This window comes from Thalassophryne amazonica, chromosome 12 (assembly GCF_902500255.1).
Source record: "Thalassophryne amazonica chromosome 12, fThaAma1.1, whole genome shotgun sequence".
In the NCBI taxonomy this organism is placed as follows: domain Eukaryota; kingdom Metazoa; phylum Chordata; class Actinopteri; order Batrachoidiformes; family Batrachoididae; genus Thalassophryne; species Thalassophryne amazonica.
The window spans coordinates 91,074,425-91,146,513 of NC_047114.1; the positions used below are offsets into that span (position 1 = coordinate 91,074,425).

At 42.1% G+C, this 72,089-nt stretch overlaps 2 protein-coding genes across 5 annotated transcripts in view; both read right to left on the minus strand.

Annotated features, from left to right (window-relative positions):
• Window positions 1-12,294: 12,294 nt before the first annotated feature.
• Window positions 12,295-41,391, minus strand: LOC117522442 (aquaporin-4-like). Of its 4 annotated transcripts, none has more exons than XM_034183850.1 (5): window positions 34,099-34,418; window positions 33,284-33,701; window positions 33,023-33,187; window positions 17,183-17,263; window positions 12,295-12,781 (listed from the first exon to the last, which is right to left on the minus strand). In XM_034183850.1, exons 1-5 carry the CDS (start codon window positions 34,248-34,250, stop codon window positions 12,740-12,742), a joined length of 858 nt encoding a protein of 285 aa, XP_034039741.1. In that variant the 5' UTR covers window positions 34,251-34,418; the 3' UTR covers window positions 12,295-12,739. The 4 variants fall into 4 exon arrangements, with proteins under 4 accessions (XP_034039741.1, XP_034039740.1, XP_034039737.1 ...); XM_034183849.1 differs by lacking the exon at window positions 34,099-34,418 and adding an exon at window positions 41,386-41,391 and having other exon boundaries at window positions 12,298-13,477; XM_034183846.1 differs by having other exon boundaries at window positions 12,298-13,477.
• A 13,351-nt stretch (window positions 41,392-54,742) lies between these two features.
• Window positions 54,743-72,089, minus strand: part of LOC117522451 (aquaporin-4-like) — a 22,332-nt gene continuing 4,985 nt past the window's right edge. Inside the window, exons 4-5 of the mRNA XM_034183857.1 lie at window positions 59,855-59,935; window positions 54,743-56,154 (exon numbers count right to left, since the gene is read on the minus strand). Coding sequence (XP_034039748.1) covers window positions 55,894-56,154; window positions 59,855-59,935 — 342 coding nt within the window. The 3' untranslated portion in view covers window positions 54,743-55,893. The remainder of the gene's footprint in view (window positions 56,155-59,854; window positions 59,936-72,089) is intronic.

The window sequence follows — 72,089 nt, forward strand, 5'->3', positions numbered from 1 at the left end:
CTGAAGCTGCTCCAGAGCCTGACTCAGTCTGCCCTGCAGGATTGCAGTTTTAGGCAAGAACTGTTCAAATATTATGTTTGGCACATTGAAATTTTGCAGTGGAGAATGTCTCCATTGCTTCGATGCAGTCGGGAGGTCATGGCATTGGGTTTGACGAAGACAGTTTGATGATAGATGAGTTCTTTTGTTCATTCAGTTTTACAAAGGAGCGTCATGTCCCCTGGAGGTCCAACAGTCTGCAGGTTTTCATCAAGTGGTAACCTGCAGTGCTGAAAAATCAAGTGCCAAAACTTGCAGTTCCTTGAATGGCCGTTTGAGGTTGTTTCCAGAAGTGAGTCAATCCCCTCAGACTCTCGTATGAAAATATCCAACGATACAGCAGAAATACATTCATGACAACTGTGGGTGGGTAGGGGTGGGGGGCAGGGAATTTTTATAAAAATTATGAATAATATATTGCTTTGAGTGACAGCTAGTGTGTCGCTACCGTTGACCAGTGTTGTCACTTTAGCTACATTTTTGACCTTCCCTACCATCTAAAAATCCTATCTAGCAATTATCAACAAATTGAATCATTTTTATTCCACACAAACTGGTCTGTCTGTCGTTTTGTAATAAAATTACAAAAACAGCAAATAAATGAAATGAATAAAAGACAACAAAATAACTGCAGTAGTCCCCACTCATCTTCCCCGCCCCCATACCGCCAAAACAAAACAAAAATTTACATGCAAACAGAATAATCTCTCATAATCCATAATCCATCACGTAATCTCGCAATGTTCAGTGAGCCAATAAGGACTTGTGACACACAGCAGGTATTCAACCCAGTCTCACGGACGTTTGTGACAAAAAGTACATTAATCTATGGGTTTGTGATGGGGGCACGAACCCATAGATACATACACTATGTTAGAGTTAAGAGAAGGGAGAGGATTATAAATAGCAAAATGAAAAAAAATGTGTCACAAAAATAGGGCGCTTTTAGCGACGGGGCACAGAAAAAAAAAAACAATGTGAGACTGGGCTGCCGGTATTTGCTCTTGTAATTCAACTATGTTTATCCTTTGCATTTTATTACAAATATATGAGAAAATGTGTCTTACTCTATGGTTAAGCTAGAGCTGCTGCCCCCGCGACCTGACTCCGGATAAAGCGGAAGAAAATGGATGGATGGATGGACTATGCAAAGTCATGAAGCAGTGCACTAGGCAGGCACGTTAGCCTAGGGCAGGCTAACAAGTTTTTGAGTATACGGGAGAAATGACTGATTCCACTTTTTTGTTCAGTTTTCTGATCGCACTGCAATATGCTGAAGACAGAGTAAATATGTACCCTTTGGGCTACTGTACCAACATGGTGGTGCAACATTGTGGATCTCCATGAGGGGTCACTCTCACATGTTGATATGAAGGGCTCATTCTAAGCTTGTGTAAATGCATTGATTCTTTGTTGCAGGTAAATAATCATACACATATGTTATATTCCATTTCTGCTAATAAACACACCTAAATCTGACATGCAGTAGCTTTCCAGTTGGAATGGTTGTTGCAGACACAGTAAACATGGCCCACCCTGAAAACGGATCCCGGTTTGCATTTGACAAAATGTCACTCAAAATCATGATCATTCTCTCAACAAGCCATTTTTGATGTAACGGAGTAAAAAGTCCTTTTTGGAGAGGATCAGAAACGCCAAATCTGCCTGTCCCACCCACAGTGGACAGAAGAGTTGGTGAAACTACTGTTTGGGAGGAGAGATGGCGGAGGGGGTGGGGGGGAGGAGTGGGGGGCTGCCTGGGTAATGCTCCGAGGCTCTAATAAAATGTAATGCTATTATACGGTTCCCACTAGAGGGCAACAATAATAAAGGTTTCCCTAATAACATGAGGAGCAGACCAAACCCAAATGGAAAACAGCTCCTCCGGTCAAGTCCCACACTTGTACATATATCCTCTCATTAACCCAATTGCTGTTGGGCCACATTACACCAACAGGCCTTCGAGATTTAGCCGCGATGGCGATGCAAGAGTTAAGTCAAACAAATGTGTTTCATCAAACTGCAGTTTGGGCTGCTCTGCATAAAGGAATTGATGAAGGGCGGGGTGGGGGTGCGGGGAGTGAGGGAATGTGCGGGTGCTAAGTTGGAAGCAGAGCCCCCGAGGAAACTAATCAGACGTTCTCCACCCTCCCTTCCTGTGTCGAAGCCAGTGGGGTCTCAGGTGTGTGTTACACGAGCTAATACCGCGCAAACGTAATTGTTTGTGTCAGAGTTGTAAATTACTATTTTGGAAATAATAACTCTACCACCGCGGCTAGAAAAATCACAATACGGCAGAGCAACGCCGCAAAGTGGGAATCAAGTGTTCAGGTTTGAGAGCTCGGAGGATGACTCCAGAGTGGAATGTTCTCTTGTGCAAGGTAACGTATTCCTGATAGCACGAAAGGTAAAACTAGGAGGGAACTCGTTAGAGCACACACACACACACACTTCTGCCCAACTCAAAATGCTTCATTTGTTTCACAAATGTCTTGGTTTAACTCTTTTACTCAGATCCTTCAAAAATGGAATCTTTTGTAGTCCAACCCAAGCCCGAATTGAGCCCCAAATGTGTGTGTGTCAGTGTGCATTAAAGGGGCGTCACAATACATGTATTTGAGGTAATCAGAAGGAACAGCGAGTCAGGCAGTTGAAGCGGCACCACGGCTTTATTCCACCCAGAAAGTTTGGAAGCATAAATGGAGTGCAGGTTTTGCATTGTGCATCAAGGAATGTGCTTTCTGGCAAACTGGAGGTGAACTTTCAAGTCTATTTAAGAAAATCCTACACCACCACTTCAATATGAAGCTGTACAGTACATCTGGTAAGTATTCACAGTGCATCTTTTTCTTCCACATGTTGTTATGTTACAGCCTTATTCCAAAATGGAATAAATTATTTTTCCCCCTCAAATTGTACTCACAACACCCATAATGACAACATGATTTTTTTTTTTAATTTTTGCAAATTTAAGAATAAAAAAAAATCTAAGAAATCTCATGTACATAAGTATTCACACCCTTTGCTCAGTTCTTTGTTGATGCAGCTTTGTCAGCAATTACAGCCTCAAGTCTTCTTGAATATGATGCCACAAGCTTGGTGCACCTATCTTTGGGCAGTTTGGTCCATTCCTCTTTGCAGCACCTCTCAAGCTCCATCAGGTTGGATGTGGAGCGTTGGTGCACAGCCATTTTCAGATCTCTCCAGAGATGTTCAATCAGATTCAGGTCTGGACTCTGGCTGGGCCACTCAAGGACATTCACAGAGTTGTCCTGAAGACACTCCTTTGATATCTTGGCTTGTGCGTTTAGGGTCATTGTCCTGCTGAAAGATGAACCGTTACCTCAGTCTGAGGTCAAGAGCGCTCTGGAGCAGGTTTTCATCCAGGATGTCTCTGTACATTGCTGCATTCATCTTTCCCTCAATCCTGACTAGTCTCCCAGTTCCTGCTGCTGAAAAACATCCCCACAGCATGATGCTGCCACCACCATGCTTCACTGTAGGGATGGTGCCAAGTTTCCTCCAAACATGACGTCTGGCATTCACACCAAAGAGGTCAATCTTTGTCATCAGACCAGAGAATTTTGTGTCTCATGGTCTGAGAGTCCTTCAGATGCCTTTTGTCAAACTTCAGGTGGGCTGCCATGTGCCTTTTACTAAGGAGTGGCTTCTGTCTGGCTCCTCGACCATACAGGCCTGATTGGTGGATTGCTGCAGAGATGGTTGTCCTTCTGGAAGGTTCTCCTCTCTCCACAGAGGACTGCTTGAGCTCTGATAGAGTGACCATCTAAGTCTAAGGCACACCTGTGCAATAATCCTGCTGGCTAATCAGCATCTTGATATGTCTCACACCTTTGAGGTGGGATGGATTATCTCGGCAATGGAGAAGTGCTCATGAACACAGATTTAAACAGATTTGTAAACACTGTTTGAGAGTTTGTCTATATACACTGTTTGTGTATATAGAAAATGTTGAGTTCAGCTCATGAAAAATGGGAGCAAAACCAAAAGTGTATAACTGGTGATGCAAAGTGCAAAAGATGCACTGTGCTTGCCCTATAAATGTGCATTGGCTGGCTTTGAACCTGGGACCTTCTCATTTGGAAGTCTGCATGTTAATCAGTTACATTTAATGTAACATTTGGATTATTAGTAAAATGGCAAATATCTAAATTTATTTTCGTCTGTCCGTCTGTCTGTGCTCAGCACAGGTCCAGTCCTATTACTGCCAGATTCTTGAAATCTACAGGTAACATTCTTGGGACACAGAACTTGGACGTTTAAAGATGGTTAACCTTGATGTAGTTTAAGAGATTAAGAAGTCACATTCTGTTTCAATCTGATCCATTTAGTTTTTGAGTGACGCGGGTGACAGCCAATCAGAGTAGAGGTGCACTGTGACATCAGTCGCTGGTCTCTTCAAAACCATTTCGTTTTATGTGTTTATATACGTTTCTCATATATTCTGCAAAAGCTAGCGAGAAATAAACACTTCTAAAGCTGAAAATGCTGTTTTTGTAACCTGATAACACCTCTGGAGTCATGTATAAGACATTTTGCAGATGTTAGCTTGCATGCTAACTGTCGCTAACTCAAAGCTAACTTCCTATGGAGTTAAATTTGTCTCATTAATAACTGCAAATGCACAGAGGGTCAACAAATATTCCTTGACATGCACAACATGAACAAATGATTTGATTTGAACATGTACAAATTATACATAAGACAATAGGATCTTAATAATTAATCAAACTCCAAATTATAAAGAACACAATTAAAATTAAGTCCAATTAAATTACATGAGCTCATGATGTTTTTGTGTTATTCTAATCAAAATGTATTCACATGCGCGTACTATGCAAAAGAATTTAGGCATCCCAGGGTTATAGTAAAAGTAGCGTTTGATGCCCCTCCCACCACTTTTTTTTTATTTATTGGCATGTCAACACAAAATTAGTTACAAAAAAAGTGAATATGTGAGTTATATTTTTTATTTAATAATAATGAATAATAATAATAATAATTGTTTCTTTGTAGGTGTACTGGCTCGTAGAATATCACACAAACTCAGTTGCAAATGATCATGTTCATTGATCATGATCAAATGACTGTAAAACATAATTCCCCACACATTAAGTCACATTTTAAAAATTCAGTTCGATTTCAATTCAATTTTAATCATCTTATAATGCACCAAATCACAACAAAAGCCGTCTCAAGGTGCCTCACAGAAGAATTCAACATAAAAATTAAATAAATTAAAAAGGAATAAAAAAATTCAAATACATAATTAAAAACAGAAGTAAAAGAATAAAATAGATAAAAAAAAATAAAAACTATTCATAAGAAAGAGAATAAAAATGGGTTTTAAGTCTTGACTTAAAAATGTCTGCCTCATGGTTGTGGGAAGACCATTCCACAGGGTGGGTGCATGATGAGAAAAAGCTCTTTGACCCCCTGACTTCTTCTTCACTCTGGGAACACAGAGAAGTTCCGCATCCTGTGACCAAAGCCCGGGCTGGCACGTAAGGTTCCACCAGATCAGCCAGATAAGATGGCGCCAGTCCATGAACAACTTTATAAGTCAATAACAAAACCTCAAAATATATACTGAGAAATCACACGTAAATAGAACCCAACTGTCACACCGATGATCATCAAAGTCGAAATTCATCACACATTTAATTTATTTCTGAATATTTATCAGGTTTTCATCACTTTTACTGCTTTTATGATGCATTAAATGTGCCTAAAATGTTTGCACAGTACATACAGTGTGTTTCAGATTAAACCAAATAATTCCAACAAATTTTGCAAAGTTTTATTTGTTATTTTTGCAGTTCCACCCCTTCACCTGGATCCCCACCTGAATTCTCACGGTTTCTATTCCAGACACGCAGACCCAAACTCTCACCAGCCTTCACACAAATCAGTGCATTGATTTCTGATTAATCTTTCATGATGCAAAAAGCAGAAAAAAATAATCGAATAATCCACATTGAAATCTTTGCACGAGAGAAACGTTTGTCTGCAGGAAAGGAATGTAAACACCAACTCTCATACTTCTGTTATTTGATAATGTAATGAATGCAGCCATTTCCCATAAACACACTCAAATATTTATCACAAGTGACAAGGTGAGTGAGAATATCAATCATTTTTGCAGGACAGCTGGAGTTATTAAGTGAGCCAGTGTCACAGTATTACAAAAGCCTGAATAATGCACTTATTTATCTCCGTCTCTCTCTCTCTCTCTCTCTCTCTCTCTGCTTGTGTTTGTGCAGTTGTGCGTCTGTTTTGCGCATCTGGCACCATCAGACGGAGGAGAGAGTGTCACTCGCCTTCCTGTGCCTCTGCCACCCTCCAACCCCAGAGCCGCAGACTCCAGGCACTTTCCAGAATCAAACAATTTCACGCAGCTACTGGAGGAGGAAATGAACTGAGCCCAGAGCAATAATAAAATTATACAAATGTTATTACAGACTCGCCTGCTACTGTCCTACTTTAATTCAAATTTGGGCACTGCGGGCGGTGCTGGTGGCAGAGACCTTCCTGAATAAATCAACATTAGCTTACGTCTAAATTATTAAGGAAGTGGGAGACTTTCTTGTTTATAGTATGAATTATTAAACAAGTGTTAAATGCTGTTTTTCTTCATGAATCCCCCAAATATTAATTGCTAATGATCTCTAAGGTGTGTGTTTTATCTTTTTGCCCTGTTCTGGTTGCATGCCGGGGAATTTAGGATCTGAAATTTTTCAAGTTGGAGGAAACCTGCCCGAGTTAGATAACTGAGATGGAGTGTGAGATATTTATCTGTCTGCCATCTGTACGGTGTTTAAATGAAGCTTCTTCTTATCACACTATTCACATCATATAGCCATTGTTGGGATTTTCTGTGATTGCACGTGTAAATCGGGTTTCTGACGCATTATTGGTTTGAAACTGGCAGCCCAGTGGCCACATGAAGGTCATCAGCAGTGGGAATTTACTTCTGCACGTGAAACTGCAGTGGTGGAGCTAGAGGGTGGGTTGAGCGGGTTGCAACCTCCCCAATTTGTTTGCCTAAGGTATAATTTAAATACGGGAAAGGTTTTGCATAAACAAAGGCTGATAGATTAACACTGCTGCATGCATATTTAGAAGATTTACCGTATTTGAAATAAAAATTGTGTATTAAAAACAAAGACTAGATAGTTTTTAGTAGAGCCTGATGGATATGGCTTTTTTTTTTAGAGCTGATAGTTGTTAGGATCTGTTCTGACACAAACAAGGCAAAAGGTTTAGGACCTAAAATGCAAAGAGGCAGCAGTAAAAGGTTAACAGGTTTACTGATGAAAATGTTCACTGGAATTGATAATGGAGGCACTGGAGGAAGGGAAGACAATGGTTTCTGCTGGTGAGCTGTGGAGGGCTGCTGAGGGCAGGTGGAATGCCAAGGGGTAGCTGTGGCAGCAGGATCATTCTAGAGACAAAGCAGACAGGTTGTAGTATCTTGAAAAGTCAGTTGTAGGAATTAAGCAACAGAGAAAACACTTTGCACAGAGAACTAGAAGTACAGCATAGAAGACAGAATAATCTGGCAAAGCTGGAGAGGACATCTTGGGTTTAAGTAGACTTGTTGGTGAGGTGCAGGTGTGACAGCTGCCACAGGTGTCCACAATCAGAAATCAGCAGTGTCACTGACAGAAGAGAGAGAGAGAGAGCACACAACATGAGTAAAAAATTTACAACGCCAATATAGGCACAAGTGAGGAATAGGAATAAGGTGCTGTGGACTGATGAAACTAAAATTGAGTTATTTGGACATAACAAGGGGCGGTATGCGTGGCTGAAAAAGAACACAGCATTCCAAGAAAAACACTTGCTACCTACAGTAAAATTTTGAGGTGGTTCCATCATGCTGTGGGGCTGTGTGGCCAGTGCAGGTACTGGGAATCTTGTTAAAGTTGAGGGTCACATGGACCCTAAACACTGCTCAAAATCTACTAAGACATTCATGCAGAGGAACAAGTATAATGTTCTGGAATGGCCATCTCAGTCCCCAGATCTGAATAGTATTGAAAATCTGTCATGTGATTTTAAGCGGGCTGTCCATGGTTGGAAACCAACAATCCTGAGATGTTTTGTAAAGAAGTATGGTCCAAAATACCTTCAACCAGAATCCAGACTCTCATTGGAAACTATAGGAAGCGTTTAGAGGCTGTCTGTTGGGGTGCCCAAATTTATGCACCTGCCTAATTTTGTTTAAAGAATTATTGCACACTTTCTGTAAATCCTAGAAACTTCATTTCACTTCTCAAATATCACTGTTTGTCTGCTATATGATATATTTAACTGAAATTTCTGATCCAGACAACCAATGATTTATAAAGGAAAATCATGAAAATTATCAGGGGTGCCCAAACTTTTGCATACAACTGTAGATGATTTACTGCCCCCTGCTGGAATGGCATGTGAGTCCAGAATGTAATTATCAATGTCCATTGTTATGTAACATCCATAGTTTCTCCAAAAATATTAGTCCTATCAACGTTCTGTTTTGGCAGCATTCATCGTTGATGCAAAATGCATATGTGTGGAAGTAAATCTGTGTCATCAGAGTTTGAATTTGAATTTTTACGGTTGAATTTTTTTAGCATCAAAATTAGTTTGAAGTTGAATTTCTAAGGCTGAATTTGTTTAGCATCAAAATATTCAGCCTAAAAAACTTCAACCTAAAAAAAAAATAAAAAAAAATCAACCTCTAGAAAATTCAACTTAAAAAAAATTTCAACTTCAAAAATAGAAAAGCAGGGAGAAGCAACCGATCCCTGTCTCAATCATCCAGCGTTCAGCCAATCACGTTTTGGCTCCATTGGTCATGTGACACAAAGACAAATCAGAAGAAAAAGAAGACCTGATACATTGTTGAACGTTGGATGATGAGACAGGGATTGATTGCCTCGCCCTGCTTTTCTATTTTTTTTTTAGATTTTAGATTTTAGGTTGAATTTTTTAAGCTGAATTTTTTTTTTTTTTTTTTAGGTTGAAGTTTTTAGGCTGAATATTTCATGCTAAACAACCTTAGAAATTCAACTTCAAACTCTCATTTTGATGCTAAAAAAATTCAACCTTAAAAATCCAATTCAGACTCTGATGGCACAGATTTTCTTCAATCAATCAATCAATCAAATTTTATTTATAGAGCACTTTTACAACACACAAGGTGCACAAAGTGCTTTCCATTTAAATCAAACAAGGAAAAGACAGTGTACATAAACAGTTAACATTCAAAAAATAAAGTGCAAATTTCAGCTCTTATTGATTTTCCAGTCAGGCAGGGATTTGAATCAAGGATTTTCTGGTCTCAAGCCCAACACCTTAACCAATAGACCATCACCTCCCCTATTAACATCAAAAAATGTAAACTTCATTAATTTCATCACTGCCAGGCTCCTAATACATATATGTATTTAAGAGCACCAATGAAATATAACAACTAAAATCTTTCTTCTGGAAATCAATAATGATTTCAGCACACTGGCAGAAAGGTGAAGGTGAGAAATAAATAGCTCCATTAACTTTGTTTTTTCCCCTTGTTGCTTTACTGTGCACTTAAGACAAACCTGTTAATTACTTTTCTTATAGAAGTAAGTTGTTTTAATAATGATCTCAGAATTATCTAAAGTATGTTTTTGGTGTGTGTTAAGTAGCTGAGTTTTATGCTAAGATGCGTGTTAAGCTTTAAACGATTATTAATTGAACACAGCCACCGACCTCTGAAACGTGTCACCTGTTTAAAAATGTTTGATTTGTTGCTGTTTTTCATCCAGGATTTAATGCTCATTCATCAGATACAGGAGCGGGTGATGCAAAGGTGCACGTGATTGAGAAATGCTCAATTTAAACAAACTAACAAATAGTACACTGTTTTTTTTTTTTTTCCAACTTAAATGTCAAATTATGTAAATAGGTTTTCAAATGTGTTTTCTAGATCTAAATTGTACCTACTGGATGACCATATGACTATGACCATGTATTAACACAGTAAATACAGTGTCCAATGGATCGAGCTCGGAAACAATAGAGCTTCAAATCACTAATTGTCACCATTCTCAGTATTTGGGCACTCTAATGGAACCCCCAACCACCCCGGAATGCTTTCGGCATGTGTGTCTGTAAAATGCTAAAACCTTCAAAATTAGTGCATTACTTTAAAACTAAAACATACATCTGATATTTTCACTTTGTAAAACAACAGAGGTGACGTTAATTTCAGTAACTTGTCCGGAATTAGTTTCTTTAAAATTTTAAGCATAAGTCAAAACTGTCTTGCTGTGCATGACTCATACGTACGTCTGGCTGTATGGCTGTGAAAATAAATGTTTGTTTTTTGCTGCCCTTCCTTTGTCTCTGATCACCAGGTCTCTTTTGCTGAGAGAAGGCTGATCTGAGACAGAAGCGCTGGCTCGTTGTGTCAGTAGCTGCCAGTGTACTGGAGTCAATACTGAAAGTTATCGGTTTAGCTTTTAGCTGTAATTGCCACAAACTTTTAGGGGTTTAGCTATCAGTTAGCTTCATAAAAGTTAACTCTTCAGTTAGCGGATTAATGGTTATCAAAGCTAACTTTTAGCTGTGCCTACCACTGGCAGAAGGTCACCCTTTGAGTCTGGTCTGCTTGAGGTTTCTTCCTCAAATCATCAGAGGGAGTTTTTCCCTTACCACTGTTACCTGTGTGCTTGCTCTAGGGGTTGGTACGGTTAGACCTTACTTGTGTGAAGCGCCTTGAGGCAATTTTGTTGTGATTTGGCGCTATATAAATGAAATAAATTGAAATTGCATTGAAAAATTTATAAGAAAAAAACAAACAAACAAAAAAGCAAAAACAAACTGGACGCTACACCATTGTCTCCCGTAGACGGGCGGATGCCAGGAAGATATATATATATATATATATATATATCTATATATATATATATATATATATATATATATATATATATATATATATATATATATATGACTTCAAGGTCAACATGGATGGCTGTCCTCGCCCTTTAAGCAGCAGTCAATGCACAAGATTCATGTCCTCATTTATTTGGGAATAAAGATGATGTAGGGGTGCAGCAAGAGGCCTGGAGCCACTTCAACCTTCAGGGATGCAAACAGAGTTCCTGCAGGAGAAGGATCATGCTGCTGGGAGACTTAACGCTGACCATTTTAAACTCCAACATCCTTTGAGGGCTAACATTCATTAACACCAGCAGTTAAATATTGAAAAAGCCCAACTCTACATTGCAGTGCTTTCTCATCTCTTATATAATTTAGAAAAAATGGTGATACAATAACAGGGCTCATTTCAGAAGTGGGCCTTGATGTGCTGTTTATTAGATGATCTGAATGTTTCAGAGTTTGAATAAAAACTGCTGTGCATGGTGTCATGTCAAAGATCATGTAAGGCTCGTGGCTGCCCTCTACTGGCTACAAGGTGAACCGACACATGACTGCACAGCGGGGCTTTTTCCCGATGTGACCATTAGGGGCACTGCTGTCATGCGGAAAACTCAGAAAAGGTGAGTGGTGAGGTTCATGCAGGAGTGAAAACTATCTGGATTTAGTGTTTCGATTCACACGCTGGAGACAGCTTTAGGTGATGTAGCAGGATTGCCAGTCCAGATCATTTCCTCCATGCTGCAGGAGAAACTCAACTTCATCTTTCTTTACGTAAAACAAATGTCCACTGTGTCCTTATTCCATCAGGAGCCAGCTGAAGAAATGATGAAACAGAGGTGACCTGATAGTTCTACATTTATCTGTCCACAGGGACACAGTAATCTGAAAGGTGAAAGAGATCATCAGTCGCTGAGCTGAAGAATTCATTTTCTTTTTCCTGCTACCACACAAATTTTAAAAAAAAAAAAAAAAAAAACTGGATTTCATAAGAATGTGAATAGGGCAGATATACGCACATATCCTGTTTGTGTCTGTAATAATAACAAAAATAAAAAAAATTGTTATTATTATCACTGCTATTATAGTTATTATAGTAATATAATAATAGCAACAATAATAACACAATGACAATATAATGATACTGACGACAACAATAAAGCATGATTTATTTGAAAATTTAAAATATGTTATTATTACAAGAGAAAAGTTTACACATTGCAGCACAGTCTTTATGATCTCAGCAATCATATAAGCTGCGATAATATTTAACACATGAAGTCATTTAATAATTTAACAACCGTATTGTGAAAATGTAACAAATCTTATGATTTTTTTTTTTTTTTTTTTTAATGTGTGTTACAAGAATTCTAGCTTGATAAAAAGATCAATATTGTATTAGGGGGAAAAAAAAGCATCATTTTCAAACTACATTTTCTTGCCTAGGAAACATAATTTTATCCACAACACAACTAGAGTCAATCTGGGAATTTTACATTGAATAAATGCACCGTACATTAGATACAATTCCAGACTGAGTGGTGCTGCAGGTGTGAACTTGGGTCGTACTGGGCAGGTCTATCAACAAAACCCGCTATTCACCGTAATCTTGAGAAAAAAAAAATGACACATAGAATGAAAAACGTGATATTCAACGATACCTGATAAGACACGCAACAGCACACGGGTCTCATCCTGCCCTCGGACTACAAGTTTGTGATCCCTGCTATGTAGCTTCAAGAATCATCTGGACATCGACTACAGAAGCTCAGATGTTGCCATAAAAATGAAAGTTCACCCATCTAGTGCACTGAAAATAGAGGCCAGCGTAAGACAACTCTAACAGAGGTGACTCACACTGCAGACAAGCTGTAACATGCTTCATAATCACATGGACAATTTCTTTACTACATATGCAGCACATGGACCAAATGTGACACTAATCCAAAAATAACAAGGGTGCAAATTCTTCTTCAGTTTAGCAGGATGACCTGTCATAATTGGTTGACCTTTCCTTTATTTCCTTAACATAAACCACCGACAGCCATCATTCTGCTGTGCACGATGTCTGCACACAACAACATAATTCAGGGTTTTTGAGAGATGGTAGATGTTCGTGGGAGGAACCACTTTGGTTAATGAGGGTAATTCAGGTCTGAGGTGAAATCTACAGAGGGGCACAGGCTCCAAACTCCAAAGTTACTCTGCTCTACAGATTGGTCTCTATTTCCAGTGCACGTGACAGTCATGCGGAGGACAACACTTCTCCTGTGAACTTCTGAAAGGGATCTTTCCTTTCTGCTTTCTCCTGATCGATGGCATGGACGGAACCCGGCTTGAATGTAAGATCCTCTGCCTCTCCCACATCCACTTCCTTGTATCTCCCTGACATGTCCTTCTGGAAGACCTGCTTCAGCCTCTTCTTTATCCCCGGGTCCGGGCAGTACAAGTACTCATAGAGGCCAGCAGCGAGAACGGACCCCAGAATGGGTCCCACCCAGTACACCTACCGCAAACAAGAGGACACTTTAATCAGGCCGCTGAAGAATCAGCACTAGATGGAACCGTTTTATACATTAGACATAAGCACTGACAACGGAAAAACAATCTTGTTCATCTAACCAGTCCCAGCAGAGGACTGCCCCTCCCTGAGCCTGGTTCTGCTGGAGGTTTCTTCCTGTTAAAAGGGAGTTTTCCTTCCCACTGTAGCCAAATGCTTGCTCACAGGGGGTCATTTTGACCGTTGGGGTTTTACATAATTATTGTATGGCCTTGCCTTACAATATAAAGCGCCTTGGGGCAACTGTTTGTTGTGATTTGGCGCTATATAAAAAAATTGATTGATTGATTGATTGATCTCCAACTTAAAAGAGTACATAAAAAGGACAAACTGATTCCAATCTGGTGGACCTGCTGTTGTACCTGTGTGTGTGTGTGTGTGTGTGTGTGTGTGTGTGTGTGTGTGTGTGTGTGTGTGTGTGTGTGTGTGTGTGTGTGTGTGTGTGTGTGTGTAAAGTTGAGTTTAGCTGTTCCTCTCAACTGCTTCACTGCTGCAAAATATGTATTAAACAGAAGCTTCCAGCAGTGGGCAGGGCGCACAAAGACAGAAGTGCTGACTCATTGTTTGGGTTTGTGGGCACCTTTGACGCTACTAGAAGTGATTGTGGTGTTAAAACTCAAAATCAGCTTGTTAGTAGTTGCAAGTGTACCGGAGACAATACTGAAACTTAGCGGTTATCGATTAGCTGTAGCTTCCGATAATTTTTGTAGCTTCCGATAATTTTTTGGGTGGTTTATTGGTTTAACTTCATAAAAGATAACTTCTCAGTTAACTAATTAGCTGTTATCGAAGCTAACGTTTTGGTTAGCTGTGCCCACCATTGGTGTATTGTGATAATTGTATCGTGGGGCCTGTATTGAATAGTATCTTTTTTGAATGAGTATCATGATACTATGAAAAATGATACTCATTCATGATACTTGGAGACAAATCACTAATGATTCATAAAATACACAAATAAGGAAACAGATAATATCAAGGGCTAGAATTTATACTTCAAAAGAACTTGTTTCTTTAAGATTAATTTCTACATAATTAGTATGAACTGTGTTGTAATTATGCATCGTGACACGTATCGACTCGGGATAGGTGTATCGATATGTATCATATTGTGGAGCTAGTGTATCATTCCGCCCCTTCTGTAGACCCGCCTGCCACCTGCTGAACACTGCCACCTGTTGCATGGCTGGTGGGTGCTGGACAGATGATGGGAAATTAAGAGCAGGTTGTCAGTCACAGAGACACTAATTCACGTTTGAAAAATGACCCTAATTATTGACCTTTGATCAATTTGACCTTGCCTGGGCAATTCTAGAAGCCTCCTAAATTTGTGTGCCAAGTCCGGTGGACATCGGCTTGAAAAAAATTCTCATAAGTTTAGACCCTTGACCCCAATGACCTTAACCCAGAATACACCTACGCATTTGTGCCAGCGTCAGTGGACACTGGGTGTGAAAAACTTTAATTTGGACCTTTAATCCCAACTACACTGAGCCCTGTCATTGTCCTTTTGGCAAATGTAACGCTGTCTGGACAATTCTAGAACCCACCTGTATATGTGTGCCACTTTTGGTGGAGATGGGCATAAAATAATTATAATAATAAACCTCCATAAATTTAGACTATTGACCCAAACAACTGACATTTGGGAAATTTGAGCAATTCCATAATGCACCTACGTATGTGTGAAAGACTTTAATTGGGAACTGTTACCCCACCTACACTGAGCCCTGTGACTGATATTTGGCAAATCCAACCTTGCCTGTTAAACCTGTGAGTTGTGTGTGTTGGCTCTCTCCACTCGGGAAGTGCACTCATGATGTCTGGCACTCCAACCAGGAGACTAAAGCCTGCCGGTTCTGGGGTGTGAGGTTTACATATGCACAGTGACTCCTGCTGGCTTCTTTCACACCTGCACAATTCTAGATTCCACCTGCATGTGTCTGCCAGCTTTGGTGGACATCGGTGTGACACAAAAGTTAAATTTTGAACTTTTATCCCAGCTACCTTCAGCCCCTTGACAGACCTTTGGCAAATTTGAACTTAGTTGGTCAATTCTAAAAGCCTCCTACATATTTGCACCAAGTTTGGTGGACATCAGGCGAAGGACCTTGGAGTAGTCACATATACAAACCTTTCTCAAATGTCTAATGTGAGCCGGGGGGGTCTTGAGGTCAGCGTGTGTCATATTTGGCCTTTTCCATCAGTGACGGTACTGTCAGTGTGATTCCAGGTACAGAGAATCCCCAAATACTCCCACGGTCACATCTAAAGGTGACACCTTGCTCTCTCCAAGCTGCAGATAGCTCAGTGGAAATCATACAAGAAAGCTCAGGGTTAAGTGACACCACTGAGCTCGAGGAGGGAAACGCTTCGAGTAACGTCAAGGGTCATATCTAAAAATCTTTTATCAGGTTGGAGGCGACTCTAGAGAGTTTAATTCTTTACGTATATATTAAAAGCCAAGTGGCCTCTGTGTGTCTGTGTGCATGTGTATAACTTCGATCACGGACAAACTGGGGAGAGTTAACATTTGCAGTTTGGTATGTTTATGTATTTTGAGTCAAGGATGAACGCCAGGGATATTAGGTAACAACAGTGAACAATGGACATTGATACCATCATTAATCAGTCCCAGACAAGCTCTGAACAAAGGAAATATCTCAACCTTGCCAGCTGTAAAACATGACATCAACTACATTTGCAAAATAATAAATACAATCATTCACAAAACGTCCTCATTTTAATTTCTTGCACTTTCAGTTGTCATTATAGAAATTTTGCATAATTTATTACCACCCTTGAAAAATATCAGCTACCTATTTTATAAACACTACCCAATCTAAAAAGGAATAGTTTGCACCATGTATCATGCTTAGTTATCACATTACAGGGTAACATAGAATCCAGTGGACGTCAAACATTTTTGACCTTTACTTTGGAGACCAAACATCCAACACAGTCAAAACTATTTCATTTTTTAATCCTTTTATTTCAACCAATGATTTGAATCATTTTTTTTTTTACTGAAATTGGAGCAACTTTAACTTTTGACCCCTGTACAAACTGAAACTGACCTTTGTCACAGTTTTTGCTGTTTTTACCCCATAACTCCAGAACATTCAGTCATAGATAGTACAAACTATATCTTTTTAGAATAGTTATGATCAGACAAATAATGTGGTATAGTTTTCAACATGATTGGAGCACTTTTAATTTGTGACCTCTCTGTAACCCTTCATTGACCCCTACCTAGCTACACACTGAGGCTGGATTCTAAGTGCTGTTTCGTCACCTTAAGTGGTACAGATCAGGTCAAAATTGATGACTGGCTCATGGACTATAAGTCAGAGGGCTTTTCCTGTCTTCACGGTAGGTCCCACCTGTTTTTACTGTTCTGGCAGCAGTGTGTAAGCTGTGACCTTACCAGGTTTCAGCAAGCTGTGCTGGTCTAGTAGAGCATGCCCTTATCAGGACATTAAAATATGATCGACAACACAAACACTTCATGGTGACTTGACGTGACCAAAGAGTTTCACACTGGAATGTCTTCAAGCATTGTCGAAGCGGCAACCTAACCCGACCACAACAGGAAGTCACCGTGCAAACTCCAGGAGGAAAAAATGATCCTCTTTGTGCCATATCGCTTACCCAGTGGTTCTCAAAGTTAAGTGTCACCAGGGCAGGACCGAATGACCGAGCAGGGTTCATGCTGGCGCCTGTATAAGGGATCTAAACAAACAAACATACAGAAAATGTTGATTTGAGTTTCAAGCTTCGGAGTTTTCCCTTTGCAGAAAAGATGCTTCTGAGTTAAAAAGCAACTTTTTTTTTGGATTGAAATAGTGTTATGCAAACAGAAAAAAAGTGCATTCGCCAACCAGACCTTGGGAGAAATGAGCCGAGCAGAGGCAGAGATAACATCTATTTCCCTGAGCGTGCATTTGGCTCTGCAGGCCTCAGAGAGCCCCAGAGATTGGTTGCCATGCGATGGCAGCCTCCAATAAAGATGTATGTGGGTGTGAATCAGTGAGAGGTGAACAACATCACACATTCTCCAGTAGATTCTTTGGCGCACCTGCTCTTTGTGAAGATGCACTGCTGTTCTGGTTTTGCATGATTTGTCTTTTTGCAGTTCTTTAATGTGAGCTGTTGAAATGATTCGGATTTAATGTGAAATTGGGGAGGTTTTTTTTTATTTTTATGATCATAATTATGGGGTTGAGACCATACATGGAGTTAGAGTCATATAAATGTTTGATCTTCTGTCAGAGAAAAGGCATTTAAAAAGAAAAAAATGTTTAAAAAATAGAATATAAAATGAAAATGGAGTGTTCTATAATTTTAGAAATTTTAACAACAGTGGCTAGACAATATAGTTTCATGACTTTGATGGGAAAGAATCTTCAAGGGCCCTATCTTGACAAGTTTACATCACAGTACAAGTGCATTTGAGGTGTGTCTGACTACATTTGTTATTTACATGGTGCATAAGTTGAGTAAGACAGAAAGTAAAAGGGTTGCATACAGTCCATTAATTTAGTGTTTCCCAGTCCTGGTCCTCAGGACCCAAAGTACAGCACATTTTCCATTTCTCCCTGCTCTCATTGCACATCAGGAGAAAAATCTGCATGCAACCTGTCTAAGTGCACAAGGAGAACATTTAGAGAAGCAACAACTATCATTCCTCCATCTTCATTCACTCAATTGACTCCAAATCCCACCAGGTTGGATCTGAGGTCTTTTTTTTTGCCCTAACATATTGTATGCATGAGCTTACTGTCAAAATTAAAACATTAGAATACTTTCAAAGATTTTTAACCTTCATAAAAAAAAAAAAAACTGAGATCGTGACTGTTGTGTGTTGTCCTGGTTCCTGCCCTCTCTCAGCTCCTCATCTTGGACTGCCACCTGTACTCCAGTGCTACGTGGGCCACCTGAGTCCACCACAACGCGGGCCAGGTTTCCACTCTGCCTACCTCCAAAACTGTATTCACTATTTATGCTACATTTTTGCTATGACACCTTCCTGGTTCATTAAATCCTATTGTTTTTTCATTCAGTCTCCCTGCTTTGGGGTCCAAGCCTGGTTTTCGGGTCAGAATCGTAACAGAAGTCTCTGGCCAACATCATGGATTCTGTAGGGTCATACCAACTTCAACAAGCCCTGTCCGCCCAGGGAGCCTTCCTGGGTCAGCAACAGCAACAACTTTCCGCACTATCTGATCTGGTCCAGGATCTTACCCGACAGGTTTCACACACACACACACCGCACTGTCTTCTCTTACAGCTAAAGTAGATAAACTCACCTTAGTTTCATCCCCAGCCCAGGATTCCACTCCGGTTCAGCTTTTGCAGGCCTCCACGTCTCCCAATCCAGTCCCAGAACCTTTTATCTGCCACCCAGAACCATATGCCGGTGATGTAAAAACATGCCCCTCTTTTCTCATGCAGTGTTCCTTCGTTTTCTCCCAGCATCCGTCACAATATTCCACTGATCACAGTAAGGTCTACTACGTCATAAACTTGCACCGGGGGGAGGCTCTCAAGTGGGCTACCGCCCTCTGGAGTACAAGTTCACCTCTGCTTCACTCCTTTTCTCACTTTTCCAAAGAGTTTTGGTTAGTTTTCGATCACCCTCAACGCAGCCATTCCTTATCCCAGCAGTTGTTGTCCCTGAGACAGGAACAGCAGAGCGCTGTGGAGTACGCAGTCGACTTCCGTGTTCTCGCTGCGGAGGCCGGCTGGGACTCCGTGGCGCTGCAAAGTGTTTTTGTTAATGGGTTGTCAGAGGCTTTAAAGGATGAACTGGCAGTTCGTGATGAACCAGAATCGCTGGATGACTTAATCACTTTAGCTATCTGTATCGACAACCGGTTGAGGGAGCATCGGCGAGAGAGAGGTCGGAAGGCTGACCATAGTACTGCCGCTCGGATCCCTCCGCAGTCTGGGCCGGGCCCATCTTTCCTGAGCTCCACTGCTGTGTCCATCCTCCAGCTCCCCCTGCCGACGAGCCCATGCAATTAGGCAGGGCCAAATTATCACCACAGGAGCGCAGCGGAGACTGGATGCTGGGGAATGTTTATATTGTGCTGCAACAGGTCACATCCATAGTTCTTGTCCCGTGCGGCCACAAACCAACGTTCATCCTTAGACTCCGGGTTAACGATGAGCCAGATCACATTCACAGGGGTTCAATCCAGACGCACCCAAATCCCGGGCACTCTTTTGTTTAATGACTGTTCATTATCTATTCCTGCACTAATTGACACAGGGCTGAAGGTAATTTTTTGGACCGCAAGGTTGTAGTCAATTCTTGCATCCTGGTGGAGGCACTTGACACGCCCCTCTCAGTTTATGCTTTAGACGGCATTCCCCTTCCTGCCATAACACACAAGACGGTACCAATCACTCTCGTGGTATCTGGGAACCACCGGGAACCTATCCAATTTTTGGTGTTTTCTTCCACGTCCCCTTTAGTGCTGGGTCATCCTTGGGTGGTCAAACACAATCCCCGGATTGATTGGCCGACCGGAACTATTACACAGTGGAGCGAGGCCTGCCACCGTGAGTCTCTTTGATCCCCTATTCCGCCAAGTGCTGTAGGCACCTCCTGACCTGTCTTTGGTCCCCACAGAGTATCACGATCTGGCCGAGGTGTTCAGCAAGGATTGTGCTCTGTCACTTCCCCCGCACCATCCTTATGATTGCGCCATAGACTTGCTTCCGGGCGCAAAGTATCCAGTTAGTAGACTCTTCAATCTGTCGCGGCTGGAACATGAGGCTATGGAGACCTACATCCGGGACTCCTTGTCTGCTGGGCTGATACGTCACTCGTCGTCTCCACTGGGGGCAGGCTTCTTCTTTGTCAGGAAGAAGGATGGAACCCTGCACCCCTGCATTGATTTCCGGGGGTTGAATGCTATTACGGCCCGCAACCGGTACCCACCTCCCCTACTAGATTCCACATTCAGCCCCCTGCAGGGGGCCTCGATTTTTTCCAAATTAGACCTCAGAAATGCCTATCACCTGGTTCGGATTAGGCAGGGTGATGAGTGGAAGATGGCCTTCAACACGCCTCTTGGTCATTTTGAATATTTGGTCATGCCTTTCAGTCTCACGAACGCTCCCGCTACTTTCCAAGCACTGATAAATGATGTCCTTCGGGATTTCCTCAACCGGTTTGTTTTCGTCTACCTAGACGATATCCTTATCTTCTCCTCATCTCTCCATGAACATATCAGACACGTGCATCTAGTACTTCAGCAGTTGTTGGAGAACCGATTGTTTGTGAAGGCTCAAAAATGTGAGTTCCATCAGTCTACCATTTCCTTCCTTGGTTTCATCATCTCTCCTAACTCAGTCAAGCCGGATCCCAGTAAAGTCTCCGCTGTAACTCAGTGGCCAGTCCCGACCTCCAGAAAACAGTTCCAACAGTTTCTTGGGTTTGCTAATTTCTATCGTAGGTTCATTTGCAACTTCAGTCTTGTCGCCTCACCCCTCACAGCTCTCACTTCCCCTAAGGTTCCGTTTCAGTGGTCTGCCTCAGCGGACAAAGCCTTCAGTGACCTCAAACACCGGTTCTCCACGGCCCCTATCCTACTCCAGCCCGATCCGCACCACCAGTTTGTTGTGGAGGTTGATGCCTTCAATTCTGGTATTGGTGCTGTCCTGTCTCAGCGGTCAGCCTCTGACGACAAGCTTCATCGTGTGCCTTCTTCTCCCGCCGGCTGACCTCTGCAGAGAGGAACTACAATGTTGGTAACCGGGAACTTCTTGCGGTCAAAGAGGCGCTGGCAGAGTGGAGACACTGGCTGGAGGGGGCCGCAGTTCCATTCACTGTCTGGACAGATCACAAGAATCTCAAATACATCAAAACTGCTAAACGCCTCAATTCATGTCAGTCCAGGTGGTCACTGTTCTTTGGACGATTCAATTTCAACCTGACCTACCAACCCGGAACCAAGAACAGGAAACCGGATGCCTTATCCCGCCAGTTTGACATCTCGGATACCCCCTCCACATCGGACCCTATTCTGTCCCGTTCCATGGTCGTGGGGGCCCTTACCTGGGATGTGGAGAGAGTCGTCCGGGAGGCTTTGGACAGACACCTGGATCCTGGAGGAGGGCCTCCCGGGCGGCTTTTCATTCCACCAGAAACCCATTCTGAAGTCCTCACCTTTTGTCATGTCTCCAAGTTCGCCTGCCATCCTGGGGTGACTCGAACTTTGGAGCTGGTACGTCGTCACTCCTGGTGGCCCTCCGTCCGGGCAGACATGCGTGCTTATGTCCAAGCCTGTACCATCTGTGCCAGGGGCAAATCCCTTCATCAACCACCAGGCAGGCTTCCTTCACCCACTTCCCACACCAAGCCGCCCCCGGTCCAACGTCTGCCTGGACTTGTCACGGACTGCCTCCATCCCAAGGTAACTCAGTGGTCCTCATGATCGTGGATCGGTTTTCGAAGGCGGCTCACTTTGTGGCTCTGGCGGCGATTCCATCGGCCCAGGAGACTGCTGACCTCTTAGTCCACCAGGTGGTGCGGTTGCATGGCATATCCTTGGATGTGGTATCAGACCGAGGTCCCCAATTCACCTCCCAGCTCTGGAGGAGCTTCTGTGCGGCGCTTGGGGCCTCGGTCAGTCCTCTTTCTGTCTATCATCCTCAGAGCAATGGCCAGGCGGAACGGGCCAACCAGGATCTGGAATCCACCCTGAGGTGTATCTCATCCTCCCACCCGACGGAGTGGAGCACCCACCTTCCTTGGGTTGAATATGCACATAATTCACAGATCTCCGCCGCTACAGGATTGACTCCATTTTTGAAATTTCTCTGGGTTATCAACCTCCTCTGTTCCCCGCACAAGAAGCAGACATCGCTGTGCCGTCGGTTCAGGCCCATCTCGGACGTTGCCGTCGGATATGGAGAACGGCCCGTTCCGCCCTTCTGCGGTCTAAAGAACGCATGGCACATCATGCCACCCGTCACCGCACCCCGGCCCCCCGAGCAGGAGGTGTGGCTTTCCTCACGGGACATTCCTCTGCAGACGGAGTCTCCAAAACTCACACCTTGTTTCAATGATAGCAATAGTAAGTCCCTTCGGCTGCTCCCTTGTTTGCACTCGGGGTTTCCACAGCATATCCAAGGTGGATCTGCATGTTGATTTGGCACAGGTTTTACGCCGGATGCCCTTCCTGACGCAACTCCACATTACATGGAGAAATGTGGCAGGGGTGGGATTTGAACCTAGAACCTTCTGAACTGAAACCAAGGGCATTAACCACTTGGCCACCACCCCTGCTAGTTTCATTGATAGCAATAGAATTTAAATTCTTCTTCTTACTTATAACATTTTGAATAATCAGGTCCCATCTTATCTTAGGACCTCATAGTACCATATCACCCCAATAGAGCACTTCGCTCTCAGACTGCAGGCTTACTTGTAGTTCCTAGGGTTTGTAAGAGTAAAATGGGAGGCAGAGCCTTCAGCTTTCAGGCTCCTCTCCTGTTGAACCAGCTCCCAATTCGGATCAGGGAGACAGACACCCTCTCTACTTTTAAGATTAGGCTTAAAACTTCCTTTTTGCTAAAGCTTATAGTTAGGGCTGGATCAGGTGACCCTGAACCATCCCTTAGTTATGCTGCTATAGACTTAGACTGCTGGGGGGTTCCCATGATGCACTGAGTGTTTCTTTCTCTTTTTGCTCTGTATGCACCACTCTGCATTTAATCATTAGTGATTGATCTCTGCTCCCTTCCACAGCATGTCTTTTTCCTGATTCTCTCCCTCAGCCCCAACCAGTCCCAGCAGAAGACTGCCCATCCCTGAGCCTAGTTCTGCTGGAGGTTTCTTCCTGTTAAAAGGGAGTTTTTCCTTCCCACTGTCGCCAAGTGCTTGCTCACAGGGGGTCGTTTTGTGACCTTTGGGGTTTTTACGTAATTATTGTATGGCTTTGTCTTACAATATAAAGCGCCTTGGGGCAACTGTTTGTTGTGATTTGGCGCTATATAAATAAAATTGATTTGATTTGATTTGATTTGGACGTTTGTGGTTGATCGGGTGGTCAGCCCCACCTCTGTGCGACTCCGTATGCCCCGTTCCCTGCACATCCACCCAGTTTTCTGGGTTGTGTGTCGTCCTGGTTCCTGCCCTCTCTCTCTCTCTCTTTTCCTAGGTGGCATCCCTTGTGGAGCTGATGAGCACACCTGCTTGCAATCTACATGCCTCCATATAAGCCCTGGTTCTTCAGCTCATCGGCGCCAGAGACTCAGTGTTCACAAACCTGGTACCTGGCCTCTCAATTTCCGTATTGAGCCAGTCTGTCTGCGTTCCGCCACAAGTGTTCTTTGACTCAATGTTTTCTGCATTCCACACATCTCTAGCCATCTGTAGTTTTGGTTTGAGTGATTGTAGCAGCCCTCTCATTGCCTTCTCTTCCTTCACAGTGACCTCATCCTCCATCAGCTCCCCAGGGGGCCACCTGGACCACGGACCACTCAGCTCCCCATCTTGGACTGCCAACTGTACTCCAGTGCTACGTGGGCTGCGACCACCTGAGTCCACCACAACGCAGGCCAGGTTTCCACTCTGCCTACCTCCAAAACTGTATTCACTATTTATGCTACATTTGTGCTGTGACACCTTCCTGGTTCATTAATCCTATTGTTTTTTCATTCAGTCTCCCCTGCTTTGGGGTCCAAGCCTGGTTTTCGGGTCAGAATCGTAACGGTGACCTCTTTACAAGGGTGACCTGACCAAGAAAGGCAGCAGCACACGTCATACACTCAACAAAAATATAAACGCAACACTTTTGGTTTTGCTCCCATTTTGTATGAGATGAACTCAGTCTAAATCTATGATAGTGAGCACTTCTCCTTTGCTGAGATAATCCATCCCACCTCACAGGTGTGCCATATCAAGATGCTGATTAGACACCATGATTAGTGCACAGGTGTACCTTAGACTGTCCACAATAAAAGGCCACTCTGAAAGGTGCAGTTTTATCACACAGCACAATGCCACAGATGTCGCAAGATTTGAGGGAGCGTGCAATTGGCATGCTGACAGCAGGAATGTCACCAGAGCTGTTGCTCGTGTATTGAATGTTCATTTCTCTACCATAAGCCGTCTCCAAAGGCATTTCAGGAATTTGGCAGTACATACAACCAGCCTCACAACCGCAGACCACGTGTAACCACACCAGCCCAGGACCTCCACATCCAGCATGTTCACCTCCAAGATTGTCTGAGACCAGCCACTCGGACAGCTCCTGAAACAATCGGTTTGCATAACCAAAGAATTTCTGCACAAACTGTCAGAAACCGTCTCAGGGAAGCTCATCTGCATGCTCGTCGTCCTCATTGGGGTCTCGACCTGACTCCAGTTCGTCATCGTAACCGACTTGAGTGGGCAAATGCTCACATTTGCTGGCGTTTGGCACGTTGGAGAGGTGTTCTCTTCACGGATGAATCCCGGTTCACACTGTCCAGGGCAGATGGCAGACAGCGTGTGTGGCGTCGTGTGGGTGAGCGGTTTTCTGATGTCAATGTTGTGGATCGAGTGGCCCATGGTGGCGGTGGGGTTATGGTATGGGCAGGCGTCTGTTATGGATGAAGAACACAGGGGCATTTTATTGATGGCATTTTGAATGCACAGAGATACCATGACGAGATCCTGAGGCCCATTGTTGTGCCATACATCCAAGAACATCACCTCATGTTGCAGCAGGATAATGCACGGCCCCATGTTGCAAGGATCTGTACACAATTCTTGGAAGCTGAAAAATGTCCCAGTTCTTGCATGGGCCGGCATACTCACCGGACAGGGCACCCATTGAGCATGTTTGGGATGCTCTGGACCGGTGTATACGACAGCGTGTACCAGTTCCTGCCAATATCCAGCAACTTCGCACAGCCATTGAAGAGGAGTGGACCAACATTCCACAGGCCACAATTGACAACCTGATCAACTCTATGCGAAGAGATGTGTTGCACTGCATGAGGCAAATGGTGGTCACACCAGATACTGACTGGTATCCCCCCCAATAAAACAAAACTGCACCTTTCAGAGTGGCCTTTTATTGTGGCAGTCTAAGGCACACCTGTGCACTAATCATGGTGTCTAATCAGCATCTTGATATGGCACACCTGTGAGGTGGGATGGATTATCTCAGCAAAGGAGAAGTTCTCACTATCACAGATTTAGACTGGTTTGTGAACAATATTGAGGGAAATGGTGATATTGTGTATGTGGAAAAAGTTTTAGATCTTTGAGTTCATCTCATACAAAATGGGAGCAAAACAAAAGTGTTGCGTTTATATTTTGTTGAGTGTAATAGACAAATAAACAACAACAAAAGATGAAAGACACTGAAAAAGGTGTCACTTAACAGATACTAAAGTTTCCAGTTAAAAATACCCATAGATGTTCAGGTGATGGGTCACAAAAAAACAAAAAAACAAAAACAAACAAACAAACAAAAAAATCCCCCAGGAATCAAAGTATTAAAAAAGTAAAAAATAGAAATAAATAGTAATAATAATAAAAAAAATCAACTCCAAAAATAAAAGAATAAATGTCCATAAAAATATATGACAAAACTGCACACAAGTCCCAAATTAATTGTTGGATAATTCAGAAAAAAAGGTGTAAGTTATACTTCATTGCAACTTACATGTGTTATTATTTCCTCTTCAAGAGCCATTTTTTTTTAAAAGTTATACTCATACAGGAGTATAAGTAAAAAAAAAAAAGAAAAAAAAGTGATGGTCTAGTGGTTAAGGTGTTGGGCTTGAGACCAGAAGATCCTCAGTTGAAATCCCAGCCTGACTGGCAAATCACTAAGGTCCCTTGGGCAAGATCTTTAATCCCCTATTGCTCCCGGTGTGTAGTGAGCTGCCTTGTATGGCAGCACCCTCACATCGGGGTGAATGTGAGGCATTATTGTAAAGCGCTTTGAGTGTCTGATGCAGATGGAAAAGCGCTATATTAATGCAGTCCATTTATTTATTTACCATTTACAGGAAAATCCAGGAAATATTTCCTTACTTGCAGGTGAAGGAAGGATCAGATTAGGAAAAATACAATACACAAAGTTTCATGCCGGATAGCGTGTGTCATATTTTGGGTTCATACAGAGCATCAGACAAAACGTAGCAGAACAGTAGTGAAATACTCAGGAAATATTCAGGAAAAAAAAGGACAAGGAGTAAGTGTGTGCTCCAAATGAGCCTGATAAAAATGTACTTCAAGTAATTTTTGCTTATTGTGACATCAACAGGCAGACTTGTTGATCCAGCAGCTGCTAAAGTTATCAGAATACAGTGACACAGGCTCGAGGTGACTGGACATATTTCATGTGTTGGACAATGCAACTGTGACTGAGAGGAATGTGCCCCCTGCTGAGCAAGTAAGAGCAATTCTGCTGCCCTGCGTAACAAAGAGACAGACAACATTCCATTCCAAGTAACTATGTGCTACCTCCAGATGACCTCTGAAGATTGCGAGCTCTTGCTTACCTCTACTGGGGTTGACTCTCACTGCGGTATTGTATCACTTCCTGTTTCCGGAGCACAGCGGTGTTTTTCTGTATCTGTTAGCTGTTTAATCTGCGCAGTTAGATTGATCTAGTTAACTAGATAACGATTTGTTTCCCAGTGTAATCTTCACGTGCCTTAACTAAAGCACTCCCTCTGCTGAATCACCTCTAAATTATTTACACATTTTTCACTTTGTGTGTTTTAGAAATCTGCTAGCTTAGCGCAGCTACTAGCTCTTAGCCGGTTTAGCATGGCGGCTTCTCCTGTCTCTCCTGCACTTTTCTGCTCTGGGTGTGAAATGTTTAGTTATTCCTCGGCCTCCTTTAGCAGTAATGGTACTTGTAATAAGTGTAGCTTATTCGTAGCTTTGGAGGCCAGGCTGGGCGAATTGGAGACTCGGCTCCGCACCGTGGAAAATTCTACAGCTAGCCAGGCCCCTGTAGTTGGTGCAGACCAAAGTAGCTTAGTCGCCGTTAGTTTCCCTCTGGCAGATCCCAAGCAGCCGGGAAAGCAGGCCGACTGGGTGACTGTGAGGAGGAAGCGTAGCCCTAAACAGAAGCCCCGTGTACACCGCCAACCCGTTCACATTTCTAACCGTTTTTTCCCCACTCGACGACACACCCACCGAGGATCAAACTCTGGTTTATTGGCGACTCTGTTTTGAGAAATGTTAAGTTAGCGACACCAGCAACCATAGTCAATTGTCTTCCGGGGGCCAGAGCAGGCGACATTGAAGGAAATTTGAAACTGCTGGCTAAGGCTAAGCGTAAATTTGGTAAGATTGTAATTCACGTCAGCAGTAATGATACCCGGTTATGCCAATCGGAAGGTCACTAAAATTAACATTGAATCGGTGTGTAACTTTGCAAAAACAATGTCGGACTCTGTAGTGTTCTCTGGGCCCCTCCCCAATCGGACCGGGAGTGACATGTTTAGCCGCAGGTTCTCCTTGAATTGCTGGCTGTCTGAGTGGTGTCCAAAAATGAGGTGGGCTTCATAGATAATTGGCAAAGCTTCTGGGGAAAACCTGGTCTTGTTAGGAGAGACGGCATCCATCCCACTTTGGATGGAGCAGCTCTCATTTCTAGAAATCTGGCCAATTTTCTTAAATCCTCCAAACCGTGACTATCCAGGGTTGGGACCAGGAAGCAGAGTTGTAGTCTTACACACCTCTCTGCAAGCTTCTCTCCCCCTGCCATCCCCTCATTACCCATCCCCGTAGAGACGGTGCCTGCTCCCAGACTACCAATAACCAGCAAAAATCTATTTAAGCATAAAAATTCAAAAAGAAAAATAATATAGCACCTTCAACTGCACCACAGACTAAAACAGTTAAATGTGGTCTATTAAACATTAGGTCTCTCTCTTCTAAGTCCCTGTTGGTAAATGATATAATAATTGATCAACATATTGATTTATTCTGCCTTACAGAAACCTGGTTACAGCAGGATGAATATGTTAGTTTAAATGAGTCAACACCACGAGTCACACTAACTGCCAGAATGCTCGTAGCACGGGCCGAGGTGGAGGATTAGCAGCAATCTTCCATTCCAGCTTATTAATTAATCAAAAACCCAGACAGAGCTTTAATTCATTTGAAAGCTTGACTCTTAGTCTTGTCCATCCAAATTGGAAGTCCCAAAAACCAGTTTTATTTGTTATTATCTATTGTCCACCTGGTCGTTACTGTGAGTTTCTCTATGAATTTTCAGACCTTTTGTCTGACTTAGTGCTTAGCTTAGATAAGATAATTACAGTGGGCGATTTTAACATCCACACAGATGCTGAGAATGACAGCCTCAACACTGCATTTAATCTATTATTAGACTCAATTGGCTTTGCTCAAAATGTAAATGAGTCCACCCACCACTTTAATCATATCTTAGATCTTGTTCTGACTTATGGTATGGAAATTGAAGACTTAACAGTATTCCCTGAAAACTCCCTTCTGTCTGATCATTTCTTAATAACATTTACATTTACTCTGATGGACTATCCAGCAGTAGGGAATAAGTTTCATTACACTAGAAGTCTTTCAGAAAGCGCTGTAATTAGGTTTAAGGATATGATTCCTTCTTTATGTTCTCTAATGCCATATAACAACACAGTGCAGAGTAGCTACCTAAACTCTGTAAGGGAGATAGATTATGTCATCAGTAGTTTTACATCCTCATTGAAGACAACTTTGGATGCTGTAGCTCCTCTGAAAAAGAGAGCTTTAAATCAGAAGTGCCTGACTCCGTGGTATAACTCACAAACTCGCAGCTTAAAGCAGATAACCCGTAAGTTGGAGAGGAAATGGCGTCTCACTAATTAGAAGATCTTCACTTAGCCTGGAAAAAGAGTCTGTTGCTCTATAAAAAAGCCCTCCGTAAAACTAGGACATCTTACTACTCATCACTAATTGAAGAAAATAAGAACAACCCCAGGTTTCTTTTCAGCACTGTAGCCAGGCTGACAAAGAGTCAGAGCTCTATTGAGCCGAGTATTCCTTTAACTTTAACTAGTAATGACTTCATGACTTTCTTTGCTAATAAAATTTTAACTATTAGAGAAAAAATTACTCATAACCATCCTAAAGACGTATTGTTATCTTTGGCTGCTTTCAGTGATGCTGGTATTTGGTTAGACTCTTTCTCTCCAATTGTTCTGAGTTATTTTCATTAGTTACTTCATCCAAACCATCAACATGTCTATTAGACCCCATTCCTACCAGGCTGCTCAAGGAAGCCCTACCATTATTTAATGCTTCGATCTTAAATATGTTCAATCTATCTTTATTAGTTGGCTATGTACCACAGGCTTTTAAGGTGGCAGTAATTAAACCATTACTTAAAAAGCCATCACTTGACCCAGCTATCTTAGCTAATTATAGGCCAATCTCCAACCTTCCTTTTCTCTCAAAAATTCTTGAAAGGGTAGTTGTCAAACAGCTAACTGATCATCTGCAGAGGAATGGTCTATTTGAAGAGTTTCAGTCAGGTTTTAGAATTCATCATAGTACAGAAACAGCATTAGTGAAGGTTACAAATGATCTTCTTATGGCCTCAGACAGTGGACTCATCTCTGTGCTTGTTCTGTTAGACCTCAGTGCTGCTTTTGATACTGTTGACCATAAAATTTTATTACAGAGAATAGAGCATGCCATAGGTATTAAAGGCACTGCGCTGCAGTGGTTTGAATCATATTTATCTAATAGATTACAATTTGTTCATGTAAATGGGGAATCTTCTTCACAGACTAAGGTTAATTATGGAGTTCCACAAGGTTCTGTGCTAGGACCAATTTTATTCACTTATACATGCTTCCCTTAGGCAGTATTATAGACGGCATTGCTTAAATTTTCATTGTTACGCAGATGATACCCAGCTTTATCTATCCATGAAGCCAGAGGACACACACCAATTAGCTAAACTGCAGGATTGTCTTACAGACATAAAGACATGGATGACCTCTAATTTCCTGCTTTTAAACTCAGATAAAACTGAAGTTATTGTACTTTGCCCCACAAATCTTAGAAACATGGTGTCTAACCAGATCCTTACTCTGGATGGCATTACCCTGACCTCTAGTAATACTGTGAGAAATCTTGGAGTCATTTTTGATCAGGATATGTCATTCAATGCGCATATTAAACAAATATGTAGGACTGCTTTTTTGCATTTACGCACTATCTCTAAAATTAGAAAGGTCTTGTCTCAGAGTGATGCTGAAAAACTAATTCATGCATTTATTTCCTCTAGGCTGGACTACTGTAATTCATTATTATCAGGTTGTCCTAAAAGTTCCCTGAAAAACCTTCAGTTAATTCAAAATGCTGCAGCTCCCAATTCGGATCAGGGAGACAGACACCCTCTCTACTTTTAAGATTAGGCTTAAAACTTTCCTTTTTGCTAAAGCTTATAGTTAGGGCTGATCAGGTGACCCTGAACCATCCCTTAGTTATGCTGCTATAGACTTAGACTGCTGGGGGGTTCCTGTGTTTCTTTCTCTTTTTCTCTTTTGCTCTGTATGCACCACTCTGCATTTAATCATTAGTGATTGATCTCTGCTCCCCTCCACAGCATGTCTTTTTCCTGGTTCTCTCCCTCAGCCCAACCAGTCCCAGCAGAAGACTGCCCATCCCTGAGCCTGGTTCTGCTGGAGGTTTCTTCCTGTTAAAAGGGAGTTTTTCCTTCCCACTGTCGCCAAGTGCTTGCTCACAGGGGGTCGTTTTGACCGTTGGGGTTTTTACGTAATTATTGTGTGGCCTTGCCTTGCACTGTTTGTTGTGATTTGGCGCTATATAAATAAAATTGATTGATTGATTGATGACTTGTGGCCATCTTCTTGGCCTTTTTAGCTCTTGGGTTCTTCGGCACTGAGGCCCTTTGTCCTGGATCATGTTCAGGGAAACATGCCACATGGCTGTTAGTGTTGTTGTAGTGTCATAACTGACGATCCCTCACTATCCAAGCAGTACATCTCATCTGAATACCACTAAAGTACTGCTCACGAGAAACAAAGCCATTCCAGAAGTACCCAGAGATTTGCATTAACCCTAATACCAAGGACACGGAGTCATCATCAGCATACAGTACAACAGGATGGTACAGGACTGGTAGGCACCTGGATGCCCATCCTCCTACAAAGGTATCAGTATCTTCATGGTGAATCCAAGTCCAAGTAATCATCAGTCATGCTGTTAAATGACACGATCACAGATACTGAATAGTACCATATGTTAAGTGGTAACAAGTTGGGTGTGACTTTTGGTTGCTTTGTGGTGTGGCTTATTTGTTCAACTATCAAAGATCTGAACACGTCAGACTTGTCAGGAAGAAAATACACATGACCCCCAAAAGCTGTCTTATCTCTTACATACAAGTTTTACTTCTTCTCAAGCAGTGGTGGGCACAGTTCAGCTAATCCGAAAACAGATCATTATCAAAGCTAATGTTTTTGCTAGCAGATTAGCTTTTCAGATAGGTTCGGACTAATTATCTTCCGATAAATTTAGTTCCGATAACTTTCAGTCCGATAATTTTTTTTTTTTTGCTGGTAAAGTGTGTAAAGTTTAACAGTCAAAAACGTTTGTAAACCCTAAAATCAAACATTTTAGTCCATCTGTTGTGTGTTTGTAGCAGACTGGCTGCCTGTCACTTGCTGATGACGTCATCATTAAGTGCAAGACGTGATTGGGCGGTCGACGCAGGGAGTATTATGGGCAGTGTAGTTCAAGTTCACTTTGGACGTTACATTGTTACCGTCCGCTCGACACAAACAAACGGACAAATTTAACATTATTTATTTTATTTTTTTTGGCTGTAATTTATTCGTCCAGGTGGGGGAGAGGAGCTCTCACAGCGCAGCTGTGTGTACAGAAGGACTTTTCTTCACCATTTAGGCACTGTTTTGGATAAAAAAGGATACTTTATTTCTTCAGATGAATCCCACTGAAACTAACAGGTAAAATTTATATTTGCTAACGTGTATTTTACTCTGCCAATCAAAGCATTAATGGACGTATTTCGGTTGTTTAAGCCGCAGGGTTCAAAGCGTGTGAAAAAAGCAGCAGCTTTAGCTAAGAAATGACGGTGTATCTAATACTGAGATAAACTGTGACTTCTAATACTATGTTTTACTGCTTTCAATGACACGACAGTGTTTGGGGTTTTATTTTTATTCATTCGTTTGTGCGTTCTTATGCGTTTGTGATCCTTGAATTTACCCAGCAGTGAAAAGTGAAAGTGAAACTGATTTATCAGAAGCCAACAGTGTAATCTGATGTCCAAATCAATACTAAAAGTTATCGGTTATCTGTAATAAAGATAAATTTTTTAGCAGTTTATCGGTTTAGCGTCATAAAAGATAACTTTTCAGTTATCAGATTAATGGTTATCAAAGGTAACTTTTTGGTTAGCTGTGCCCACCACTGTTCTCAAGCATTGCCTTTACTGTAAAGATACTCACCGCAAACAAGTGACCAATGGCTACAGCAAAACCAATGGCAAGGCCGGCTGAGCCTCCGAGGTCTGTGCGATTGGGATCACAGGTGGCAAAGATGGTGAAGACGAGCTCAAAGGTTATAATCAGCTCCACCAGAAAGGCGTGTCCTATTGAGATGGTAGAGCTCACCTTGGAAGCAAAAGATTGTTACACATTTTTTAACAACTCAACTGCAAAAAGTATTATGACAGCCACAACTGCAAAGGATTTTGGTGAAATTCTTACTGTAGTCACGCCGAGATTTCCTCTAAAATCTGCAGGGGTGACAAGGTACAGGATGCCAGCTCCTGTGACAGCTCCCAGGCACTGAGCCAGCACATAAAACAAGGACTTGGCCAAGCTTATTTTCCTTGTTACAACCATAGCTGCGGTGACCGCCGGGTTAATGTGTCCCCCGCTGATGTGGCCAAAACACTGTACCATGGTGGCAATGGTCAGGCCGAAACCCAGAGAGATTAAGACAAGGTCAGCCGGTGGAGGCTTCTCCTCCTTGGCACCCCAGTTAATCGTTGAGCCGATTCCGAGAAGGACGAAAATGAAGGTAGCCACGTATTCTCCAGAAACGGCCCTCCAGAACTTCTTGGTCCAGATCCCCTTAAAAGCCACCATTTTGCTCTGGCACTTGCACCTCGACAGAAACCTCCTGGTGAAAAACATTAATTTGCACAATGAATGGTCTTGTCATGTACTCCTCAGTGTGTCAGAACAGCTGCTTCTAGGCACCACATTTATAACCCCATGTGGAATTTAAGACAGCGGCTTCACCAAGCATTCTTTAACAAGGCAAAAGTCATCATTCCTCTATTCAAAACAAGAACTCAAACTTTACTTAGAGGAAAAGTACATCTTTAGACTATTTGTGTTCATAGAACACTGACTCACATCGTGGGTTTGAACTGGTTCAAGGACCAAAAACAACTGATACTTCCCTAATAAACACAAAACCAGAAACTTTATTGGGTTTTTTAATGTTGTTGAACAGATATGTTTATTTGAAATAATAGTAACCATGTAACAACACTACTTTTTCATTCTTTTACTTGGTGCTTAGTTTTCTTCTTGTCTTTCTCTGAACATCACTGAATCCCCAGCGCTGTGCGATTAAAGTAAATTTTATACAGTCTCCCTGTTTCCAATCAGGGGAGATCCATATTGCATGATGTCCTTTATAAATGTTGGTTTTACACATCATATTCAGTGTCTGATGGGTAGACTAACATATAAGGGAAATAATGTTGGAAATACTTAGCTAGCTCCAGTTAGGAAATAGGTTGGGGTAAATAATGTGCCTAGCATAGCCTAGTTTGCTAAGGGCATGATTAGCAATAGACTATACATAAAATATAGTCTTTGTCACTACAAATTTTTATAACATTCAAAAATTTCATAATGTTATGTTACACAGCTTTACATCAAACAATATTAACCAGTATTTCATTTGACTTAAAACTCTATTTTAACGATAAGATTATTTTTAACCATATGAGTTGTAATTGGAATACTCTCACAACTCAAATGATGTCTATTGCTACTATTTACATGCTTTAAAAAGGTTAAGAATAATTTTTTGTTTCATAATTACATGTTATATGATGAATGTGATGTTTGCTTTTGTCATATAAATTGCATGTATAATAGCAATATCTGCTATGTATATCGTTTTAGAATTGTTATAATAGTTAAAATTCTCTGTATAACTGCCTGATCTTTAAAAGTGTTTGCTAAACTAATCAATTTTTTCAATCAATTTTTTTTTTATATAGCGCCAAATCACAACAAACAGTTGCCCCAAGGCGCTTTATATTGTAAGGCAAGGCCATACAATAATGATGTAAAACCCCAACGGTCAAAACGACCCCCTGTGAGCAAGCACTTGGCTACAGTGGGAAGGAAAAAACTCCCTTTTAACAGGAAAACCTCCAGCAGAACCAGGCTCAGGGAGGGGCAGTCTTCTGCTGGGACTGGTTGGGGCTGAGGGAGAGAACCAGGAAAAAGACATGCTGTGGAGGGGCAGAGATCGATCACTAATGATTAAATGCAGAGTGGTGCATACAGAGCAAAAGAGAAAGAAACAGTGCATCATGGGAACCCCCCAGCAGTCTACGTCTATAGCAGCATAACTAAGGGATGGTTCAGGGTCACCTGATCCAGCCCTAACTATAAGCTTTAGCAAAAGGAAAGTTTTAAGCCTAATCTTAAAAGTAGAGAGGGTGTCTGTCTCCCTGATCTGAATTGGGAGCTGGTTCCACAGGAGAGGAGCCTGAAAGCTGAAGGCTCTGCCTCCCATTCTACTCTTACAAACCCTAGGAACTACAAGTAAGCCTGCAGTCTGAGAGCGAAGCGCTCTATTGGGGTGATATGGTACTACGAGGTCCCTAAGATAAGATGGGACCTGATTATTCAAAACCTTATAAGTAAGAAGAAGAATTTTAAATTCTATTCTAGAATTAACAGGAAGCCAATGAAGAGAGGCCAATATGGGTGAGATATGCTCTCTCCTTCTAGTCCCCGTCAGCACTCTAGCTGCAGCATTTTGAATTAACTGAAGGCTTTTTAGGGAACTTTTAGGACAACCTGATAATAATGAATTACAATAGTCCAGCCTAGAGGAAATAAATGCATGAATTAGTTTTTCAGCATCACTCTGAGACAAGACCTTTCTGATTTTAGAGATATTGCGTAAATGCAAAAAAGCAGTCCTACATATTTGTTTAATATGCGCTTTGAATGACATATCCTGATCAAAATGACTCCAAGATTTCTCACAGTATTACTAGAGGTCAGGGTAATGCCATCCAGAGTAAGGATCTGGTTAGACACCATGTTTCTAAGATTTGTGGGGCCAAGAACAATAACTTCAGTTTTATCTGAGTTTAAAAGCAGGAAATTAGAGGTCATCCATGTCTTATGTCTGTAAGACAATCCTGCAGTTTAGCTAATTGGTGTGTGTCCTCTGGCTCTATGGATAGATAAAGCTGGGTATCATCTGCGTAACAATGAAAATTTAAGCAATACCGTCTAATAATACTGCCTAAGGGAAGCATATATAAAGTGAATAAAATTGGTCCTAGCACAGAACCTTGTGGAACTCCATAATTAACTTTAGTCTGTGAAGAAGATTCCCCATTTACATGAACAAATTGTAATCTATTAGACAAATATGATTCAAACCACCGCAGCGCAGTGCCTTTAATACCTATGGCATGCTCTAATCTCTGTAATAAAATTTTATGGTCAACAGTATCAAAACAGCACTGAGGTCTAACAGAACAAGCACAGAGATGAGTCCACTGTCCGAGGCCGTAAGAAGATCATTTGTAACCTTCACTAATGCTGTTTCTGTACTATGATGAATTCTAAAACCTGACTGAACTCTTCAAATAGACCATTCCTCTGCAGATGATCAGTTAGCTGTTTACAACTACCCTTTCAAGAATTTTTGAGAGAAAAGGAAGGTTGGAGATTGGCCTATAATTAGCTATAGCTGGGTCAAGTGATGGCTTTTAAGTAATGGTTTAATTACTGCCACCTTAAAAGCCTGTGGTACATCCAACTAACAAAGATAGATTGATCATATTTAAGATCGAAGCATTAAATAATGGTAGGGCTTCCTTGAGCAGCCTGGTAGGAATGGGGTCTAATCATGTTGATGGTTTGGATGAAGTAACTAATGAAAATAACTCAGACAGAACAATCGGAGAGAAAGAGTCTAACCAAATACCGGCATCACTGAAAGCAGCCAAAGATAACGATACGTCTTTGGGATGGTTATGAGTAATTTTTTCTCTAATAGTTAAAATTTTGTTAGCAAAGAAAGTCATGAACTCATTACTAGTTAAAGATAATGGAATACTCAGCTCAATAGAGCTCTTCAATGAGGATGTAAACTATTGACGAGATACTCTATCTCCCTTACAGAGTTTAGGTAGCTACTCTGCACTGTGTTGTTATATGGCATTAGAGAACATAAAGAAGGAATCATATCCTTAAACCTAGTTACAGCGCTTTCTGAAAGACTTCTAGTGTAATGAAACTTATTCCCTACTGCTGGGTAGTCCATCAGAGTAAATGTAAATGTTATTAAAAAATGATCAGACAGAAGGGAGTTTTCAGGGAATACTGTTAAGTCTTCTATTTCCATACCATAAGTCAGAACAAGATCTAAGATATGATTAAAGTGGTGGGTGGACTCATTTACTTTTTGAGCAAAGCCAATAGAGTCTAATAATAGATTAAATGCAGTGTTGAGGCTGTCATTCTCAGCATCTGTGTGGATGTTAAAATCGCCCACTATAATTATCTATCTGAGCTAAGCACTAAGTCAGACAAAAGGTCTGAAAATTCACAGAGAAACTCACAGTAACGACCAGGTGGACGATAGATAATAACAAATAAAACTGGTTTTTGGTACTTCCAATTTGGATGGACAAGACTAAGAGACAAGCTTTCAAATGAATTAAAGCTCTGTCTGGGTTTTTGATTAATTAATAAGCTGGAATGGAAGATTGCTGCTAATCCTCCGCCCCGGCCCGTGCTACGAGCATTCTGACAGTTAGTGTGACTCGGGGGTGTTGACTCATTTAAACTAACATATTCATCCTGCTGTAACCAGGTTTCTGTTAGGCAGAATAAATCAATATGTTGATCAATTATTATATCATTTACCAACAGGGACTTAGAAGAGAGAGACCTAATGTTTAATAGACCACATTTAACTGTTTTAGTCTGTGGTGCAGTAGAAGGTGCTATATTATTTTTTCTTTTTGAATTTTTATGCTTAAATAGATTTTTGCTGGTTATGGTAGTCTGGGAGCAGGCACCGTCTCTACGGGGATGGGGTAATGAGGGGATGGCAGGGGGAGAGAAGCTGCAGAGAGGTGTGTAAGACTACAACTCTGCTTCCTGGTCCCAACCCTGGATAGTCACGGTTTGGAGGATTTAAGAAAATTAGCCAGATTTCTAGAAATGAGAGCTGCTCCATCCAAAGTGGGATGGATGCCGTCTCTCCTAACAAGACCAGGTTTTCCCCAGAAGCTTTGCCAATTATCTATGAAGCCCCTCATTTTTGGACACCACTCAGACAGCCAGCAATTCAAGGAGAACATGCGGCTAAACATGTCACTCCCGGTCTGATTGGGGAGGGGCCCAGAGAAAACTACAGAGTCCGACATTGTTTTTGCAAAGTTACACACCGATTTAATGTTAATTTTAGTGACCTCCGATTGGCGTAACCGGGTGTCATTACTGCCGACGTGAATTACAATCTTACCAAATTTACGCTTAGCCTTAACCAGCAGTTTCAAATTTCCTTCAGTGTCGCCTGCTCTGGCCCCCGGAAGACAATTGACTATGGTTGCTGGTGTCGCTAACTTCACATTTCTCAAAACAGAGTCGCCAATAACCAGAGTTTGATCCTCGGGGTGTGTCGTCGAGTGGGGAAAACGGTTAGAAATGTGAACGGGTTGGCGGTGTACACGGGGCTTCTGTTTAGGGCTACGCTTCCTCCTCACAGTCACCCAGTCGGCCTGCTTTCCCGGCTGCTCGGGATCTGCCAGGGGGGAACTAACGGCGGCTAAGCTACCTTGGTCCGCACCGACTACAGGGGCCTGGCTAGCTGTAGAATTTTCCACGGTGCGGAGCCGAGTCTCCAATTCGCCAGCCTGGCCTCCAAAGCTACGAATAAGCTACACTTATTACAAGTACCATTACTGCTAAAGGAGGCCGAGGAACTAAACATTTCACACCCAGAGCAGAAAAGTGCGGAGAGACAGGAGAAGCCGCCATGCTAAATCGGCTAAGAGCTAGTAGCTACGCTAAGCTAGCGGATTCCTAAAAACACGCAAAGTGAATGTGTAAATAATTTAGAGGTGATTCAGCAGAATGAGTGCTTTAGTTAAGGCACGTAAAGATTACACTGGGAAACAAATTGTAATCTAGATAACTAGATCAATCTAACTGCGCAGATTAAACAGCTAACAGATACAGAAAAACACCGCTGTGCTCCGGAACAGGAAGTGATACAATACCGCAGTGAGAGCCAACCACCAGTAGAGGCAAGCAAGGCAACCACAAGGCAATCCCTTGTGGTTGTAAACTAAGTGCACACTGGGCTACTTACATTTTTGTTGTTGTTATTACAAGGGGATTTACAGTTCTTTTGAGTTTGTTGTTCCATAATATTGACTTTTTGTTGTTGTTTTTACAACTTCTTTAATGTGGTTAACTAAATAATAATAAAGTTGGTAACAATGTTTGCCTAGCATAGCCTAGCTTGCTAAGGGCATGATTAGCAATAGACTATAAAATATAGTCTTTGTCACTACAATTTTTATAACATTAAAAAAATTCATATTGTTATGTTACACAGCTTTACATCAAACAATATTAACCAGTTTTTCATTTGACTTAAAGCTCTATTTTAATGATAAGATTATTTTTTAACCATATGAGTTGTAATTGGAATACTCTCACAACTCAAATGATGTCTATTGCTACTATTTACATGCTTTAAAAAGGTTAAGAAATAATTTTTTGTTTCATAATTACAACATGTTACATGATGGAATGTGATGTTTGCTTTTGTCATATGTAATTGCATGTATAATAGCAATATCTGCTATGTATATCGTTTTAGAATTGTTATAATAGTTAAAATTCTCTGTATCACTGCCTGATCTTTAAAAGTGTTTGCTAAACTAAGTGCACACTGTGCTACTTACATTTTTTTGTTGTTATTACAAGGGGATTTACAGTTCTTTCGAGTTTTGTTGTCCATAATATTGCCTTTTTGTTGTTTTATTTCAATTCAATTTCAGTTTCAATTTATTATCATTTATACGCCAAATCACAACAGAGTTGCCTCAAAGTGCTTCACACAGGTAAGGTCTAACCTTACCAATCCCCAGAGCAACAGTGGTAAGGAAAAACTCCCTCTGAGGAACCTCAAGCAGACCAGACTCAAAGGGGTGACCCTCTGCTTGGGCCATGCTACATACATAAATTACAGAACAATTCACAGAACAATTCACAGACAAATATATAAGAAATGCTACTGGCGCACAGGACAGGAGGATCACCAACACGATTACAACTCCCATCTCTGGATGGAGCTGCACCTTAAACAGAAAGAAAAAACTGAATCAGGCATCAGAAAGACAAAAAAATACTGTATAATTTGCCAGCATTAAACAACAAGAAAAACAGAAGAAATACTAAGGTGATCGCCGGCCACTAGCCCTAAACTTCACTAAAAGACCCAGAATTTAGGTAAAGTTGAGGCCGCGACCCGCTCCAATTACTAATAAATGAATTAAAAGAGTAAAAAGCGTAAAACAAAACTGTACCAGTATGCTAGCCATATGAAAGGGAAAATAAATGCATCTTAAGTCTGGCCTTGAAAGTCTCCACAAAATCTGACTGTTTTATTGATGCAGGGAGATCATTCCACAGAACAGGGGCATGATAAGAGAAAGCTCTGTGACCCGCAGACTTCTTATTCACCTTAGGGACACAAAGTAGTCCCGCACTCTGAGAACGTAAAGCCCGGGCCGGTACGTAAGGTTTAATTAGGTCAGCTAGGTAGGGAGGTGCCAGTCCATGAATAATTTTAGGTTAGTAGCAGAACCTTAAAATCTGATCTCATTGGGACAGGAAGCCAGTGAAGGGATGCCAAAATGGGTGTAATGTGGTTGAACTTTCTGCTTCGTGTCAAAAGTCTGGCTGCAGCATTTGAACCAGTTGGAGACCCCTAATGTTAGACTGCGGTAAACCAGAAAATAGAACATTGCAGTAGTCCAATCTAGAAGAGATAAATGCATGGATCAGGTTGTCAGCATCAGCCATAGTCAGGATGGGACGAATCTTCGCTATATTTCGCAGGTGGAAGAAAGCAGTCCTAGTAATATTTCTAATGTGGAGGCCAAAGGACAACGAAGGATCAAAAATTACCCCAACGTTCCTCACTTTGTCAGTGTGATGTATGACACATGAGCCGAGGCTGAGTGTTAACTGGTCAAATTGATGCAGATGTCTCAGTGGACCAAGAACCATCATTTCAGTCTTATCAGAGTTTAAAAGTAGGACGTTTCTAGACATCCAACTTCTCACTGCTGCAAGGCAATCTTCTAGGGATTTTATGTGAACGGGATTACCAGCAGTTATTGGCATGTATAACTGAGTATCATCTGCATACCAGTGAAAGGTAATCCCAAAACACCACAATATGGTCCAAGGGGTGATATATAAAGGGAGAAAAGCAGGGGCCTAAGACAGACCCCTGTGGAACCCCAAATTTCATATCACTAAGGTTAGAGGTAGTGTTACTGTACAAAACACAGTGAGAACGACTGGTCAAGTATGATGTCAGCCATGCAAGGGCACTCCCAGTAATCCCAAAGTGATTTTCCAGCCTATCAAGTAGAATATGATGATCCACGGTATCAAATGCAGCACTGAGATCTAACAGCAACAGAACTGTAGTGTTTCCGAATCCATTGTAAGCAGAAGATCATTCACCACTTTAGTGAGAGCCAACTCTGTGGAATGATATTTTCTAAAAGCAGACTGCAGTGGCTCAAAGAGCTTATTCTCAGTAAGATAGTCTACGAGCTGCAGTGACACGACTTTTCCAGAATTTTAGAGAAAAATGATAGATTTGATATCAGCCGATAGTTTGTGTCAGGAAAGATGACTTTAAGCTTGCTTTCAGCTTGTTTTCATCTTGGAATATAATAAGTGCCATGGGATTAATATACATGCTGTTGGATTAAACTGGACAGTGTTTGGTACTTTCCCAGAGTAAGTGAGGTCATACCAGACTTTTCCATTGCAAATGGGGAGGCCCACGGAATGAACTCAGTGGTTAAGACGATGGAATATGTCTAAGAATGATTCTAACATGACAAGTATGATCAAATGAAGTATTAATGTGTTACAAGTAATGTCTAAGAATGATTCTAACATAACACGTATGATTAAATGAAGTATTAATGTGTTAAAAATTAAGAGTTGATTAGAAAAAGTATGTTACAAATAAGTGAATGTTGTTTTTCATAAAGAGTGCAGAGTCAGAGGAAAAGAGGAAGTGAAGAAGTTGTTTTTCATAAAGAGTGCAGAGTCAGAGGAAAAGAGGAAGTGAAGAAGTTGTTTTTCATAAAGAGTGCAGTCAGAGAGAAAGAGGAAGTGAAGTGATGTTGCAACGAAGCAAGAAAAGCTGATGATAAACAACTGATCAAATGATTAAGATGTGGTAAAATATGAAATGAATAATAAGGAATGAAAATGTTTGTATATGATCATATGAATTGTTTTTATGTGAAAGAGAGTTGTAATGAAATGATTGAATATGATTGATGTGATTTTAAAGAAATGATTTAAAAGAATGAATTCTCAGAAAAGCTGAAGTGTTAACAGAAAAGAGGAACTTGAGAAATAAGTTACTGGCAAAGGGCCGCAGATGGCTTCCAGTAAGGGAAGGAGAAGGGAGGAGGTTTTGAGTCACCAGCGTCCCCATAGTAACCAAGATCATCTGAGAACAACAAAGAATCAAGCACATATATAAACTGTGAAACACCAGGAAACGGGGTTATTCTTCCAGGGAGAGGTGCTGTTGTCACTTCTCCCCTGCTACGAGGAGATCACAAGACTTGACCATCTTGTGAGCAGCAATTGGAATCGTGGAGTGAGAGGATTGGAGCCATAAGAGATCATTTGAGAGAGTTTTCAACTCCCACTCAGGCCGTCCAGTCACGGAGTAGCAGAGCATTGGAGAATAATCACTGGCCTTAAGTCTGAGTGAGGAATGTTCAACATTTTCTCTCTCAAGGAACATCACATCATACCAGAATGGATTAGATCAACTTTTGGTTGATTGAAGAAGGAATAAACTCTTATGTGGATTAATTTCCTGAAGGATTACAACATCACACAAGGATCGTGGTCAGCTAACGACTAATAGCTGATGAAGAGGAAATCAAGTTCATCGAGCTGGGGACTTTAACCTCAAAAACCTCCCTCCCTCACTCCTAGAAAAATTGTTAAGTCAATCCAGTCCAGTCAAAGTAAGATCAGACAGTATTATTGAATCAAAAACAAAAATCTCTGCCAATCATTATTCTAATTATACTTGAATTACTGTTGTGAAATTATCATCATATAACCTATTTTGATTATGTTGTCGGCACTTGCAAAACCTGCAATAAATTTCCAAGCATGCAGTTAAAGTGTTAAGGCTCGGACATTGGATTTATTGATGCTTCTTAAGGTGTAAAAGTTAAAGTTTATTGGGTGTACAACATCAAAAAGTGCTCTAAAAGGTTAGTCTGGTTTTTAATGAAATTAACACATCCTGGGGACTCGCTGTACGAGTCACTAAATTCAAAATCTAGCAACATTCCAAGAGCCCCGATCCATAAGAGGAGAGCTGCCGTTAACGGGCATGGCCGGTTCGTATCCTGGTTCCAGAGAAGGCTATTCAACCGGGGTGCAAGATCAGCTTCAGCGGGGTGGACGCCCGGATGGAGGCAGTGAGCGGCTAGACGAATCTCCTCGCCACCAGCTTGAACAGCCTTTGTGCAGCCCTGCCGGGTAATACCCATGGAGACACGAAGGTCGGACCCCAGAGACGGAGAGCTGGTTTAGTACACAAACACACTCATCGGAGGGTGAGCGTGTGCCGTGTATCTAAAAAAATAACGGGATCTGACATTTGTCAATACACTAGGGTCAAGATTGGGTTTCTTAAGTAATGGTTTAATCACTGCAGATTTGAAACATTTAGGAACAGATCCAGAAGTTAAAGAAAGATTAATAATTTCCAGCACAGTCGGCCCAAGAGTGGGCCACAGGTCCTTAAACAGTTTTGTTGGTATAGGATCAAATAACAGGTTGTGCTTTTTGTTGACATTACGAGTTTTGTCAGCATGCCTAGTGAGATACTGTCAAATTCTGTAAATCTAGGTATGCCTCAGTAGTGGTGCCCATATCAATAGCAGGGTGTAGTGGCTGGATTAAGGCATGCCAGGATATGTTTAACCTGACGTCTCCTATTTTCTTCCCAAAGTAATCCAGGAAATCTTGTGCTGTAAAAGGAGAGCGAACTACAGGTGGGTGTCCATGCAAAAGTGTTGCCACCATGTCAAACAAGGACTTTGAGTTATGCTTGTTTTTGTTGATCAAATCAGAGTAGTAAGTGTTGGGAAAGTGAATGTATGGACCCACGGTAGGGGGCGTAAATGAACGGCCAATAGAATACGAATAAATCACAATTTATTGTGCAAAGGTGCAAACAAAGCCAAATATAATGAGTCCAATCAATACTGCTGGTGACACGTGGGCAGGCCCGAGGGTAGGAGATGCCTATCCAGAGAAGAGCTGGGACCCACGAAGTTCCACCGCCAGTTGGAGACCTGCAACACACCAGAACCGCCAAGTCCTTGTACTCCCAGGTGGCCACCGCTCGAGGCTGTCGGACCGGTACTGCTGGCAGGAGCAAAAACAGGTTAAGGTGGGTGTGTGTACACCCAGCAAACAGTCAGCAAAAACACAGTTCATGACTGAGGGAAAAACCTCCACTCCCAGAGAGCAGGAAAAACTGAGTACGTGCAGTGCCTAATGTAATACTTAGAAAAATGAAAGTAAGGAGTGGACCTGGACAAACCCAGCTCCAAGCTGGAGCTGGACAAACCCAGCTCCAAGCTGCAAGTATACAAAAGGTTACGACTGCAAAGAGTTCAGAAGCAAAAACGTGTGTACGGCACAAAACGGCTGAGTTGGTTTATCTGCGTGGTAAGCTGATAACTCGGCACAGTTATGGTGTCTCTTCCAGGCTTTTATGGATGAGTGATGGATGATGTGAGACAGTTGCGGACGGCCTAATGGGGCGCACCTGGCGGTACCACCAGGTCCGTGCGCCCCCTGAGGGCCACAAAGTGCCATTGTGGCAGAGCGCCATCTGGTGGTGGGCCAGCAGTACCTCCTCTTCGGCAGCCCACACAACAGTAAGTCCGCTTTGTAGCCAATAATGCATGCTTATAGTCTAAGATAGCATCACGCCACGCAAGGTGAAATACTTCTAATTTTGAACGACACTATTTCCGTTCTAGACCTCTTGCTTTATGCTTGAGGTCACGCAGGTAATCATTGAACCAAGGTGACTGTGATTTGGGGGAGCGCGGTTTTAACACAGGTGGTGCAATCATGTCGAGTGTCGTTTTGAGCACTGAGTTTAAACTATCCACAAGTCTGTCTACTGGCTGGGTATTTTCAAATGTGAAGCTAAGACATCAGGCAGTCTAGCTTTGAGTTCAGTCTTAGTTGAGGAGTTGATACATCGCCGTAATGATAAGGTTGTTGTTCCACTAAACACGGCAGCGAAACTGTAAACTTAATAAGTGAGTGATCAGACACCACTGATGTAAGAGGCATGATGTCAATATTTGTGACAGCAATACCATGTGCGAGAACCAGATCCAGGGTATTTCCACTATTGTGTGTCGAATCCCAAATGCATTGCCGAAATCCTAATGCATCCACAATTTTCATAAATGATTTGCAGAGGGGATCAGAAGGCTTATTTATATGAACGTTAAAGTCACCAATGATCAGAATGTTATCTACACTAGTTGCCAAGTTAGAGATGAACGCACCAAATTCATCTAAGAATTCAGAATATATACAGTGACAAAGTAATACGACTGATTTTTATTCTTCTGACCTTGGCAATGTGTAATATCCTGAGCAGAGCAGAGAATCAGATGCGCAAACAAGTGATATTTGTAACTCCCAACAGCTAATAAGCTAAACCTAGATTTATAAATAAGAGCAACACCCTCGCCTTGCTTCGCATCACGAGGGACGTGACTAAATACTTAGGGCTTAGGGCTGGATCAGGTGACCCTGAACCATCCCTTAGTTATGCTGCTATAGACTTAGACTGCTGGGGGGGTTTCCCATGATGCACCCAGTGTTTCTTTTTATTCACCTCTTTTTGCTCTGTATGCACCACTTTGCATTTAATCATTGGTGATTGATCTCTGCTCCCCACAACAGCATGTCTTTTTCCTGGTTCTCTCCCTCAGCCCCAACCAGTCCCAGCAGAAGACTGCTCCTCCCTGAGCCTGGTTCTGCTGGAGGTTTCTTCCTGTTAAAAGGGAGTTTTCCTTCCCACTGTCGCCAAGTGTTTGCTCATAGGGGGTCGTTTTGACCGTTGGGGTTTTTCTGTAATTATTGTATGGCTTATGCCTTACATTATAAAGCGCCTTGGGGCGACTGTTTGTTGTGATTTGGTGCTATATAAATAAAATTGATGTGATTTGATTTGATTTAAATGTATATGCTGGTGGGCAGGCCTCATTTAAGGGGAGGGCAGCTGTAGGTTTAAGCCAGGTTTCACATAGCCCAATCATATCTAAGTGATGATCAATAATTAGATCATTGAGCAACAATGATTTTGAGGACAGTGATCTTATGTTAATGAGACCCAGACTAAGGACCTCAGTGGGGTTGACAGTTGAACTGTTTGGGTTTAGGGGTGGTTTTATACCTTTTTTAATGTGGTTAACTAAATAAATTAACAAAGTAACAATGTGTGCCCAGCATAGCCTAGCTTGTTAAATGTAGCGTTAGCGATAGAGTATAAAGTGCCCAGTATTACGGATTTTTTCATGATACTGTCATGAAATGTGTTGCATTTTTATGATAGTATCACAAAATTTGGAGTGACGTGGGGGGGGGGGGGGGGGGCACTTTTGATTGAGATAATATTAAATTCAAATGTCCACAAAATCCACAATCCAGATCAGATCCAGATTAAACTTTGTCCCGTGATAGTGAGCGGCAGTCTGCACCTCACGTTCAAATATGAGAGTGATTGGGGCACATTAGATTAAGATGTAATTAGGGAATAACCCTGTTGTGAGTGATGATTATTTGTGGACGTTAATGCTGGATTTTACGGTTGAAAGTGAGTTTTACTGGAGCTCGTAAACGAATATTTGCGACCGTAATCCAGCAGATCATTAGACACAAGGGGTTATTCCATTCTAATCCCACTGCATCATTTGCACGGTTTATTTTTCTGTAAATTTCGGTCGGCGAAGCTTACCATAACTAGAAGCACTCAGAGAGTGCAAACCTCCACCAAGGCCATAGGGTCACTGACCCTAAAGAGATTCCCTCCTTGGCACAGTGATCTATTCAACAATTCAGTGTTACAACCAAAACTATGATACATACACTTTTCTTTCCTGTATATTTGACATCCTTGACCATGAAAACATCCCACTAGAACTTGGAATCACTTTTATGTCTTTATTAGTTCAAACGTTATTGTATAAAAACGATTTTTCGGTAATGGCGGTTTTCTTCTGGATCTAGTTCCATAACATTTGAAGCTACATCAAATCTGATGACACCTTACTGAATCAGTACAGATTCATCTACAATTTGGTGTTAGTTGTGCATCTCTAGCTTCATTTGTCACCTCACACTGACACATTTTCTATTTTCCCTATATTTTTGCATATTCTGGATCACCAGATCCGGAATCCAGATCCGATCATCACCAAACTTTGTTGTTTGATAGGACATTTGACTATGTTACACCCTAATTTTTTTCAAGCCTTTCTGCCTTGTTTTTGTGGAGTTAGAAACTAGAATGTCAAAATTCCCCCCTATCCCGCAATGGTGAAGAATCCTTTAAGAAATTCCTGGATCCACATCGTGATCCAGATCACCACTAAAGTTTAATGACTTGTTCCTCTTGTCATTTCCAACCACTCCACAAAATTTCATCAAAGTCTGTTCAAAAGTTTTTGAGTTATCCTGCTGACAAACAGACAGACAAAAAATTTATTTTTGTCTCTTTCTCTAAAATTGTATGTAATAACCATGAGATTATTATATATAAACAAAATAAATTTAAAAATATTACAATTTGAAAACAAATGCACCCGAACGTGATGACAGCTGCAACTGCTTAATGCTAACTTTTAACATTGAAAATGCCATAGACATGCTAACGCGTTATTATCGGGATCCGGATCGTGATCTGGATCACCACTAAAATTTAATCACTTGTTCCTCTTGTCATTTCCAACCACTCCACAAAATTTCATCAAAATCTGTTCAAAACGTTTTGAGTTATCCTGCTGACAGACAGACAAACAAACAAACAACGCAACCGAAAACATAACCTCCTTGGCGGAGGTAACAACAGCGTCTTGCATGAATGAATGAATGAATTTTTATTCAGCACACACACACATATTTAACAAAAGAATCTATCATAAAACAAAACAAAACAAAACAAAATAAAACTCAATTTCCCAGTTTTGTGCGGTTGAAAGGCTGAAACAAAATCTTATAACGCCCCCCCCTTCACCAGTTGCTATATACCATACATGTACACTCATAACAACAAATACCAAAAAGAAGAAAAAGGACAAGAAGGACAAGCAGAGACAATATAGATCAGTAACCTAAAATATCTGAACACAGCAGAACAAACAGCAGTATAACGCACAGATAAAACAAATGAACAGTAACAAGTCATTTAAATGAATTTATTGTACTATAATAAGTAATAAATCTAATCCTAAGTAATAAAACACCATTTTCTCTCAGTCTCAGCTGACAGCACACACGATTGACATCTGTGTAGCAAAGTGGTCAGGGTGTGGATTGATACAACGTCGAATATTTTGCCACCATCAACGCAATATTTTGTGGTCAAAACCTCATAAAATGTAATGAATGCAGCCATTTCCCATAAACACACTCAAATATTATCACAAGTGACAAGGTGAGTGAGATATCAATCATTTTTGCAGGACAGCTGGAGTTTAAGTGAGCCAGTGTCACAGTATTACAAAAGCCTGAATAATGCACTTATTTATCTCCGTCTCTCTCTCTCTCTCTCTCTCTCTCTCTGCTTGTGTTTGTGCAGTTGTGCGTCTGTTTTGCGCATCTGGCACCATCAGACGGAGAGAGAGTGTCACTCGCCTTCCTGTGCCTCTGCCACCCTCCAACCCCAGAGCCGCAGACTCCAGGCACTTTCCAGAATCAAACAATTTCACGCAGCTACTGGAGGAGGAAATGAACTGAGCCCAGAGCAATAATAAAATTATACAAATGTTATTACAGACTCGCCTGCTACTGTCCTACTTTAATTCAAATTTGGGCACTGCGGGCGGTGCTGGTGGCAGAGACCTTCCTGAATAAATCAACATTAGCTTACGTCTAAATTATTAAGGAAGTGGGAGACTTTCTTGTTTATAGTATGAATTATTAAACAAGTGTTAAATGCTGTTTTTCTTCATGAATCCCCCAAATATTAATTGCTAATGATCTCTAAGGTGTGTGTTTTATCTTTTTGCCCTGTTCTGGTTGCATGCCGGGGAATTTAGGATCTGAAATTTTTCAAGTTGGAGGAAACCTGCCCGAGTTAGATAACTGAGATGGAGTGTGAGATATTTATCTGTCTGCCATCTGTACGGTGTTTAAATGAAGCTTCTTCTTATCACACTATTCACATCATATAGCCATTGTTGGGATTTTCTGTGATTGCACGTGAAATCGGGTTTCTGACGCATTATTTGTTTGAAACTGGCAGCCCAGTGGCCACATGAAGGTCATCAGCAGTGGGAATTTACTTCTGCACGTGAAACTGCAGTGGTGGAGCTAGAGGGTGGGTTGAGCGGGTTGCAACCTCCCCAATTTGTTTGCCTAAGGTATAATTTAAATACGGGAAAGGTTTTGCATAAACAAAGGCTGATAGATTAACACTGCTGCATGCATATTTAGAAGATTTACCGTATTTGAAATAAAAATTGTGTATTAAAAACAAAGACTAGATAGTTTTTAGTAGAGCCTGATGGATATGGCTTTTTTTTTTAGAGCTGATAGTGTTAGGATCTGTTCTGACACAAACAAGGCAAAAGGTTTAGGACCTAAAATGCAAAGAGGCAGCAGTAAAAGGTTAACAGGTTTACTGATGAAAATGTTCACTGGAATTGAATGGAGGCACTGGAGGAAGGGAAGACAATGGTTTCTGCTGGTGAGCTGTGGAGGGCTGCTGAGGGCAGGTGGAATGCCAAGGGGTAGCTGTGGCAGCAGGATCATTCTAGAGACAAAGCAGACAGGTTGTAGTATCTTGAAAGTCAGTTGTAGGAATTAAGCAACAGAGAAAACACTTTGCACAGAGAACTAGAAGTACAGCATAGAAGACAGAATAATCTGGCAAAGCTGGAGAGGACATCTTGGGTTAAGTAGACTTGTTGGTGAGGTGCAGGTGGTGACAGCTGCCACAGGTGTCCACAATCAGAAATCAGCAGTGTCACTGACAGAAGAGAGAGAGAGAGAGCACACAACATGAGTAAAAAATTTACAACGCCAATATAGGCACAAGTGAGGAATAGGAATAAGGTGCTGTGGACTGATGAAACTAAAATTGAGTTATTTGGACATAACAAGGGGCGGTATGCGTGGCTGAAAAAGAACACAGCATTCCAAGAAAAACACTTGCTACCTACAGTAAAATTTTGAGGTGGTTCCATCATGCTGTGGGGCTGTGTGGCCAGTGCAGGTACTGGGAATCTTGTTAAAGTTGAGGGTCACATGGACCCTAAACACTGCTCAAAATCTACTAAGACATTCATGCAGAGGAACAAGTATAATGTTCTGGAATGGCCATCTCAGTCCCCAGATCTGAATAGTATTGAAAATCTGTCATGTGATTTTAAGCGGGCTGTCCATGGTTGGAAACCAACAATCCTGAGATGTTTTGTAAAGAAGTATGGTCCAAAATACCTTCAACCAGAATCCAGACTCTCATTGGAAACTATAGGAAGCGTTTAGAGGCTGTCTGTTGGGGTGCCCAAATTTATGCACCTGCCTAATTTTGTTTAAAGAATTATTGCACACTTTCTGTAAATCCTAGAAACTTCATTTCACTTCTCAAATATCACTGTTTGTCTGCTATATGATATATTTAACTGAAATTTCTGATCCAGACAACCAATGATTTATAAAGGAAAATCATGAAAATTATCAGGGGTGCCCAAACTTTTGCATACAACTGTAGATGATTTACTGCCCCCTGCTGGAATGGCATGTGAGTCCAGAATGTAATTATCAATGTCCATTGTTATGTAACATCCATAGTTTCTCCAAAAATATTAGTCCTATCAACGTTCTGTTTTGGCAGCATTCATCGTTGATGCAAAATGCATATGTGTGGAAGTAAATCTGTGTCATCAGAGTTTGAATTTGAATTTTTACGGTTGAATTTTTTTAGCATCAAAATTAGTTTGAAGTTGAATTTCTAAGGCTGAATTTGTTTAGCATCAAAATATTCAGCCTAAAAAACTTCAACCTAAAAAAAAAAAAAAAAAAAATCAACCTCTAGAAAATTCAACTTAAAAAAAATTTCAACTTCAAAAAATAGAAAAGCAGGGAGAAGCAACCGATCCCTGTCTCAATCATCCAGCGTTCAGCCAATCACGTTTTGCTCCATTGGTCATGTGACACAAAGACCAAATCAGAAGAAAAAGAAGACCTGATACATTGTTGAACGTTGGATGATGAGACAGGGATTGATTGCCTCGCCCTGCTTTTCTATTTTTTTTTTTAGATTTTAGATTTTAGGTTGAATTTTTTTAAGCTGAATTTTTTTTTTTTTTTTTTTTAGGTTGAAGTTTTTTAGGCTGAATATTTTCATGCTAAACAACCTTAGAAATTCAACTTCAAACTCTCATTTTGATGCTAAAAAAATTCAACCTTAAAAATCCAAATTCAGACTCTGATGGCACAGATTTTCTTCAATCAAATCAATCAATCAAATTTTATTTATAGAGCACTTTTACAACACACAAGGTGCACAAAGTGCTTTCCATTTAAATCAAACAAGGAAAAGACAGTGTACATAAACAGTTAACATTCAAAAAATAAAGTGCAAATTTCAGCTCTTATTGATTTTCCAGTCAGGCAGGGATTTGAATCAAGGATTTTCTGGTCTCAAGCCCAACACCTTAACCAATAGACCATCACCTCCCCTATTAACATCAAAAAATGTAAACTTCATTAATTTCATCACTGCCAGGCTCCTAATACATATATGTATTTAAGAGCACCAATGAAATATAACAACTAAAATCTTTCTTCTGGAAATCATAATGATTTCAGCACACTGGCAGAAAGGTGAAGGTGAAATAAATAGCTCCATTAACTTGTTTTTTCCCCTTGTTGCTTTACTGTGCACTTAAGACAAACCTGTTAATTACTTTTCTTATAGAAGTAAGTTGTTTTAATAATGATCTCAGAATTATCTAAAGTATGTTTTGGTGTGTGTTAAGTAGCTGAGTTTTATGCTAAGATGCGTGTTAAGCTTTAAACGATTATTAATTGAACACAGCCACCGACCTCTGAAACGTGTCACCTGTTTAAAAATGTTTGATTTGTTGCTGTTTTTCATCCAGGATTTAATGCTCATTCATCAGATACAGGAGAGGGGTGATGCAAAGGTGCACGTGATTGAGAAATGCTCAATTTAAACAAACTAACAAATAGTACACTGTTTTTTTTTTTTCCAACTTAAATGTCAAATTATGTAAATAGGTTTTCAAATGTGTTTTCTAGATCTAAATTGTACCTACTGGATGACCATATGACTATGACCATGTATTAACACAGTAAATACAGTGTCCAATGGATCGAGCTCGGAAACAATAGAGCTTCAATCACTAATTGTCACCATTCTCAGTATTTGGGCACTCTAATGGAACCCCCAACCACCCCGGAATGCTTTCGGCATGTGTGTCTGTAAAATGCTAAAACCTTCAAAATTAGTGCATTACTTTAAAACTAAAACATACATCTGATATTTTCACTTTGTAAAACAACAGAGGTGACGTTAATTTCAGTAACTTGTCCGGAATTAGTTTCTTTAAAATTTTAAGCATAAGTCAAAACTGTCTTGCTGTGCATGACTCATACGTACGTCTGGCTGTATGGCTGTGAAAATAAATGTTTGTTTTTTTGCTGCCCTTCCTTTGTCTCTGATCACCAGGTCTCTTTTGCTGAGAGAAGGCTGATCTGAGACAGAAGCGCTGGCTCGTTGTGTCAGTAGCTGCCAGTGTACTGGAGTCAATACTGAAAGTTATCGGTTTAGCTTTTAGCTGTAATTGCCACAAACTTTTTAGGGGTTTAGCTATCAGTTTAGCTTCATAAAAGTTAACTCTTCAGTTAGCGGATTAATGGTTATCAAAGCTAACTTTTAGCTGTGCCTACCACTGGCAGAAGGTCACCCCTTTGAGTCTGGTCTGCTTGAGGTTTCTTCCTCAAATCATCAGAGGGAGTTTTTCCCTTACCACTGTTACCTGTGTGCTTGCTCTAGGGGTTGGTACGGTTAGACCTTACTTGTGTGAAGCGCCTTGAGGCAATTTTGTTGTGATTTGGCGCTATATAAATGAAATAAATTGAAATTGCATTGAAAAATTTTATAAGAAAAAAACAAACAAACAAAAAAGCAAAAAACAAACTGGACGCTACACCATTGTCTCCCGTAGACGGGCGGATGCCAGGAAGATATATATATATATATATATATATATATATATATATATATATATATATATATATATATATATATATATATATATATATGACTTCAAGTCAACATGGATGGCTGTCCTCGCCCTTTAAAGCAGCAGTCAATGCACAAGATTCATGTCCTCATTTATTTGGGAATAAAGATGATGTAGGGGTGCAGCAAGAGGCCTGGAGCCACTTCAACCTTCAGGGATGCAAACAGAGTTCCTGCAGGAGAAGGATCATGCTGCTGGGAGACTTAACGCTGACCATTTTAAACTCCAACATCCTTTGAGGGCTAACATTCATTAACACCAGCAGTTAAATATTTGAAAAAGCCCAACTCTACATTGCAGTGCTTTCTCATCTCTTTATATAATTTAGAAAAAATGGTGATACAATAACAGGGCTCATTTCAGAAGTGGGCCTTTGATGTGCTGTTTATTAGATGATCTGAATGTTTCAGAGTTTGAATAAAAACTGCTGTGCATGGTGTCATGTCAAAGATCATGTAAGGCTCGTGGCTGCCCTCTACTGGCTACAAGGTGAACCGACACATGACTGCACAGCGGGGCTTTTTCCCGATGTGACCATTAGGGGCACTGCTGTCATGCGGAAAACTCAGAAAAGGTGAGTGGTGAGGTTCATGCAGGAGTGAAAACTATCTGGATTTAGTGTTTCGATTCACACGCTGGAGACAGCTTTAGGTGATGTAGCAGGATTGCCAGTCCAGATCATTTCCTCCATGCTGCAGGAGAAACTCAACTTCATCTTTTCTTTACGTAAAACAAATGTCCACTGTGTCCTTATTCCATCAGGAGCCAGCTGAAGAAATGATGAAACAGAGGTGACCTGATAGTTCTACATTTATCTGTCCACAGGGACACAGTAATCTGAAAGGTGAAAGAGATCATCAGTCGCTGAGCTGAAGAATTCATTTTCTTTTTCCTGCTACCACACAAATTTTGAAAAAAAAAAAAAAAAAAACTGGATTTCATAAGAATGTGAATAGGGCAGATATACGCACATATCCTGTTTGTGTCTGTAATAATAACAAAAATAAAAAAATTGTTATTATTATCACTGCTATTATAGTTATTATAGTAATATAATAATAGCAACAATAATAACACAATGACAATATAATGATACTGACGACAACAATAAAGCATGATTTATTTGAAAATTTAAAATATGTTATTATTACAAGAGAAAAGTTTTACACATTGCAGCACAGTCTTTATGATCTCAGCAATCATATAAGCTGCGATAATATTTAACACATGAAGTCATTTAATAATTTAACAACCGTATTGTGAAAATGTAACAAATCTTATGATTTTTTTTTTTTTTTTTTTAATGTGTGTTACAAGAATTCTAGCTTGATAAAAAGATCAATATTGTATTAGGGGGAAAAAAAAGCATCATTTTCAAACTACATTTTCTTGCCTAGGAAACATAATTTTATCCACAACACAACTAGAGTCAATCTGGGAATTTTACATTGAATAAATGCACCGTACATTAGATACAATTCCAGACTGAGTGGTGCTGCAGGTGTGAACTTGGGTCGTACTGGGCAGGTCTATCAACAAAACCCGCTATTCACCGTAATCTTGAGAAAAAAAAAATGACACATAGAATGAAAAACGTGATATTCAACGATACCTGATAAGACACGCAACAGCACACGGGTCTCATCCTGCCCTCGGACTACAAGTTTGTGATCCCTGCTATGTAGCTTCAAGAATCATCTGGACATCGACTACAGAAGCTCAGATGTTGCCATAAAAATGAAAGTTCACCCATCTAGTGCACTGAAAATAGAGGCCAGCGTAAGACAACTCTAACAGAGGTGACTCACACTGCAGACAAGCTGTAACATGCTTCATAATCACATGGACAATTTCTTTACTACATATGCAGCACATGGACCAAATGTGACACTAATCCAAAAATAACAAGGGTGCAAATTCTTCTTCAGTTTAGCAGGATGACCTGTCATAATTGGTTGACCTTTCCTTTATTTCCTTAACATAAACCACCGACAGCCATCATTCTGCTGTGCACGATGTCTGCACACAACAACATAATTCAGGGTTTTTGAGAGATGGTAGATGTTCGTGGGAGGAACCACTTTGGTTAATGAGGGTAATTCAGGTCTGAGGTGAAATCTACAGAGGGGCACAGGCTCCAAACTCCAAAGTTACTCTGCTCTACAGATTGGTCTCTATTTCCAGTGCACGTGACAGTCATGCGGAGGACAACACTTCTCCTGTGAACTTCTGAAAGGGATCTTTCCTTTCTGCTTTCTCCTGATCGATGGCATGGACGGAACCCGGCTTGAATGTAAGATCCTCTGCCTCTCCCACATCCACTTCCTTGTATCTCCCTGACATGTCCTTCTGGAAGACCTGCTTCAGCCTCTTCTTTATCCCCGGGTCCGGGCAGTACAAGTACTCATAGAGGCCAGCAGCGAGAACGGACCCCAGAATGGGTCCCACCCAGTACACCTACCGCAAACAAGAGGACACTTTAATCAGGCCGCTGAAGAATCAGCACTAGATGGAACCGTTTTATACATTAGACATAAGCACTGACAACGGAAAAACAATCTTGTTCATCTAACCAGTCCCAGCAGAGGACTGCCCCTCCCTGAGCCTGGTTCTGCTGGAGGTTTCTTCCTGTTAAAAGGGAGTTTTTCCTTCCCACTGTAGCCAAATGCTTGCTCACAGGGGGTCATTTTGACCGTTGGGGTTTTACATAATTATTGTATGGCCTTGCCTTACAATATAAAGCGCCTTGGGGCAACTGTTTGTTGTGATTTGGCGCTATATAAAAAAATTGATTGATTGATTGATTGATCTCCAACTTAAAAGAGTACATAAAAAGGACAAACTGATTCCAATCTGGTGGACCTGCTGTTGTACCTGTGTGTGTGTGTGTGGTGTGTGTGTGTGTGTGTGTGTGTGTGGTGGTGTGTGGGTGTGTGTGTGTGTGTGTGTGTGTGTGTGTGGTGTGTAAAGTTGAGTTTAGCTGTTCCTCTCAACTGCTTCACTGCTGCAAAATATGTATTAAACAGAAGCTTCCAGCAGTGGGCAGGGCGCACAAAGACAGAAGTGCTGACTCATTGTTTGGGTTTGTGGGCACCTTTGACGCTACTAGAAGTGATTGTGGTGTTAAAACTCAAATCAGCTTGTTAGTAGTTGCAAGTGTACCGGAGACAATACTGAAACTTAGCGGTTATCGATTAGCTGTAGCTTCCGATAATTTTTGTAGCTTCCGATAATTTTTTGGGTGGTTTATTGGTTTAACTTCATAAAAGATAACTTCTCAGTTAACTAATTAGCTGTTATCGAAGCTAACGTTTTGGTTAGCTGTGCCCACCATTGGTGTATTGTGATAATTGTATCGTGGGGCCTGTATTGAATAGTATCTTTTTTGAATGAGTATCATGATACTATGAAAAATGATACTCATTCATGATACTTGGAGACAAATCACTAATGATTCATAAAATACACAAATAAGGAAACAGATAAATCAAGGGCTAGAATTTATACTTCAAAGAACTTGTTTCTTTAAGATTAATTTCTACATAATTAGTATAACTGTGTTGTAATTATGCATCGTGACACGTATCGACTCGGGATAGGTGTATCGATATGTATCATATTGTGGAGCTAGTGTATCATTCCGCCCCTTCTGTAGACCCGCCTGCCACCTGCTGAACACTGCCACCTGTTGCATGGCTGGTGGGTGCTGGACAGATGATGGGAAATTAAGAGCAGGTTGTCAGTCACAGAGACACTAATTCACGTTTGAAAAATGACCCTAATTATTGACCTTTGATCAATTTGACCTTGCCTGGGCAATTCTAGAAGCCTCCTAAATTTGTGTGCCAAGTCCGGTGGACATCGGCTTGAAAAAAATTCTCATAAGTTTAGACCCTTGACCCCAATGACCTTAACCCAGAATACACCTACGCATTTGTGCCAGCGTCAGTGGACACTGGTGTGAAAAACTTTAATTTGGACCTTTAATCCCAACTACACTGAGCCCTGTCATTGTCCTTTTGGCAAATGTAACGCTGTCTGGACAATTCTAGAACCCACCTGTATATGTGTGCCACTTTTGGTGGAGATGGGCATAAAATAATTATAATAATAACCTCCATAAATTTAGACTATTGACCCAAACAACTGACATTTGGGAAATTTGAGCAATTCCATAATGCACCTACGTATGTGTGAAAGACTTTAATTGGGAACTGTTACCCCACCTACACTGAGCCCTGTGACTGATATTTGGCAAATCCAACCTTGCCTGTTAAACCTGTGAGTTGTGTGTGTTGGCTCTCTCCACTCGGGAAGTGCACTCATGATGTCTGGCACTCCAACCAGGAGACTAAAGCCTGCCGGTTCTGGGGTGTGAGGTTTACATATGCACAGTGACTCCTGCTGGCTTCTTTCACACCTGCACAATTCTAGATTCCACCTGCATGTGTCTGCCAGCTTTGGTGGACATCGGTGTGACACAAAAGTTAAATTTTGAACTTTTATCCCAGCTACCTTCAGCCCCTTGACAGACCTTTGGCAAATTTGAACTTAGTTGGTCAATTCTAAAAGCCTCCTACATATTTGCACCAAGTTTGGTGGACATCAGGCGAAGGACCTTGGAGTAGTCACATATACAAACCTTTCTCAAATGTCTAATGTGAGCCGGGGGGGTCTTGAGGTCAGCGTGTGTCATATTTGGCCTTTTCCATCAGTGACGGTACTGTCAGTGTGATTCCAGGTACAGAGAATCCCCAAATACTCCCACGGTCACATCTAAAGGTGACACCTTGCTCTCTCCAAGCTGCAGATAGCTCAGTGGAAATCATACAAGAAAGCTCAGGGTTAAGTGACACCACTGAGCTCGAGGAGGGAAACGCTTCGAGTAACGTCAAGGGTCATATCTAAAAATCTTTTATCAGGTTGGAGGCGACTCTAGAGAGTTTAATTCTTTACGTATATATTAAAAGCCAAGTGGCCTCTGTGTGTCTGTGTGCATGTGTATAACTTCGATCACGGACAAACTGGGGAGAGTTAACATTTGCAGTTTGGTATGTTTATGTATTTGAGTCAAGGATGAACGCCAGGGATATTAGGTAACAACAGTGAACAATGGACATTGATACCATCATTAATCAGTCCCAGACAAGCTCTGAACAAAGGAAATATCTCAACCTTGCCAGCTGTAAAACATGACATCAACTACATTTGCAAAATAATAAATACAATCATTCACAAAACGTCCTCATTTTAATTTCTTGCACTTTCAGTTGTCATTATAGAAATTTTGCATAATTTATTACCACCCTTGAAAAATATCAGCTACCTATTTTATAAACACTACCCAATCTAAAAAGGAATAGTTTGCACCATGTATCATGCTTAGTTATCACATTACAGGGTAACATAGAATCCAGTGGACGTCAAACATTTTTGACCTTTACTTTGGAGACCAAACATCCAACACAGTCAAAACTATTTCATTTTTTAATCCTTTTATTTCAACCAATGATTTGAATCATTTTTTTTTTTACTGAAATTGGAGCAACTTTAACTTTTGACCCCTGTACAAACTGAAACTGACCTTTGTCACAGTTTTTGCTGTTTTTACCCCATAACTCCAGAACATTCAGTCATAGATAGTACAAACTATATCTTTTTAGAATAGTTATGATCAGACAAATAATGTGGTATAGTTTTCAACATGATTGGAGCACTTTTAATTTGTGACCTCTCTGTAACCCTTCATTGACCCCTACCTAGCTACACACTGAGGCTGGATTCTAAGTGCTGTTTCGTCACCTTAAGTGGTACAGATCAGGTCAAAATTGATGACTGGCTCATGGACTATAAGTCAGAGGGCTTTTCCTGTCTTCACGGTAGGTCCCACCTGTTTTTACTGTTCTGGCAGCAGTGTGTAAGCTGTGACCTTACCAGGTTTCAGCAAGCTGTGCTGGTCTAGTAGAGCATGCCCTTATCAGGACATTAAAATATGATCGACAACACAAACACTTCATGGTGACTTGACGTGACCAAAGAGTTTCACACTGGAATGTCTCAAGCATTGTCGAAGCGGCAACCTAACCCGACCACAACAGGAAGTCACCGTGCAAACTCCAGGAGGAAAAAATGATCCTCTTTGTGCCATATCGCTTACCCAGTGGTTCTCAAAGTTAAGTGTCACCAGGGCAGGACCGAATGACCGAGCAGGGTTCATGCTGGCGCCTGTATAAGGGATCTAAAAAACAAAACATACAGAAAATGTTGATTTGAGTTTCAAGCTTCGGAGTTTTCCCTTTGCAGAAAAGATGCTTCTGAGTTAAAAAGCAACTTTTTTTTTGGATTGAAATAGTGTTATGCAAACAGAAAAAAAGTGCATTCGCCAACCAGACCTTGGGAGAAATGAGCCGAGCAGAGGCAGAGATAACATCTATTTCCCTGAGCGTGCATTTGGCTCTGCAGGCCTCAGAGAGCCCCAGAGATTGGTTGCCATGCGATGGCAGCCTCCAATAAAGATGTATGTGGGTGTGAATCAGTGAGAGGTGAACAACATCACACATTCTCCAGTAGATTCTTTGGCGCACCTGCTCTTTGTGAAGATGCACTGCTGTTCTGGTTTTGCATGATTTGTCTTTTTGCAGTTCTTTAATGTGAGCTGTTGAAATGATTCGGATTTAATGTGAAATTGGGGAGGTTTTTTTTATTTTTATGATCATAATTATGGGGTTGAGACCATACATGGAGTTAGAGTCATATAAATGTTTGATCTTCTGTCAGAGAAAAGGCATTTAAAAAGAAAAAAATGTTTAAAAAATAGAATATAAAATGAAAATGGAGTGTTCTATAATTTTAGAAATTTTAACAACAGTGGCTAGACAATATAGTTTCATGACTTTGATGGGAAAGAATCTTCAAGGGCCCTATCTTGACAAGTTTACATCACAGTACAAGTGCATTTGAGGTGTGTCTGACTACATTTTGTTATTTACATGGTGCATAAGTTGAGTAAGACAGAAAGTAAAAGGGTTGCATACAGTCCATTAATTTAGTGTTTCCCAGTCCTGGTCCTCAGGACCCAAAGTACAGCACATTTTCCATTTCTCCCTGCTCTCATTGCACATCAGGAGAAAAATCTGCATGCAACCTGTCTAAGTGCACAAGGAGAACATTTAGAGAAGCAACAACTATCATTCCTCCATCTTCATTCACTCAATTGACTCCAAATCCCACCAGGTTGGATCTGAGGTCTTTTTTTTTGCCCTAACATATTGTATGCATGAGCTTACTGTCAAAATTAAAACATTAGAATACTTTCAAAGATTTTTAACCTTCATAAAAAAAAAAAAACTGAGATCGTGACTGTTGTGTTTCCTGGTTCCTGCCCTCTCTCAGCTCCTCATCTTGGACTGCCACCTGTACTCCAGTGCTACGTGGGCCACCTGAGTCCACCACAACGCGGGCCAGGTTTCCACTCTGCCTACCTCCAAAACTGTATTCACTATTTATGCTACATTTTTGCTATGACACCTTCCTGGTTCATTAAATCCTATTGTTTTTTCATTCAGTCTCCCTGCTTTGGGGTCCAAGCCTGGTTTTCGGGTCAGAATCGTAACAGAAGTCTCTGGCCAACATCATGGATTCTGTAGGGTCATACCAACTTCAACAACCCTGTCCGCCCAGGGAGCCTTCCTGGGTCAGCAACAGCAACAACTTTCCGCACTATCTGATCTGGTCCAGGATCTTACCCGACAGGTTTCACACACACACACCGCACTGTCTTCTCTTACAGCTAAAGTAGATAAACTCACCTTAGTTTCATCCCCAGCCCAGGATTCCACTCCGGTTCAGCTTTTGCAGGCCTCCACGTCTCCCAATCCAGTCCCAGAACCTTTTCTGCCACCCAGAACCATATGCCGGTGATGTAAAACATGCCCTCTTTTCTCATGCAGTGTTCCTTCGTTTTCTCCCAGCATCCGTCACAATATTCCAGATCACAGTAAGGTCTACTACGTCATAAACTTGCACCGGGGGAGGCTCTCAAGTGGGCTACCGCCCTCTGGAGTACAAGTTCACCTCTGCTTCACTCCTTTTCTCCTTTTCCAAAGAGTTTTGGTTAGTTTTCGATCACCCTCAACGCAGCCATTCCTTATCCCAGCAGTTGTTGTCCCTGAGACAGGAACAGCAAGCGCTGTGGAGTACGCAGTCGACTTCCGTGTTCTCGCTGCGGAGGCCGGCTGGGACTCCGGGCGCTGCAAAGTGTTTTTGTTAATGGGTTGTCAGGCTTTAAAGGATGAACTGGCAGTTCGTGATGAACCAGAATCGCTGGATGACTTAATCACTTTAGCTATCGTATCGACAACCGGTTGAGGGAGCATCGGCGAGAGAGAGGTCGGAAGGCTGACCTAGTACTGCCGCTCGGATCCCTCCGCGTCTGGGCCGGGCCCATCTTTCCTGAGCTCCACTGCTGTGTCCATCCTCCAGCTCCCCCTGCCGACGAGCCCATGCAATTAGGCAGGGCCAAATTATCACCACAGGAGCGCAGCGGAGACTGGATGCTGGGGAATGTTTATATTGTGCTGCAACAGGTCACATCCATAGTTCTTGTCCCGTGCGGCCAAAACCAACGTCATCCTTAGACTCCGGGTTAAGTGAGCCAGATCACATTCACGGGGTTCAATCCAGACGCACCCAAATCCCGGGCACTCTTTTGTTTAATGACTGTTCATTATCTATTCCTGCACTAATTGACACAGGGCTGAAGGGAATTTTTTGGACCGCAAGGTTGTAGTCAATTCTTGCATCCTGGTGGAGGCACTTGACACGCCCCTCTCAGTTTATGCTTTAGACGGCATCCCCTTCCTGCCATAACACACAGACGGTACCAATCACTCTCGTGGTATCTGGGAACCACCGGGAACCTATCCAATTTTTGGTGTTTTCTTCCACGTCCCCTTTAGTGCTGGGTCATCCTTGGGTGGTCAAACACAATCCCCGGATTGATTGGCCGACCGGAACTATTACACAGTGGAGCGAGGCCTGCCACCGTGAGTCTCTTGATCCCTATTCCGCCAGTGCAAGGAGGCACCTCCTGACCTGTCTTTGGTCCCCACAGAGTATCACGATCTGGCCGAGGTGTTCAGCAAGGATTGTGCTCTGTCACTTCCCCCACCATCCTTATGATTGCGCCATAGACTTGCTTCCGGGCGCAAAGTATCCAGTTAGTAGACTCTTCAATCTGTCGCGCTGGAACATGAGGCTATGGAGACCTACATCCGGGACTCCTTGTCTGCTGGGCTGATACGTCACTCGTCGTCTCCACTGGGGGCAGGCTTCTTCTTTGTCGGAAGAAGGATGGAACCCTGCACCCCTGCATTGATTTCCGGGGGTTGAATGCTATTACGGCCCGCAACCGGTACCCACTCCCTACTAGATTCCACATTCAGCCCCCTGCAGGGGGCCTCGATTTTTTCCAAATTAGACCTCAGAAATGCCTATCACCTGGTTCGGATTAGGAGGGTGATGAGTGGAAGACGGCCTTCAACACGCCTCTTGGTCATTTGAATATTGGTCATGCCTTTCGTCTCACGAACGCTCCCGCTACTTTCCAAGCACTGATAAATGATGTCCTTCGGGATTTCCTCAACCGGTTTGTTTTCGTCTACCTAGACGATATCCTTATCTTCTCCTCATCTCTCCATGAACATATCAGACACGTGCATCTAGTACTTCAGCAGTTGTTGGAGAACCGGTTGTTTGTGAAGGCTCAAAAATGTGAGTTCCATCAGTCTACCATTTCCTTCCTTGGTTTCATCATCTCTCCTAACTCAGTCAAGCCGGATCCCAGTAAAGTCTCCGCTGTAACTCAGTGGCCAGTCCCGACCTCCAGAAAACAGTTCAACAGTTTCTTGGGTTTGCCAATTTCTATCGTAGGTTCATTTGCAACTTCAGTCTTGTCGCCTCACCCCTCACAGCTCTCACTTCCCCTAAGGTTCCGTTTCAGTGGTCTGCCTCAGCGGACAAAGCCTTCAGTGACCTCAAACACGGTTCTCCACGGCCCCTATCCTACTCCAGCCCGATCCGCACCACCAGTTTGTTGTGGAGGTTGATGCCTTCATTCTGGTATTGGTGCTGTCCTGTCTCAGCGGTCAGCCTCTGACGACAAGCTTCATCGTGTGCCTTCTTCTCCCGCCGGCTGACCTCTGCAGAGGAACTACAATGTTGGTAACCGGGAACTTCTTGCGGTCAAAGAGGCGCTGGCAGAGTGGAGACACTGGCTGGAGGGGGCCGCAGTTCCATTCACTGTCTGGACAGATCACAAGAATCTCAATACATCAAAACTGCTAAACGCCTCAATTCATGTCAGTCCAGGTGGTCACTGTTCTTTGGACGATTCAATTTCAACCTGACCTACCACCCGACCCAAGAACAGGAAACCGGATGCCTTATCCCGCCAGTTTGACATCTCGGATACCCCCTCCACATCGGACCCTATTCTGTCCCGTTCCATGGTCGTGGGGGCCCTTACCTGGGATGTGGAGAGAGTCGTCCGGGAGGCTTTGGACAGACACCTGGATCCTGGAGGAGGGCCTCCCGGGCGGCTTTTCATTCCACCAGAAACCCATTCTGAAGTCCTCACCTTTTGTCATGTCTCCAAGTTCGCCTGCCATCCTGGGGTGACTCGAACTTTGGAGCTGGTACGTCGTCACTCCTGGTGGCCCTCCGTCCGGGCAGACATGCGTGCTTATGTCCAAGCCTGTACCATCTGTGCCAGGGGCAAATCCCTTCATCAACCACCAGGCAGGCTTCCTTCACCCACTTCCCACACCAAGCCGCCCCCGGTCCAACGTCTGCCTGGACTTTGTCACGGGACTGCCTCCATCCCAAGGTAACTCAGTGGTCCTCATGATCGTGGATCGGTTTTCGAAGGCGGCTCACTTTGTGGCTCTGGCGGCGATTCCATCGGCCCAGGAGACTGCTGACCTCTTAGTCCACCAGGTGGTGCGGTTGCATGGCATATCCTTGGATGTGGTATCAGACCGAGGTCCCCAATTCACCTCCCAGCTCTGGAGGAGCTTCTGTGCGGCGCTTGGGGCCTCGGTCAGTCTCTTTTCTGTCTATCATCCTCAGAGCAATGGCCAGGCGGAACGGGCCAACCAGGATCTGGAATCCACCCTGAGGTGTATCTCATCCTCCCACCCGACGGAGTGGAGCACCCACCTTCCTTGGGTTGAATATGCACATAATTCACAGATCTCCGCCGCTACAGGATTGACTCCATTTTTGAAATTTCTCTGGGTTATCAACCTCCTCTGTTCCCCGCACAAGAAGCAGACATCGCTGTGCCGTCGGTTCAGGCCCATCTCGGACGTTGCCGTCGGATATGGAGAACGGCCCGTTCCGCCCTTCTGCGGTCTAAAGAACGCATGGCACATCATGCCACCCGTCACCGCACCCCGGCCCCCCGAGCAGGAGGTGTGGCTTTCCTCACGGGACATTCCTCTGCAGACGGAGTCTCCAAAACTCACACCTTGTTTCAATGATAGCAATAGTAAGTCCCTTCGGCTGCTCCCTTGTTTGCACTCGGGGTTTCCACAGCATATCCAAGGTGGATCTGCATGTTGATTTGGCACAGGTTTTACGCCGGATGCCCTTCCTGACGCAACTCCACATTACATGGAGAAATGTGGCAGGGGTGGGATTTGAACCTAGAACCTTCTGAACTGAAACCAAGGGCATTAACCACTTGGCCACCACCCCTGCTAGTTTCATTGATAGCAATAGAATTTAAAATTCTTCTTCTTACTTATAACATTTTGAATAATCAGGTCCCATCTTATCTTAGGGACCTCATAGTACCATATCACCCCAATAGAGCACTTCGCTCTCAGACTGCAGGCTTACTTGTAGTTCCTAGGGTTTGTAAGAGTAAAATGGGAGGCAGAGCCTTCAGCTTTCAGGCTCCTCTCTTGTGGAACCAGCTCCCAATTCGGATCAGGGAGACAGACACCCTCTCTACTTTTAAGATTAGGCTTAAAACTTTCCTTTTTGCTAAAGCTTATAGTTAGGGCTGGATCAGGTGACCCTGAACCATCCCTTAGTTATGCTGCTATAGACTTAGACTGCTGGGGGGTTCCCATGATGCACTGAGTGTTTCTTTCTCTTTTTGCTCTGTATGCACCACTCTGCATTTAATCATTAGTGATTGATCTCTGCTCCCTTCCACAGCATGTCTTTTTCCTGATTCTCTCCCTCAGCCCCAACCAGTCCCAGCAGAAGACTGCCCATCCCTGAGCCTAGTTCTGCTGGAGGTTTCTTCCTGTTAAAAGGGAGTTTTTCCTTCCCACTGTCGCCAAGTGCTTGCTCACAGGGGTCGTTTTGTGACCTTTGGGGTTTTTACGTAATTATTGTATGGCTTTGTCTTACAATATAAAGCGCCTTGGGGCAACTGTTTGTTGTGATTTGGCGCTATATAAATAAAATTGATTTGATTTGATTTGATTTGGACGTTTGTGGTTGATCGGGTGGTCAGCCCCACCTCTGTGCGACTCCGTATGCCCCGTTCCCTGCACATCCACCCAGTTTTCTGGGTTGTGTGTCGTCCTGGTTCCTGCCCTCTCTCTCTCTCTCTTTTCCTAGGTGGCATCCCTTGTGGAGCTGATGAGCACACCTGCTTGCAATCTACATGCCTCCATATAAGCCCTGGTTCTTCAGCTCATCGGCGCCAGAGACTCAGTGTTCACAACCTGGTACCTGGCCTCTCAATTTCCGTATTGAGCCAGTCTGTCTGCGTTCCGCCACAGTGTTCTTTGACTCAATGTTTTCTGCATTCCACACATCTCTAGCCATCTGTAGTTTTGGTTTGAGTGATTGTAGCAGCCCTCTCATTGCCTTCTCTTCCTTCACAGTGACCTCATCCTCCATCAGCTCCCCAGGGGGCCACCTGGACCACGGACCACTCAGCTCCCCATCTTGGACTGCCAACTGTACTCCAGTGCTACGTGGGCTGCGACCACCTGAGTCCACCACAACGCAGGCCAGGTTTCCACTCTGCCTACCTCCAAAACTGTATTCACTATTTATGCTACATTTGTGCTGTGACACCTTCCTGGTTCATTAAATCCTATTGTTTTTTCATTCAGTCTCCCTGCTTTGGGGTCCAAGCCTGGTTTTCGGGTCAGAATCGTAACGGTGACCTCTTTTACAAGGGTGACCTGACCAAGAAAGGCAGCAGCACACGTCATACACTCAACAAAAATATAAACGCAACACTTTTGGTTTTGCTCCCATTTTGTATGAGATGAACTCAGTCTAAATCTATGATAGTGAGCACTTCTCCTTTGCTGAGATAATCCATCCCACCTCACAGGTGTGCCATATCAAGATGCTGATTAGACACCATGATTAGTGCACAGGTGTACCTTAGACTGTCCACAATAAAAGGCCACTCTGAAAGGTGCAGTTTTATCACACAGCACAATGCCACAGATGTCGCAAGATTTGAGGGAGCGTGCAATTGGCATGCTGACAGCAGGAATGTCAACCAGAGCTGTTGCTCGTGTATTGAATGTTCATTTCTCTACCATAAGCCGTCTCCAAAGGCATTTCAGGAATTTGGCAGTACATACAACCAGCCTCACAACCAGACCACGTGTAACCACACCAGCCCAGGACCTCCACATCCAGCATGTTCACCTCCAAGATTGTCTGAGACCAGCCACTCGGACAGCTCCTGAAACAATCGGTTTGCATAACCAAAGAATTTCTGCACAAACTGTCAGAAACCGTCTCAGGGAAGCTCATCTGCATGCTCGTCGTCCTCATTGGGGTCTCGACCTGACTCCAGTTCGTCATCGTAACCGACTTGAGTGGGCAAATGCTCACATTTGCTGGCGTTTGGCACGTTGGAGAGGTGTTCTCTTCACGGATGAATCCCGGTTCACACTGTCCAGGGCAGATGGCAGACAGCGTGTGTGGCGTCGTGTGGGTGAGCGGTTTTCTGATGTCAATGTTGTGGATCGAGTGGCCCATGGTGGCGGTGGGGTTATGGTATGGGCAGGCGTCTGTTATGGATGAAGAACACAGGTGCATTTTATTGATGGCATTTTGAATGCACAGAGATACCATGACGAGATCCTGAGGCCCATTGTTGTGCCATACATCCAAGAACATCACCTCATGTTGCAGCAGGATAATGCACGGCCCCATGTTGCAAGGATCTGTACACAATTCTTGGAAGCTGAAAATGTCCCAGTTCTTGCATGGCCGGCATACTCACCGGACATGTCACCCATTGAGCATGTTTGGGATGCTCTGGACCGGTGTATACGACAGCGTGTACCAGTTCCTGCCAATATCCAGCAACTTCGCACAGCCATTGAAGAGGAGTGGACCAACATTCCACAGGCCACAATTGACAACCTGATCAACTCTATGCGAAAGAGATGTGTTGCACTGCATGAGGCAAATGGTGGTCACACCAGATACTGACTGGTATCCCCCCAATAAAACAAAACTGCACCTTTCAGAGTGGCCTTTTATTGTGGGCAGTCTAAGGCACACCTGTGCACTAATCATGGTGTCTAATCAGCATCTTGATATGGCACACCTGTGAGGTGGGATGGATTATCTCAGCAAAGGAGAAGTTCTCACTATCACAGATTTAGACTGGTTTGTGAACAATATTTGAGGGAAATGGTGATATTGTGTATGTGGAAAAAGTTTTAGATCTTTGAGTTCATCTCATACAAAATGGGAGCAAAACCAAAAGTGTTGCGTTTATATTTTTGTTGAGTGTAATAGACAAATAAACAACAACAAAAGATGAAAGCCACTGAAAGGTTCACTTAACAGATACTAAAGTTTCCAGTTAAAAATACCCCATAGATGTTCAGGTGATGGGTCACAAAAAAACAAAAAAACAAAAAACAAACAAACAAACAAAAAAATCCCCCAGGAATCAAAGTATTAAAAAAGTAAAAAATAGAAATAAATAGTAATAATAATAAAAAAAATCAACTCCAAAAATAAAAGAATAAATGTCCATAAAAATATATGACAAAAATGCACACAAGTCCCAAATTAATGTGTTGATAATTCAGAAAAAAAAGGTGTAAGTTATACTTCATTGCAACTTACATGTGTTATTATTTCCTCTTCAAGAGCCATTTTTTTTTTAAAAGTTATACTCATACAGGAGTATAAGTAAAAAAAAAAAGAAAAAAAGTGATGGTCTAGTGGTTAAGGTGTTGGGCTTGAGACCAGAAGATCCTCAGTTGAAATCCCAGCCTGACTGGCAAATCACTAAGGTCCCTTGGGCAAGATCTTTAATCCCCTATTGCTCCCGGTGTGTAGTGAGCTGCCTTGTATGGCAGCACCCTCACATCGGGGTGAATGTGAGGCATTATTGTAAAGCGCTTTGAGTGTCTGATGCAGATGGAAAAGCGCTATATTAATGCAGTCCATTTATTTATTTACCATTTACAGGAAAATCCAGGAAATATTTCCTTACTTGCAGGTGAAGGAAGGATCAGATTAGGAAAATACAATACACAAAGTTTCATGCCGGATAGCGTGTGTCATATTTTGGGTTCATACAGAGCATCAGACAAAACGTAGCAGAACAGTAGTGAAATACTCAGGAAAATATTCAGGAAAAAAAAGGACAAGGAGTAAGTGTGGTGCTCCAAATGAGCCTGATAAAAATGTACTTCAAGTAATTTTTGCTTATTGTGACATCAACAGGCAGACTTGTTGATCCAGCAGCTGCTAAAGTTATCAGAATACAGTGACACAGGCTCGAGGTGACTGGACATATTTCATGTGTTGGACAATGCAACTGTGACTGAGAGGAATGTGCCCCCTGCTGAGCAAGTAAGAGCAATTCTGCTGCCCTGCGTAACAAAGAGACAGACAACATTCCATTCCAAAGTAACTATGTGCTACCTCCAGATGACCTCTGAAGATTGCGAGCTCTTGCTTACCTCTACTGGTGGTTGACTCTCACTGCGGTATTGTATCACTTCCTGTTCCGGAGCACAGCGGTGTTTTTCTGTATCTGTTAGCTGTTTAATCTGCGCAGTTAGATTGATCTAGTTAACTAGATAACGATTTGTTTCCCAGTGTAATCTTCACGTGCCTTAACTAAAGCACTCCCTCTGCTGAATCACCTCTAAATTATTTACACATTTTTCACTTTGTGTGTTTTTAGAAATCTGCTAGCTTAGCGCAGCTACTAGCTCTTAGCCGGTTTAGCATGGCGGCTTCTCCTGTCTCTCCTGCACTTTTCTGCTCTGGGTGTGAAATGTTTAGTTATTCCTCGGCCTCCTTTAGCAGTAATGGTACTTGTAATAAGTGTAGCTTATTCGTAGCTTTGGAGGCCAGGCTGGGCGAATTGGAGACTCGGCTCCGCACCGTGGAAAATTCTACAGCTAGCCAGGCCCCTGTAGTTGGTGCAGACCAAAGTAGCTTAGTCGCCGTTAGTTTCCCTCTGGCAGATCCCAAGCAGCCGGGAAAGCAGGCCGACTGGGTGACTGTGAGGAGGAAGCGTAGCCCTAAACAGAAGCCCCGTGTACACCGCCAACCCGTTCACATTTCTAACCGTTTTTCCCCACTCGACGACACACCCACCGAGGATCAAACTCTGGTTATTGGCGACTCTGTTTTGAGAAATGTTAAGTTAGCGACACCAGCAACCATAGTCAATTGTCTTCCGGGGGCCAGAGCAGGCGACATTGAAGGAAATTTGAAACTGCTGGCTAAGGCTAAGCGTAAATTTGGTAAGATTGTAATTCACGTCAGCAGTAATGATACCCGGTTATGCCAATCGGAGGTCACTAAAATTAACATTGAATCGGTGTGTAACTTTGCAAAAACAATGTCGGACTCTGTAGTGTTCTCTGGGCCCCTCCCCAATCGGACCGGGAGTGACATGTTTAGCCGCATGTTCTCCTTGAATTGCTGGCTGTCTGAGTGGTGTCCAAAAAATGAGGTGGGCTTCATAGATAATTGGCAAAGCTTCTGGGGAAAACCTGGTCTTGTTAGGAGAGACGGCATCCATCCCACTTTGGATGGAGCAGCTCTCATTTCTAGAAATCTGGCCAATTTTCTTAAATCCTCCAAACCGTGACTATCCAGGGTTGGGACCAGGAAGCAGAGTTGTAGTCTTACACACCTCTCTGCAGCTTCTCTCCCCCTGCCATCCCCTCATTACCCATCCCCGTAGAGACGGTGCCTGCTCCCAGACTACCAATAACCAGCAAAAATCTATTTAAGCATAAAAATTCAAAAAGAAAAATAATATAGCACCTTCAACTGCACCACAGACTAAAACAGTTAAATGTGGTCTATTAAACATTAGGTCTCTCTCTTCTAAGTCCCTGTTGGTAAATGATATAATAATTGATCAACATATTGATTTATTCTGCCTTACAGAAACCTGGTTACAGCAGGATGAATATGTTAGTTTAAATGAGTCAACACCACGAGTCACACTAACTGCCGAATGCTCGTAGCACGGGCCGAGGTGGAGGATTAGCAGCAATCTTCCATTCCAGCTTATTAATTAATCAAAAACCCAGACAGAGCTTTAATTCATTTGAAAGCTTGACTCTTAGTCTTGTCCATCCAAATTGGAAGTCCCAAAAACCAGTTTTATTGTTATTATCTATTGTCCACCTGGTCGTTACTGTGAGTTTCTCTATGAATTTTCAGACCTTTTGTCTGACTTAGTGCTTAGCTTAGATAAGATAATTACAGTGGGCGATTTTAACATCCACACAGATGCTGAGAATGACAGCCTCAACACTGCATTTAATCTATTATTAGACTCAATTGGCTTTGCTCAAAATGTAAATGAGTCCACCCACCACTTTAATCATATCTTAGATCTTGTTCTGACTTATGGTATGGAAATTGAAGACTTAACAGTATTCCCTGAAAACTCCCTTCTGTCTGATCATTTCTTAATAACATTTACATTTACTCTGATGGACTATCCAGCAGTAGGGAATAAGTTTCATTACACTAGAAGTCTTTCAGAAAGCGCTGTAATTAGGTTTAAGGATATGATTCCTTCTTTATGTTCTCTAATGCCATATAACAACACAGTGCAGAGTAGCTACCTAAACTCTGTAAGGGAGATAGATTATGTCATCAGTAGTTTTACATCCTCATTGAAGACAACTTTGGATGCTGTAGCTCCTCTGAAAAAGAGAGCTTTAAATCAGAAGTGCCTGACTCCGTGGTATAACTCACAAACTCGCAGCTTAAAGCAGATAACCCGTAAGTTGGAGAGGAAATGGCGTCTCACTAATTAGAAGATCTTCACTTAGCCTGGAAAAAGAGTCTGTTGCTCTATAAAAAAGCCCTCCGTAAAACTAGGACATCTTACTACT

Bases quoted from the DNA above. Each gene is read 5' to 3' on its own strand.
- LOC117522442 (XM_034183846.1), bottom strand. From the start codon at position 34,250: ATGATGTGTAAAACCAACATTTATAAAGGACATCATGCAATATGGATC. The intron at 33,702-34,098 runs GTAAAAGAATGA...GTTTTTCACCAG, and splicing joins AGAAGAAAACTAAGCACCAA to GAGGTTTCTGTCGAGGTGCA. The intron at 17,264-33,022 runs GTGAGTATCTTT...TTGTTTGTTTAG, and splicing joins CCATTGGTCACTTGTTTGCG to ATCCCTTATACAGGCGCCAG.